Source organism: Lactuca virosa, chromosome 8, assembly GCF_052849685.1.
Source record: "Lactuca virosa cultivar CGN04683 chromosome 8, Lactuca_virosa_CGN04683_v6, whole genome shotgun sequence".
In the NCBI taxonomy this organism is placed as follows: Eukaryota; Viridiplantae; Streptophyta; class Magnoliopsida; order Asterales; family Asteraceae; genus Lactuca; species Lactuca virosa.
In genome coordinates this window covers 76132144-76204232 of record NC_136433.1, presented here as the reverse complement: position 1 = coordinate 76204232, position 72089 = coordinate 76132144, and the positions used below count along the sequence as shown (strand labels likewise).

Below are 72089 nucleotides of genomic sequence, written 5' to 3'. Positions count from 1 at the left end.
AAAAACTAATATTTTTTAAAATTTAAAATAAACAATTCAAAATAATTATTTTTGAAAAGTTATTTTTACAAAGTCACTAATATATTGAGTAGAAGTATCCTTTAAATTTTTATGATTTTTGAAGAAATCTTTTATCAGGGTTTTTTTTATAAAAAAAATAAAAATAAATATTTTTTTTCGAATATTTATGATTGTGCTCATTTGTAGAGAATTAAATTTTAAAAACTTTGGTTTTTTCAAAAAAAAAATTCAAAGAAAAAAAAAATATGGCCAGAAAACAAAGTGGGTGGAAAAAAACCTACCAAACGAGGGATTGACATGTGGCAGAGAGAAAAAAGAGGAGAGGGTGGGGGGAGAGGAATGGATGCGTGTTTGGGGAATTTCTTTTCTCTTTACTTTTACCTATTTTACCTCCGAACAATTAACATTTTCCAGAAAAAACCAAAATCTCACGCATAATTACAAAAACGTCATATCATCTCGCGAGATTGTGACGATATATAAAATAAAATCTCAACTCTCTATTTTTTCAATCTTACGGCAATGATTTGTCTTCGCATTTCTCACTTGTTTTTTGGTCCTCACTCGATCCAAATTATATATATATATATATATACTAGAAAAATTCAAAGGCCGTGCTAAACACGACCCACTATTGCTCCAAAACTTAGGTAATGTGGATGTTGTAAATATGGTAGGAGTCTCTGAAAATGGTTGTAATATCCTGTTTATTAAATAAATAAATAGATAGAATTGATGAATGAATAGCCGCCCTAAATCTATATTATTTAGTGGAGTGTTGGTTTTGGGGAGCCGAATGCTATAATTTGGATTATTCGGGGGTTAAAGTGTAACTTTTGGGACTTCATTTGAAGAGATTTTGGAGGCTAAGGGGTTGTTTGGTAAATTAGGGATCGAATTTGAGAGGAATTGTGGAAGCAGGGGTGTAATTGGTAAATATTACACCTGAATTGTAATGGATTTTAATGTTGAGGGATGAAAGGGTAAATTAATGGGTTTGTTTCGAAAATATTTTTGAAGGGAGGGGCCATTTGTGTCATTATGGCAGAACGTTAGAAGGGAGGCGGGTATATAATCTGTCCATAACCCTAACCCTAGTTATGTAGTCCAGCCGCCAACTTCACCACCTTATACCTCCCTTCCGGCGCCGCACCACCCGCTTCCCTTTTGTTCTCCGGCAGACGAAGTGCCGAACGACCGCCTGCTGCTGCCTCACATCGAGATGCCATCGTGACCCTAGTCGTCGGCGACAACGTGAGCGGACGGAAGAACCGCCATGAACGACGCCAAGACGGTTGCAGACAACGTCAAGGCCGTGTGCCGCCATTCTCGGACGTGCCTCCGCCTCTTCTGCCGCTGCAATGTCACCGCTTTCGCCATCTCAGGCCACTGTCATCGTTGTTGGAGCCGTAAATCACCGAGAAGCCGCTGCCGCCATCAATGTCGTTGATGTTGCCGCCGATTATGCTGTTTCCATCGCCAAACGCCACCAAGAGGGTGGAGGTGTTCATGTTCCGGGCAAGACAAGTGTGTGGGTGTGTTTTCTGTTGTAGTGTGTGTTATGTGTGCTTTGTTTAGCTGGAAGCCTCGGGAAAGCCACCACCACCACCGTGAGGTGGTGGCTGCCTCCATGTGCCACCACCGGCCACTACTAGGGTGGCTGTGTGTGTGTGTTTGTATTAGTGTGTGTGTGTATTATTCGGGTTTTCGCTTTGTAATATTGTAACCGATGCAAAAATAATAAAAGAAACTCGTAACCACCACCGTGAGGTGGTGGCCGTTGACCACCACTACCCGAGGTGGCAGTGGGTGGTGCCCGACCTAGGAAAAACCCTAATTGACCTAATGAAACCCTAATGGGCCTAAGGACTTAGCTTTTGGGCCTAATTGGGTTGTGATGGGTTGGAAAACCCTAATTTTGGAAACATATATTTTGGATTCGTCGGGACCCGCGCTTGGACCATTGGATTTGGGATTATGAATTAATCCCGACCACACTATATGATTGACCTAGTAGATTTATGGACTTAATGGATTAAGTCCTTAATGGTTTAAGTTGGAACACTTAACCCTAATCGTCATTTTATGTGAAAACCCCTAATTGGGTTTGGGTTCTTATTGGGCCATTTATTGGACTAAGCTGTTGTGGGCCTTTGTGGGCCAATTGGGAACATATTTATGGACTAAGGAAATTATTGGGCCTTAGAATAAGACCCATTAGAGAGGCTTGAGCCCAATTTGGAAAATTGGGCTATAGGTAGGCTATAATTGGGCCTTGAGGATTATTAGCTATTGGGCCATCAGAATGCCAATTGTTTGGTCTAGAATAATTGGTTGGGCATTAAAATAAGTCCATGTAGAGGTTTGGGCCCAATTTGGAAAATTGGGCCATATGTTGGGCCTTGGTTAACTATTGGGCTTTTGGGCCTTCAGTGTGTGAGTTTGGGCCTTAGATTTGAACCAATCTAGGTTAGGGGTAAAATGGTCCATTTACCCCAAGTATAGATTTATGGTTATGTGTTGGAGCCCAATTATTAATTGGGTGTCGTTTTGATGATTGACAGTTCGGGAACTTATCAACCAGCAGCTAGAGGTTTATCTGCGGGACTTCAGCAGTGTCAGGTGAGTCTCCTCACCATACCAATGGGTCTAAGGCACCAAGGCCGGCCCATTTTATGATATGTGATATGCTAGCTGATTATGTGTTATGTTAGTATGACATTTGCATGGAAGACCTCGGGAGGGGGGGGGGGGGTTCTCGAGGCAGTAGACTAAGACCATGTGGGGGTTCCCATGGAAATTAGTTATATGTGTTATGTGGTATGCTAGATATTATGTGATATGTGGTATGCTAGATATTTCTGTGATATGTGGTGTGCTACTTGACTCTGTGTTGCTTGCATGGAAGACCTCGGGTGGTTCCCGAGGCAGTTGGGTATCAGACCATGTGGGGGTTCCCATGGCATTCCAGGCTAAGACCATGTGGGGGTTCCTATGGCATTTGGTGTAAGACCTTGGAGGGTTTCCAGGGCATCCTTAGGCTAAGAACTCGGGGGGTTCCCGAGGCACCCGGTGTAAGACCCTGGAGGGTTTCTAGGGCATCCTTATATGTTTGCATGTTTAGCTTATATGTTTAAATGTATGGTTGATTGGTAGCTGGTGAAGACCATGTGGGGGTTCCCATGGCAGTGGGCTAAGACCATGAGGGGTTCCTATGGCACCCGGTGTAAGACCTTGGAGGGTTTCCATGGCTTCCCTATATGTTTATATGCATGGCTTGTATAGTTGATATGATTTATGTGAGTAAGTGAATAAGACCTTGGAGGGTTTCCATGGCATCTTCATATGTGTATATGCAAGCTTATGCGATTGTTATGGTTTATGTAGCTGTTATAGCTGATATGGATCATGTGGTTATGTGGATTGTGTGGGGTATGCTCTGGGGAACTCACTAAGCTTCGTGCTTACAGTTTTGTTTAGGGTTTCAGGTATCATCGATTTGGAAAAGAAGGGCTCGGATTGATCGCAGTGCACACACCTATGATTTCTTCAATGAATGATTTTGGGATGAACTCTGATAATTGCTTTACTTAATGATGATTTGAGATGTTTGAACTAAATGGTACCAATGTTTTAGTTATATTAAAAATGAAATTTTTACCCTTGATTTTTGGATCGTTACAATGGTCATAAAATTCTGCATTAACATACTGTGAAAGTACAATGTTTTAAATTGGTAATTTTTTTTAACTAAAACGCCTTAATAGAAAAGGAAATGAATACACAAGGATATAATTGAAAAAATACAATAAAAGATTTTCATTTCAAAATTATTGATTATGTACCACCTTAATCTTCCTCATCTTGCATCCATACAAAAAATTAAAATATATATTCCTTAAAAGGGAAAATAACGCAATGGCCCTACTATGTATTTCGAATTTACCCTTTCAGTCCCTAAAGTTGTTTTCTTGCCCTTTAAGATAATAAAGTTGATGTCGACCCGTTTTTTTGGTTATTGCAACCTAATATAACAGGTTACACAAGCCACATAAGCACTTAAATTTGATGTGTCTTATGATTTGGCGTTTTTTTAGTAAATAAAATAATAATAATAAAACTTGGGGCCCACCTCTCTCTCTCTCTAACACACATGTGCAGACAACCATGTTCATGTTATCAATAACTAAATCAATACAAGAAGATCATCTTTAAATTAAAACATATATGGAACATTAGAATGAAACACATATCTGGAAGATGCACTACAAGGAGAAAGAAAGCAAAAAAAAAATCCCAGGAAATCAAGAACAAAGCCCAGAAAAAATCAATGAAATCAAAACATAATTCAGAAATCTCCCTTTATCAATATATACATATACACCAAAAACATAAACCAAAAGAACCCACCTACAACTTCATCTTCTCCGACCTCATCTTCAATAATGACTTCATCTTCCACCAACAAAACACATATGTGGAACAAATCAAAATCGATTTTGAAATCTAGAAAATAGAAACACTACAATCTTGAGATTTTGTTTTTTAAACCAACAAAATACATTTTGAATTTTGAAACCCAATAAATAGAGATGGTACTAGGGTGAAAATTGATTGGCTCACGTAGCAACTGGATGGTTATTGAGCAAAGAGACTGAGATCGATGGAGTAGCAAGGGTGGCACCATCGTCCTCATCCAATCTCTGTTCACAAACAGGCGCCATGGTGTATGGTTATTCGCCAACAGCTACCGCTGCTGTCACTTTTTGATGTTAGTGAAATCTGTAGGCGCAACATATTCAACATCTAGCTTCGCCGGAAGCAGCTGCTTAGGGAGGCGTGCCTTGGATGTTGTCCGTGTTGGCCATGTCGGCGACAAGTTTCGATTCCCGTCCTTATCTCTCCGACGAAGAGAGTCGAGTATTTCCTCCAAAACAACTCTGACCTACTAGGGGTGGAGATGAATCCTAAAAATTACTAAAAATTTGTCAACGTTAAGAAAACGTTCAAGGGATAGGAGGTAAAGAAATAAATACCCGTGACCCGATGAACTTCTTCCTATCGGTGTAGATATACTCAAGGTTCTAAAAAACAAAGAAAAGCGTATATAAGAGGAAGAGTGATGAATGAAACCACTACATAACACCTACAAACTTAAACCTCCCAAATTCAAAATCTAATCCAAAGTATTTTAAATAAAACTTGAAAGTAAAAGAAAAGGAAAGAAGAAAATTGCGGAATCTAAACCTATAATACCCTTAACGCGTCATCCCCATCAAGTTGTTCACCATCCAGGCAAGAGAAACAACAATTTAAGGCGGCAAGGGAAACTATGGCAAGAACCAAAAAAGGTTATGACCTTTGGGCACAAAGTCGTGAGAGAAAAGATATGAACATCACGAGAGTCGGTCAGAAGACACCATAGAAGTGAAAATCGCCAAAAAAAAATTCTTTTCAAATCTTTTGATTGGAGCCATTTCCTCCCTTCCCCCCTCACAAAAGCCATAAATGAGCAAATCCCAATTTCCTTATGCATATTTCTTCATTCATTACCATCAAGACTATATTAAACTTCTGTATTTTAGAAAACCCAGTTTCACTAGCCAAATTATCATGGATGAAGGGACGTAGAGCTCTCAAACCATCACTTAGGCAATTCATTAAACGCCTGACATGCACCACCAAAGATTGAAGTTTCACTGCTCGACAGCCCCATGAAGAACAGAAGAACGATTTAAAAAACTCCATATCTTTTTACCCATGTTCAATCAAATGATAAAGATCAAAACCTTAGAAAAAACAATCAAAAAAAGAAGAAATTGAACAAAGACTGTGAAATTGGGAGAAAGAAACAATAAAAACAATGAAGGACTTTTATTGCCTATCAATCTTTATTCGAATACAATCTTTGATTTGTATTGTTAGAATGAGACAGCGAAACAACGAGCGAAAAGCGTAAACTGGAATCAAAACTCTACAGAAAATCGCCGGATAAGAAAGTTCAGTCATCGTAGAGAGAGAAAAAGTGGGTCGCTTTGTGAAGCTCCGATCAAATGTTGATGAATGATTTGTGGGTGTACTTTTAGAGAACAGTATTCTTGAACATGAAGGGATCCTTGGGAAACGGGAGCGGTGATGGAGGACAACTTTTCCCATTCGTTTGTAGCAAGAAAGCCACATGTATAACTCTATGAAACACATGTAATGGAGAAAAGGACGGTGGAACAGGCAATTAAACTTCACAGAGAAATCCAAAGCTTTCTTTCACACGCTGTAACATCCATAAAAATCAAGCCAATTTAAAACTTTTTAAAACATTCAAAAACCATTAATTGTTACAAAGTGTTTTCAAAATAGTTTTAAATCAGAGTATCCCAGAAGTCAAATCATAAAAATATGAGGAGGTGTACGATCACGCCTTCGCCTTCCCGCGATCATCTGAAATACCTTAAACAAAATCAACAATTGTAAGCCCGAAGCTTAGTGAGTTCCCCCAAAATACCAACACCATACAGATATGACCATAACAAAACATGCATAATGAGCTATCGGTCTGACTGGACCGCCTTTCAGGACCATCAGTCTATCTGGACCGCTCTCCGAGCCATCGGCATGTCTGGACCGCCTCTCAGGGCCTTCAGCCTATCCGGACCACTCGCCGGGCCTTAGGCCTGACTAGTAGTCCTAACCGGGTCTTCAGTCTATCTGGTCCGCCTTGGGTATGTTGGCCTACAACGCAAAGCAGGACCTGCTTCAACCCAACCCCCAATCAAACAATCATGTACACATAGATATCATACGCTAACTAGCATGTACGGATAATCATACAGATCTAACAGATCACTAACATAGCAACCATCCTATAACCAGGACACCGATCTAACCGATCACTAACATAGCAACCATCCTATAACCAGGATACCGATCTAACCGATCACTAACATAGCAACCATCCTATAACCATGATACCGATCTAACCGATCACTAACATAGCAACCATCTTATAACCAGGATATCGATCTAACCGATCACTAACATAGCAACCATCCTATAACTAGGATACCGATCTTACAGATCACTAACGTAGAAACCATCCTATAACCAGGATACAAGTCATAAAGGGTCGGCCTTGGTGCCGTAGACCCTGTTGATATAGTGAGAAGAACTCACCTCACGATGTCGAACTGTAGTGATAAGATCAAACTCCCGGATCACAGTCACGAACTCAACCACCTATAACCACCATAGGACCAAGTCCATCAGAATCCCAAATTACCAAAATACCCTCAAAAGTCCAACTGGTCAACCCTTGGTCAAAGTCAAAGTCAACGGTCAAAGTCAACAGTCCATGTTGACGCAACTCGTCAAGTGCAGGTAGAAAATCGTCGAGTTCCTTAAGAACTCGGGAAATCATAAAAACCCTAATTGACTCGTCGAGTTTCCAGACAACTCGTCGAGTCCATGCGGGGTCTAAATGTTGGGAAAACACTAACTAACTTGTCGAGTCTTCTTACTGACTCGCCGAGTTCATGCAGAACCAATACAGGTAATCTTTAACCAACTCGTCGAGTCGGCTATGCGACTCGTCGAGTTCCTTCAGTCCATTTCTCATCCAGACGTATTTAAGCTACCCCCAAAGCTCCATATTGCAGATCTAACCTCCTAGGGCATGGTTTCCACGTAAATTTGCAAACTTTACGTACATGCATGGTCCTAAATGCCAAAACTAAGCTAAGGGAAAGGTTTAACCCAAAGAGAAGGGCCAATGCTTGCTAAATCTGATAACTTTATGACTATAGGGACCAAGAGGAGTCCAGATCTGAGGTTACAACTTCAAATCATGTCCAATACCCGAAATAACCCACAACTAACTAGAAAATGGCCCCAAACCTTTCATGAAGAGATCTAGCTAAAGGTAAGTCAAGGTAACGACTTGTTACCTTTAAGATGATGCCAAGATAAAGTAGAGTTAGATCCACAAGCTTCTCTTTGCTCCAAGCTCCTTAGACTTCAAGCCTTCTTCACATAATGCACCAAAAGCACTCTTTAAATCTCACCAACACTCAAGAACAAGGTCTAGACTGATTAGGGTTTCTACTGGCCGTCAAGAGGTGGTAAGGGGCTGGAGGAAAGGACTTAAGGTCCTTTAAATAGGGTGAAAACCCTAAAAATTAGGGTTTCCATGCACAGACTCTACTCGTCGAGTCGGGCTCCTCCGACTCATCGAGTAGGAGTCATAAACCATGCGGGCCAACTAGGTTCAACACGATGAGTTGGGGCCTCCAACTCGTCGAGTTCCCTCAGCAAAATGAATATAAAGCTTTTGAAAATTATACATAGGAGTCGGGGTGTTACAGTTCTCCCCCACTTGAACTAGACTTCGTCCTCGAAGTCTGCTGTGGTGAAAAACTCGGGGTAATGCTCCCGCATCTCTGCCTCCGGCTCCCAAGTCCACTCAGATCCCTTCCGATGCTGCCACTGTACCTTTACCAAAGGTACTTCCTTGTTCCGTAGAACCTTCACCTTCTTCTCAAGAACAGCCACTAGCCTCTCCATGTAATTCAGGCGCTCATCGACCTGAATATCATCTAATGACCCTACTGCCTCCTCATCCAGAATGCACTTCCGCAACTGTGAAACATGGAAAGTGTTGTGGATCTGACAAAGCTCCTCATGGAGATCTAGTCTATACGCCACCTTTCTAACCCTGGCAGTGATCCTGAATGGCCCGATGTATCGGGGACCCAACTTCCCCCTCTTCTTGAAGCGAATCACACCCTTCCAGGGTGAGACCTTTAGGAGTACCATGTCACCGACTTGAAACTCCAACTCAGATCGGCGCCGGCCGGCGTAACTCTTCTGCCGACTCTGTGCGGTCTGTAACCGCTGTCTGATCTACTGAATTTTCTCGGTAGTCTGCAGGACTACCTCGGTCCGACCCATCACCCTGTGACAAACCTCGCCCCAACAGACTGGGGTGCGGCATCTTTGTCCATACAACAGCTCATAAGGTGGACCACCAATACTGGAATGAAAGTTGTTGTTATAGGATAACTCTGCAAGGGGTAGGTAGGAGTCTCAGCTCCCACCAAAGTCAATAACGCAGGCTCTCAGCATATCCTCGAGAGTCTGTATGGTCTGCTAACTCTGTCCGTCTGTCTGCGGATGATAGGTTGTACTAAAGTGAAGCTGCGTGCCCAGAGTGGAACTCTTGCCAAAAACAGGAGGTAAACCGAACATCACGGTCGGAAACAATAGAGACCGGGACCCCATGACGAGCGACAATCTCGCGTATATACACATCGGCCAGCTTTTCGGCCGATGAGCTCTCCCGAATGGGCATAAAATGAGCACACTTGGTCAAACGATCCACGATGACCCATATAGCGTCGAACCCCTTTGTCGTTCTAGGCAATTTGGTGATGAAGTCCATCGTGATCTGCTCCTATTTCCACATGGGAATCTCTAGAGGTTGCAGCTTGCCATGCAGCCTCTGGTGCTCGGCCTTGACCATCCTGCAGGTCAAGCACCTCTCAACGTACCAAGCGATCTCCCTCTTCATGTACGGCCACCAGAAACTCAATCGCAAATCCCGGTACATCTTGGTGGCCCCCGGGTGAATAGAGAAGAGAGACTTATGAGCCTCCTCCAATATAGTCTGTCTGACCCCACCAGACATCGAAACCCAGACCCGACCGCAACGGGTCAACAATCCCCGACTATACTGCACAAACAGGGTGTTCTCACCCCTAATCCTCTCAAGCTTCCAGTTCTCCTGTCGCATACCCTCAGCCTGAGCTTCATTGATCAAGCTCACAAGTGGAGAATCCACTGATATCCTCATACACGTCACTAGAGCAGAAGATCCAACCTTAGATCTTTCAAAACCATCCTAGATTCACATAATTATATTTATTTGCAAATTGCAAATCATTTTTTTAAGTTTTACTTTCTTTCTAAACATCCTTATTTCATTCTAATGGTGAATCACCATTAGAATTACCAATTCTAACGTCAACTTCAAAGTAAATCATGGAATTACAACTAGAATTAATTTATGAACTTGTATATGTATAAAGTAGCCTAGATTTCATGATTCTAACTTCATTAACACTATAAGAAGAAAAGGTAAAAGTAATATAAGCATGTGTATAACTTAATCATGAGCTTAGGGTTTCAAATCTCCGAATTCCACAATTAAAGATGGAATTTCACAATTTAATGATAGAATGGAAACCTCACAAGGATCTAGAATGTATCAACGCATTAGAACTAACTAAAATCACATATTGAATTTTAGAATATGAATTAAACATAGGCCCAAACCTTAGGTTAAATTTTACGAAGAGAAATGAAGAGATTATAACTCTTAAGCTCAACAACGAATCACTAGCTTCCAATCACAATCAATATTCAATCTACAGCTCTCTAAATCGCCATTTCTTTGTCCCTCTTAACCCTGTATGGTTTCAAGCAAAGTAAGGGGAAAATAGATCAAAAACTTATATAAGAATGCTCAACATAAACCATTCTAGTCCTCTTTATCCCTTATATTGGCCATTAAATGTACTAGATTTTAAAGATCTTCCAAGCTTTAGCTTTTTGCATCAAATTACCAATATTCTAGCAAATAAGTCCAAAATATTTTCAATTTTAGCCCTTAATTTTTACTAACTTGCCAAATTTAATCTCTTCTTATTTAGTTTCTCTTTTAAGTCCAAATGGTCTTTTTTCCATTTAATTACCTAACCTAAATATTTTAAAGAAAAAACTTTAAAAATGATCCCTGTGGTTCCAAAAAATCGAGTTAATTCATTATCTCTTTTTATCCTCAAACAAATATCCATGTGGTTTCAAAACTTTTAATGAATGTTCCTTAATTAACCCTAACTCTGTTAGTTTTTTGTTGTTAAGTCAATTAGGGTTGAGGGCATTTTAGACTTTTCATACATCATGGACCATTTTTAAGGATTTTAATTATTTCCTTTTCTTATTTAGAAAACTAGAAAATAACACCCCTCCCTCCCAACCCCCCCCCCCCCCCCCGACCCACCCTTTACCACCTCCTCCTCTACATGTAGACAACCACCCATCACCGGGCCGCCGCCGCCAGAATGCCGCCGGAATGCCGCCTCCAGTGAACAATTAATAGTAAAAAAAATCACATATTTTTTATTATTAGAAATCTGGGTTGAATTTTGTTTTTATATCTTTTGGCTCATTTGTGTTTGCATCAATAAGCTCAACAGTCACGGACTTTCCATCATTTGTTGGAGTAATCTATCAACAACAAATAAACAAATACATGTCATAAAAATCAATATATTGGTATATATAAAACACATATGTTGCCAAATCCCATTCCCATTCCTCCTTCTAATCCACCTCAGGAATCGTTGAATCCCCTTCCCAACTCTCATTCCCATTCCTCTTTCTAATCCAATACAGATGTTGCCAACTCTTATTCTCATTCCCATTCCTCTGTAAAAAAAAATACAAACAAAATCGAAATCGATTGCTCATTATTTTTTGTTATCAGATTTTGTAAAAACATAAAATGTAATTGTTTTTCATGCACAAAAGAATGCCAAAACCATAATAACCTTTCATTACTTTTTCCATCATATAGCCACCAAAAAACATCATACAACGAGAGATAAAAACCTAACTAAACACATCAAAACCTAACTAGAAACATGTAAAACACCTAGTCGTCAGGGAGGTGTTCGATCATGTTCTTGTAGGCAGTGATTGCCTACTCCATCGTCTCTTATATGTTGGAGATGGTGTCTAGCATGTTGACGGATGCCTTCTTAGTATCCTGTAGGACGTGAATGGACACAATGTAGTTCATGTAGTGTGGAGTAGTAGGGATGTTTTGGATGATATCTTCCTTTGTGTCGTAGTGGTTGATACTCTTCATCTACACACCTTTTCAGCGATTCCCTCGTCTAATTGAGTTGTTGAATGAGGGCGTTGAAGATAATGACTTGCCCTTCAAATAGTCGGAGGTTACATTGTCATTTATATCCTTTATATAGATAACATACACACGTTAGGATTAGAATAGTTTGAATAATAAATCCTAAATTGGTGGTGTGTGGTGGTCTGTATGTAAAGGAGGAGGTAGCAGAGGGTAGGCCGAAAGGGGGGGGGGGGGGGACGGAGGGAGGGAGGGGTATTATTTTCTAGTAAAAAAATTAAAATCCTCAAAAATGGTCCTTGTATTATGAAAAGACTACTATGCCATCAACCCTAATTGACTTACCAGCAAAAAACTAACAGAGTTAGGGTTAAGGACCATTCAAACCATAGGAAAGTTTTTGATGATAACAAAAAAAAAATAATAAATAAATAAATAAAGACTGAACTCGATTTTTTTTTAAACCACATGGACCATTTTTTTTAAGTATTTTCTATTTTAAAAATCTTTTTACCTTCTATTCGAGGACAATATAATAGAAAACTTATCTGCATGTTGTATATTAATGAAAAGCTTCAATATAACTCGTGCATACGGTATCTTCATATATTCTAATAAAAGAATAGGTTTGTTCTTTTTTTGTCATGTGTTATCATATTAAGCCTCCTAATCAATGTCATGTCACTTGTCAACCTATTGATTTTCTATTTCAAATTTCAAATTTTAAAATTTTCACTCTAATTATATTAAATTAATAACATTAGAATAAAAATTAAAATAAAATTAATACATATTATAAGGTCACGTATTTATTTAAATCAACGATTTAAGTTTATATAACTAAAAAAATATCTCTTAATTAATAACTTATTTAAAATAATTTATTTAAAATAATTGATTAATAATTTGAAGTTTTACTATGAAAGTTATTGATTTTGTAACTGTGGTTCACACAGGTTATAAACTAGTTGATAATAACATTTGATTTTGTGCTTCTAAAATATATGTTAATAATCAATTGTGTACGTTACATACCATTTTAATTGTATTTATAATATTCTTGAATATAGGAGTTGGATCACGGATAAGTCTTTGCTCTATAACAAGTACTTAATTAACAAATCTCCAAATTTGATTAGATAATAAACTAATAATACATTCGTGTGACCCATTTAAGCTGAATTATTAAGTTTGTTGACACATCTAAAAAATTGAAAAAATATACTCCATTGAATTTGAATTATTAAGTTTGTTGACACATCTCATAAGATAATGATACATTTAAGTTGACGCATTATTAAGTTGATTGTCACAAAATAGCAAAACCAAGCATGGTCCATCAACCATTAGTCAATAAGCATACATAAAGTGTGTAAGAAACAAATGTCAAGTCTCTTTCTTGGTAAATATATCAATACATAAAGTGCAAGAAAGAAATGTTTATCTCTTTTCTTCATGATAACATCAATAGTAACCGAGACCTATTTACAATAATTATAGGGTTGGCTAAAAGGGCACCTAATTTTATAATTTAGACACCCTACATAGTTTTTAAGGTATTTTTATTGGTTCAAATTACATTATTTTCTAAAAAAGATGATTATAAATAGTTAACTATAGGTTGACTTTTGATAAATGTGTTTATAGGATGTCTAATGGGTGTCTTATAGTCACAACAGGTATTTATTATTATGAGCTAAAATTAATTGAATATATATATATATATATATATATATATATATATATATATATATATATATATATATATATATATATATGAGTCGGATGAAACGAGAAAGCTAAAAATGTTGAGAACGCAAGAACAAATCTGAACCATATAAATATTTAAATCTAAGGCTATTATTAAACGGACCATTTATGTCAATTCTAAAATTATTGGCATTTAAGTGTAACTTTAAAATGGTTAGGACATGTTACTAATTACAACTTTAGATGATCCTACAATTTCTCACTCTCTCGCCCATTTACTTCCACTTTTACGTGTGTGTGTATATATATATATATATATATATATATATATATATATATATATACACACACCTAGGGTTTCTTCAATAAAATAGCCTCCTTCATCCGCACACCAACATTTTCGTCCACCATAAAAAAACACAGGAATGGTTTTGTTCGGCCGAGCACAAACAACGATCTGCATTGTTATTAACGATGACGATGACAACAAGGTTGTCGGTGATAGAGACGATTGCTCAGAGCATATACATGTATATTTCCGATTCCAAAAATTAAGACCTTATCGTGTGAAACAGGGTGTTGTTGATTCTTTTAAAATCGATTGTTCTTTTTTTTACCTGTCGATCTTTGTGTGTTTTAGTGCCTAATTGATTTTTTACATTTGATTTCCATGAGTTTAGGGATGAGCAAAGGAACTGACCCGGCTGGAAACGACCCGAACCGAAACCACCCCGGGAACCGAACTTTGTGGAAAATATGAACTGAACCGGACCGTCGGTTCTACCGGTTCTGGTTCCTACCGGTTCTTGTCGTGTCTTCAATGTTGGAACCGGTCCTCGAGAAATAGCAACATACGGTTCCGGTTTTTGCCGGTTCTACCGGTTCCGGTTCTACCGTTTCCCGGTTCCAAAAATCCACAAGAATATCGTCCCGGTCCCGGCCCGACCGGTTCCATCGGGTTCCGGTTCTGGTACCGGTTCCGACCGGTTCCCCGGTCCATATGCTCATCCCTAAATGAGTTAAAATAAATGATAAAGAATTTTGAAAAGTAAGAACTCGTGGAGCTTAAATCCTTATAACACATTAAGGGCTTTATCACTAATTATTCTTTTATTAATTTGAGTTCATTGGTATTGTTGCAGGTTAGGTTTTGTGGGAGTCACTGTTTATTCTTAAATCTTTTATTGTTATAAAATAGTAGAATTTAAACTTAAAAGATTATGAAGAGCACCAACCCTCAATTTCAAGTAAATAGGCTATCGAATTTTGTTATAGTTGAGTTTGAATTTTGAGTAGAAGCCATTTATAATGGTGTCTTTTGTATAATCATTTAAGAATGTTTTGTTGTACTGCTCTTCTATGCATTAATCATTTACGAATATACAATTCTTTTATGCATTAATCGTTTATGAATATGTATTTTTTTATTGTGTAAGTCTTGTGTTTATGTATTAATCATTTGTGAATATGTGGTTTTTTGTGATTTAAGTATTTTATTTATGCAATAATCATATATGAATATACCATTTTTTAGATATAATTGTTGTATAATAAATATGTTTATACATTAATCATTATATATATATATATATATATATATATATATATATATATATATATATATATATATATATATATATATTCTAAGATCATCTCCTAAGAATCATCACCTACGTCTCCATTTCTTATAAAATCATCACCAATCATTGCATTATATATTTTCATCGCTAAGGGCTTCTCCTAATGTTTACCGCCTAATCATCGTATGAATGTATGGTTCTTACATCGCCTGAACTCATAATTCGTCGGTAGAGTACATCGCATGAATATACAGTTCTTACATCGCCTGAACTCGTAATTTCATCACCTACAGGTTGCAAATCTACCGGTGATCCACAGGACTATTTAGATTAGTCAGTGGTCATCATCTATACTCTAGTAGATGACTACATCGCAAGTAAGGGTCAGGGCATCTGCTAATCATTTTTCATCTCTCATCTCCCATCACTCATTACCCATCACTACCCGATATATATATATATATATATATATATATATATATATATATATATATATATATATATATATATATATACTCTAGCAGATGACTACCCGATTTCATAGTTAGGATGCAAGCTTGCAAACATTTGGAAGGAATTAAGAAGAGTTGAAATGCATCTATTATGATCCAAATGTAGTCTAAAAGGTTTATGAAGGTTACATAGTTCATTAGTAAGATTATGAAAACTTTAAACTCTTAACTCCATACGTAAAAGTTCGATGAGCAATAAAACTACAAAATTATTGTGATGAATTTAATTGATTAAGTGATAGGTTTTTTATCTTATAATGTCCTCAAAAAAGGTTTGTGAATCCACATAAATGGTATAAGATACTAGTTATGAGGTTCAAAGATAATATGTAAATTTAGGATTGCCATATGGGAATGAAATGAGAAGTGGGGTCTTCAGTCAGAAGATAACGTGTTATTTTATAAAACGCAAGTTGTTTGTCCCTTTGACTTCATTTCATATTTTTTCGATTTTCCCATAGTTTGGCTTTATCCTTTTGATCTGATTTCACCTCTATGAATCATAATTAGACTAAAGTGGATATTTTAAGAGTTTGTGAGTCTTCTGACCCTTAAGGGTATTTCAATCATTTTAGTAATGTATATTTATATCATATAGGTGGTGTTTGAGGAGGAGTTTCACTAAGGAAAGAAGTTATTTCTGTAACTAAGAGTTGAGGTGAGTTATCGGGAACACACATCCCCTACCTTACATTAAGTTTTGTTACGTTTTCCTAAAGTCATAATGCTTGCTATTTGTCTACTATAGATAATGTTGCATTCATGAAATGTAATTTTTGGAAAATGCTTTCATTATAAAAGCAAAAGGCTTATATTCTTTGAAAATATTTTTAAGTATCCTACTTATACATATCATGTTACGATGGGATGTCACGGTGATGTCCCAAGTACCCAAATTGACATTTGTATGTTTGTTTGTTTGTTTCCGTGAGTAGATTTCTAAATAATCCTCACGTGCACAAGTAGAGGGTCGCTACCCCTTATGTGGCTTAAGGTGACGACCCTAAGACCTAGTTTGTGGATATTAGAGAAAAGGTTGACAATTTCGCCTGTCATGAGCAGTACATATTAGTCATCGATACTAGTTTATGGATATTAGAGAAAATGTTGATGGTTTCGTCAGTTATGAGCTTTACATATCCGACCTTTGATGGTGAATTGGACTTGTGAGATTGACAAAATGATAGGAATAGTTGCATGTATTGCATCTTATATCATGTTATGACTTTGGTTTACCTTTTTATGTAATTTGTGGGACTTACATGTCCTTTTTTGAAATAATACTGTTTAAAGTCAATCTTTTGGACTTATAGAGACCCTTTGATTTGATTTAGGAATTAAGCCCATGTGTTCTATGTGTTTTAAACTGTTTTTGGAGATTTGATTCAAACAAGTTGGATTGTCATCTATATTTTAAATGTATCAGCCTCGGGAAACTCATTAGGACAATTTAGTGTGTAACTTATTTTCATTTGTGTTTAGATAAAATAATTGAGAGACTAGATGTGTTGGACATTTTAGAAGGCCCCGACTTGTTGAAAACTCGAACCTTATTTATGATACATAGACACATCACATTTTAAAACAAATAAACTTTTGAATATTTTAGGGACCATTTGTCATTCCACAAAACTTTTAAACTCTAAACGTTTATTTTGAAACTATAAATTGGTTTTATATGTATCTATTCAAAGTAAAGGTGTTACCAATATGTTTCTGGCTTTTATTTGAGACTCAAATAAACTATAGTACCAGGGCCGAAACCAAGGGGTTCCAGGGGTGGCCAGTGCTACCCCTTAAATTTTCTAGCATAAGGTAAAATTTTGGGAAATTTTACAACGTAGTGTAAATTTTTCGGTGTGCTCCCCCCCAAAGCCGCATATCCTACACCTTGGAATTTTACCTGTTCTGCAATATTACATTAACAAAAAAAATGGCTTTCGATAGAATAATTACAACAAACAAATATACTAGGATGTTTTGTAAACCAATTATATTAGAACAATAGAAAAGCTAAATAACAAGCAATTGTTTTCTTTTCACTCATTTTGCCCCTAATCGTTTTCTTTTGCAATGAACTATTAAACTTCACACTTTTGTGACAAAATAGACCACTTATAGTAAAAAAGAATTCAAGAAAACTAATAGCAACAATTTAACATCAAAAGTTAATCAAAATCTTGAGGTATGAGCAAGGTTCTAAAAAGTTCGACATATTTTGTCATGGTTCCAAGGCTTGTACTCGACGCCAAATTTTAATAAAATGTCGTCTTAACTCATATATATATATATATATATATATATATATATATATATATATATATATATATATATATATTGTTACCTTAACGTACAAACGACATAGCTCAATATTTGTATTCGACGACACGTTTTAATAAAATATCGTTTTAAGTTACATATGTATATAAAAATGAATAATAATAGAATATATATATATATATATATATATATATATATATATATATATATACAAAATTGTTATCTTATGTCACACGTTACAAACGACGTAGCTCGATATGACTTGTAAAAATTTAAGGTTTGACATTGTTGTCAAGTCACGTCCAATGTTATTTAAAAAAATTTTGTTCGAGGAATATTTTATTATATTAGCTTATAGAAATATCAAAAAATATAGACTTTTATTTAATTGACTTGTTCGTTCGTTCCTTTGTTATTTCATTTTGAAAATAAAGTGAAGTTTGGATTGGTTAGGAGGCTTCCCATAAATCCTCGCTTGCGTTCTATTGAAAGTTTTAAAGTACGAAATTTTAAGGAAAAAACAAGATGTCAAATTAGGGCTACATGGAGTCATTTTTAATTAGGTTAACAGGTATAGTTACTACATCCTCAATAGATAAGTGTTATATTTGTGTCACGTCATCTTAATTACATGTTCACTACCATACTATTACTCTTAAAATGATTATTCCACTATCATTATACATTTTATTTTTATTTTATTTTTTTTAATATTAAATTACATAAAAAAACATAACTTATAAAATTAAATAACATTTAACTAACTTTTAAAATTATATATATATATATATATATATATATATATATATATATATATTCTATTCTAACTAATTATTGTGCGGATATCGTATGCTATTAGAATGATAAATAAAAATATGTTGTTTGATAATATAAATACGTTCAATCTTACATAACTATTGTCATTAACACAAATTCTCACTAATTAAATCGTCTATAAGGTTATCATACAATTATTATTATTATTCTCATTTCTGTCAGAATGTTTGTCAGAATGTTTATTGAGTCGTATTCTATCAGAATGAAAATGAGTGAAAAACGATGTGTGAGCACAAAAATAAATAATAATTAGCGAGAATGCATGAAAATGACGATATTTTTGTAAGGTTGAACATATTCGCATTGTTAAACAATTTTTTCTCTTAGTAATTCTTATAGCATACGATATCAGCACAATAATTAGTTAGAATACTTGAACCTATATATATATATATATATATATATATATATATATATATATATATATATATATATATATGGGTTTAGTTTAATTTAAAGGTTAGTAGAGGGGTATAATAAGATATAGAGACACATTTTGAGAGACCATAATTGTAAGTTTAATTGAAAACAAAATTGGATAATTCCATTCCTCTTAACTCCCCAATAGCTATTTTTTAAAAATGATTTCCTTCTTGACCCCGTTTTCTGAAAAACAGGTGTGGCTATTACTGAAACTTAAAGATCACCGTAACTTTAGTTTTGCTTTAGAAAAAAAAATCTTTTAGATTATCTGTGAAAAATCAACCAACAAACGAATATGAACTGTGAAATCTAAATCAACCCAGAAAAAAAAAAATAAGTTCTTTTCCGACCCGTAGCAACGCGAGTGCACACCCTCGAGTTATATATTAAATCACATTTCATATATGAGTTACAAAATTATAACGATTATATATATTTTTTTCAAACTTTTTTATGAGTATGCCATTAATATTTTTCCACAAACGATGTTTTGTATTATATTTCTTTTCAAACAATGTGTTGTAATATTTCTAATAAATTAAAATAGCGATGTTTAAAAAATTACTAAAAAATAAAGATGGGTTTATACACATATCAGATAGATATAGATAAATTAGTTAATTTTTTTTTTAAAAAAAATTTAGATAAAATTAAATCATTTGAAAATTATTTAATTAGATGAGAAAATTAATAGAATGATGAAAATGCTTTAATTTTAAATTATAATATAGGTTTATTATTAAAAAGTGTCAAAGAGTGTGAACAGAAAGTACAATGAAATAATAATTATGATTCTGGGATTTAGAAGTTTACGGTCACAAAATAAAAATAAAAAACAAACAAACAACATGTTGGCAAACTCTCTTTCGATTGGAATTTGTTATATAGTCAACGAGTGACAATCGCATATTATTTGACGTCGTCGTTGTACAAAATGTTGCTTTTACGTACAAAGGAAATTTCTATGATTGTAGTTTGTATTTTACGTACAAAGGAAATTTCTATGATTGTAGTTTGTATAATTAATTGTGTGGGTAAAGGAAAAAAAAAATACAAAAAAGTATATTGTTATTAGAAAATAAAAATATCTATCTTAATTGATTATTAAAAATTCATATATTCTCTTATCCGTTTACGAGAACAAACTGAAAAACAAAATTAATCATAAAAACTTAGATTATTGAGTTGTTCTTATAATTATTGTTTTTTTCTTTGCTTTTTTAACAACTTCTGTATTAATCTGTAGTGATACAGGTTAGAGTTTTTGTTATTCAGTTATTGGCTATTACATCTTTATACAATAACAACATTATCATAATCCCATAAAAATGGGTAAGAAGTATAAGGTAGAAACTGTTTTCCTAATCCTAATGCATCTTTGTGTCATGACTAAAACACCTATTTTAACTCATATCTCTAAAGATTGGTTGATTCAATTTGTATCTTTATATATCCAATGGTAAAAAAAATGTTCAAAATGAGCTTACGAACTTATGAAATTGGGTTATCATAAAACTATAGCTTAAAATCAGAAGAAAAAACAACATTGGTAAATCAATCCAGTCCAACTCTTTTAGTTTTAGACGACTTGACTTATATTAACAAATATCTTTTAGTTATGACCCATTCTCGTTTTAAACAAGGTCCTACTGGCCTTGTACGTTGGTGCCTATAACTGGTCCTTAAGATGATGAAATATCATTACTCTAATCATGACAAATTCCATGGACCTCAAATAAGAAAAATGATAATTTTTTGTATTGGTACTTGGCTCTTAATTTTGTGGATGTTGGTTTCTTGAGCCCACAAAATGTAAATTATTGTTCCGAATGACATTGTTTTCCAAGAAATGGATATAAAGTTGTAATAGCTATCAGGTTTTGATAACTAACATATACTTTGATGGGGACGCAAAAGGCTTCCATAACCAAGCATATAAATTGGTAACCCGACAGCTGTATTGTCAAATAGAATATAACAACTTGAGTATAAACTTCTTTAGAACTGCAAGTGTCCCATTTCTTTAATGATGAAAACCGCATGGGCAACTTTATTATAAAGAAAGCAGGCTGATTTCATTACAATAACTACAATAACTTTATTAAAAAAACTGAATTCTGTAAAAGCAAGATGTTACACACGTTCTTAAAAAACATGTTGGAATATGGAAAGGAAAACAGATCAGCTTGGATAATCAAACTTGTCATGGAAAGCTTGTTGGATCATGTAAGGCCATAAGGGTGGAGGCAATCGTCAGCAGGCTCCGGCGATACCATCAAAGAGGTGGTTCCGAGCAAGGAGGGTAACGCTAGAAGAAGCTTAAGGCGGGTTGTGGAACCCGCTTTCAAATGGCTTCAATTCAATTTTTTTTTTATATATTTTTCCCTTTTACCATTATAAATACCTTCTGCCATTTTAAAATCATACATTCATTTTAGTTCCATTACATTTTACTCTAAATTTCATTCTCATCTCAATTCATTTTTTTTAAAATGGATGTCATTCCTAAGCGAGTCGTATGCGTCGAATAATCCGAAATCGAAGAAGTGACGTTGGTCAGAGCATACACTGCCTCTTTCGAAAAAAGCAAACTGAATCAACATAAATCATCATATTTTTGGCGGTTAGTTCTGGATCATTTTAAGCAGCAACTTGGGGGTTCGAATCATTCAACACATCAAATTGGTTCCAAATGGAAAGATGTGCAGAGGAAAATAAAAGAATTTAATAATATTTTCATCCACAAGATAAATACCTAGGAGGTTGGAGTTTTCGATGAAGATGTTTTAAACACAACAAAAAATGAGTATCGCGAACACTAAAACATGAATGGTTTTCGTTACGAGGTGGCGTGAAATATTTTAAAGAATCGCATTCCTTTTCTAGAATGTAAGTATTTTTTAGTTTATCGTTTGTAGTATGGTTTTGTAGTTATTTCATTTGTCGTTTTAGGATTTAATTTATTTTATTGTAGTGTTGTTTTTTAAGTAAATGTTATTTTTAATATTGTTTTATAATTTTACCTTTGTTTTAAATTAGTAAAAGTATATTTTAAAGAATAAAAAAATTAAAAAAGTTATGTTTTGTTTTATTTTGAATTTCTTAATTTAATTAAAATAATAATAATGATGTAGCAAGTGGGTTGAGTGGTTTGAAAATAATGGATACCTTCCATCCTAAGGTTTACTCCCATTAATAATGTCTCTGCTACATGAATTTCAATATATTATAATCTACAACAAGAAGAAGTGCCCATGCTTCGCAAGGCATGGGCGGAGCCACTATGTATCCCTCAAATTTTTCCGTCAAATATAAATTTAATGATTTTTTTCAAAAATCCGTCACAAATCCGTTGGAAATCTGTCACAAATCAGTCACTAATCCGTCGTCAATCCATCACAAAGTCTTATATTTGTGAATTTAGTGTAAATTTGTCAGTTTAGTGACGGAAACGATTTTTTTTTCTAGTTGTGCAATCCCCAAAACATTTGTGCAACCCCTAATTTTTCTTTCTGGATCCGCTACTGTCGCATGGGTAAGAAGTTTTGTTTTTCTGCAATTCATTTTCCTCTTCCATATTGAAAGCAGAAAAAGTATGTTGTGACATCATCAGGTTACTCGTAAACATTGTTATTTCTTCCAATTAACCCTTTACTAAAAGACAGAATGAAAAACATGGCAGTAACTTGTTTAAGTAGTAGCAATTAGAAATGAATTACAATAGTGCATTGAATAAAATTGGGGTCCTCACACCTATAACTGCCATTAGGTCCAATTCCAAAGCCTCTTGGATCAACAAACAAATTTTCTAGCAGTTGGTTTCTTGAAGGAGCAAGACTTTCATATGTGAACTTCTCATCATATTCAACCACCTCATATATATATTCTTCTTCATCACCATCAAATTTGTTTAGTTTGGCACCATGATTCATTGTAGTATGTTTTCGTCTTTATCGGTTATGGTTGTTCAGGCTGAGGATGGTCTGGTAATTGTTTCGGCCTTAGTGGCCATGTCAGTTTGGATTTGAACGATGTAGACTGAGGTGAGTTACTTGATTTGAGGTCTCTAGGGCCTTGCTCAGGGTATGAAGGAAAAAAAACTGACATGACACTAAAAAAGTAAAAGATGTTTCCTAAACATACCAATGTTTACATTTTTATAATTGAAAAAGTTAAATTTAAGGTATTTGTTTTGTAGCTGAAGGGGCATTTGGAAATAGTTGCCGAAAGAGTTTTTGACACTCCTAATAGGCCCCAATCTCTACTCTCGTGGTTCCTTAAGCTTTTGAACAGGGGTGACAATATATATATATATATATATATATATATATATATATATATATATATACACACACACACATACACAGACACACTTTAATAAGCATTTAGCCTTAAATGCTGAATTTTAACAGGTTTAATCCTTAAAGCATCATATACAACAAGTGTATGCAATCAAATCTTATCGGGAATCAGTCAACAACGTTAAACCAACATTCCCTCAATTTCAGCTATCTGAATTGGTCAAAATCAAATGAATCAGTTAGATCAAATCAGACTTCTTGAATCAGTTGAATTGGGCAACGCCTTGCATCCTCTCCTCCTTCCCCTATATGTTGCGTCTCACCACCCTTATGCTCCCCGTTCTCCATAAACCCTACACTCCACCGCTACTACCTACATCTTTGGATCCCTAAAATCAGGATATACCGCTCTTGCTCTTCCTCTTTTTCGATGATATACCCCTCTTGCTCTTCCCCTCTCTCGATGCTATCCACCACCTTTACGTGTATCTTCCTTATGCTAAAGTCCACCTTGTACAGCTTCTTGAAACAAAATACTTTCCACATCTAGCTTTCTCCCTATATGCATCAACTATGCTTGCTGGAAACGCATGTAACAAAGTAAATGCATCTATCTTCTTGATTTTTTATAGTATAAACTAATTTGAATTTAATTTTTTTCTAATTTATCCCATGATAACATTATTCATCCGTTTCAGAATCTACCTATATTTGTTATCTTTATCTCTTCCAATGGCATTTTCCCTGATATCTCCTCAATTTATACATATGTTTATGCCTAATTGAATAATTTCAAATTTCGTTTCAAACTTCAGCAGGAGAACGACAACGAATATGTTTCCAGTTTGAGGAGAATGGCGACATTGGTAGTTGGAATGACAAACCCCAACCACCATAATCTTCAAACTCATTAATCAGAGACCATCGCAAACCATCACAATCACGATCTAGTGGTAGAGAATCGGCAGTTGGTCTACACATAGACGGTAAGATGACTGATTATGAGTACATAGTTATGCTCTTGATTTTTTGGTTTGGTTTTGTGTTTTGTAGTTATCCTTTCGATTTTCGATTTTTCAGGTTTCATTCTACCTCTAGACTCAACTAAAGGTATGAAATCACCCTTCTTCCCAGATTTTATGTATTTTTACAGTGATTGACTTCATGGATTTTCGTCAGGTTTTAAGATTGTAGTTTTTGTGCTTTCTAGGGCTTTAAATCCACGGTTGTGCTTAAAATAGCTAAAACTTTATCATTTGACTTTTATCTTTAAACTATAACCTCAAGTACCATTTCCTTTTTTGGTCATAAAAGGTTTTTTACCTTACCAGTTGACATGTATTTAATTGGTTGGTTTTGTTTTTGAAGTAACGAAATGCCCTGATATAAGGTAGTGTGAATTCAAACTCTTTTTATTGTTTAAGTTATCAAACTAATATGTCTTTTATTTAAATAAAGATATAAATTTTAGGCCATATCTTTATTGATTTCCAAGATAGATAGATTGAGGTGCATAAAGGGCAGTCCTGAAGGAAATTCTGAATATTTGATTGTGGTTATTGTACTTCTTTGAATATATCCATGCTCTTATACTAGAATCCATTCAATTCAACTGCTATAGGCCAGCCTTTTGTCTTGATTATCTCAACCTTATTGTTAAACACATGACTGATCCTTTTGCCACAAATTATCTGGATTTTATTTTTTTAAAGTTTCATTCTTTTTAATGTTCGATAATTGGCAGGATGAAGCTGTTGAAAAGGTGTGGAGTTGCTATTGAGTTCTCGGAAATTGTGTGAAATGTTATAGTAATGCTCCCCCAAAAAATTACAATTATATCCTTGAGTATCAGGAAAGGCTATTTCATGAGTTTGTGATTGTTGTATTTCTTGATTTGCAGAAAATTTAACCAGATTGGCAGAGTTGCTATTGAGTTCTCGATCTTTGAGAGTGTTTATGAGTCGATAACCATCAATAAAGGTAACCTTAATTTTCAAATATATATGTGTCTTTATGATTTTTGTAAATAGATTTGTGGGATTATTTCACAATGTTTCTTGATTTTCGAATAATAATTCCAGCTACATTTTAGGTAAGTTACCCTGAATTGGCAAGGTTGGCTGATGCAACAACTGTGATTATTCTTGCAAGCATCTCTGAAAATTTTATGTTAGCTCCGAAGCTTCTAGAATTGAAGCTTACTTAGAACTCAAGACTGCTAATTATTTGTTCTCCACATCTGTTAACCAAGTATATGCATCACGGATATAAGTATGCCATTTTTCTTCATAAAAATGTCACCACGTCCACTTTTGGGGTTTTTCCCTTTCAGTTTTTGAAGACAAATTCACATTAAGATTTTCTCGACCTGCTATTGCTTTGTTTTTACTATCATTTGTTGTAGCTTTTTGATCAGTTATTGCTTTAGTTTTACTAGAAGAAACCTTGATGCTAACTGAATTTGTAATGGGTTATAATAGTTTGAAACTTATGGTTCTATGTGTGTTCTTATTAGTACCAAACTAGAAAGAATAAGGTTACAAGCTATCAGAGTCCTTAAAAGGAATTACAAAGAAAATGTAACATCCCAAAAATTTCTATAAATTTAAACTTTTCAAAACAACTCTTTTACTAATAAAATTGTTTACCAAATCATTATATCTAAAACATTACTTGAAATCAGAGTTTTCCAAGATCCAATCAGTAGTAAAACCAAGGATGTGTACGGTCACGCCTTCGCCTTGCCAAAATCATCAGAAGTACCTGAAACCATAAACCAAAAACTGTAAGCATAGAGCTCACTGAGATCCCCCTAATATACCAGCACACAACAGATAACATATACCACAAACAGCATGCATACAAGGCCTTCAACATGACTGGAACGCCCCACCGGCCTATAGTCCATCTGGTACGCCACAGAGCCTTCAGCCTGACTGGAATGCCCCATCGGCCTACAGTCTATCTGGTATGCTCACAGAACCTTCACCATGACTGCTACGCCTCATTGGGCCTTCAACCTATCTAAAATGTTCTCTGGGCCTTCAGCCTGAATGGCACGCCCCACTGGCCTACAGTCTATCCGGGACGCCCTGGGTGTGTTGACCTTCAGCACAAAACAGGACCGCCTCAACCCAACCATATATAACATATCCAAAACACATATAAGCCTAGTAAACCATAACAACATATCGATATAAACATTACCGGGTTTGTTGACTGATAGCACAAAGCAGTAAAGTCTCAACCCAACTACATTACGTCTGCACATGCAACCGGTAAACATATAGCCATAACAGATAATAGGCAGATCTAACAGATCACTAAGCATAGCATCATCTTATCTACCAGGATACATATCTAACATATCACTACAGCATATCAACATACGATAAACCAAGATAACAATCCAATGGGTCGACCTTGGTGCCTTCGACCCAAAAGTACAGTGAGAAAAACTCACCTCAAATGCAGAATCTTACTGAAAGAAATCCCTAGGTGCTACCCTGACGACACCTCCGAACTATCAAATCAAAATAACACCCAATTAGCAATTGGGTTCCACTCTAAGGCCCACCATCCATTCTTGGGGTAAAATGACCATTTTACCCATGACCCGACATGAACCAAAACTGAGACCCAAAACCAAAAGATCCACAAAGGCCCACTAATGACCCAATTTTCCAAATTGGGCCCAACCCCATATGGGCCTTATCCTAAGCCCATAATTTCCTTAGTTACAATTCAGATTACCTCAAGTACCCCTTATGACAAACTTGGTGAAAAGACGAAAAGTCAAAAGTCAAGATCAACAATCCATATTGACCCAACACGCTGAGTTGTCCTACAACTCGTCGTGTTTCTCCATCAACTCGAATCGGAAAAAACCAAGCCAACACGCCTTGTTGACCAACAAACTCATCGAGTTCTCCTAGAGTCCAACATCTTAATACATTAAGTTGTTTTCAATGAATCTAAGAGTTCCAAAACTCAGATCTTGAACAAAATGAAACCTAGAAGGGTAAAGTTTCCGACTTTACCCCTAAGAACCACAGAAATGGGTCCCAAACCTAAACCCTAAGCTTAAAAGAGTGAGTACTTAATCATTAAGCACTTAATCATCAAATGAATAGCCCCAAAATGCAGATCTGGCCCCTTAAAGCTAGAAGGCTACGTAAAGTTTCCAAATTTACGCTCAAGCATGACTAGGAGAAGCTCAAATGCTCAAAAAGGTCTAGATGAAGGACTTAATGAATGCGTGAGGCCCTTAAATCCATAAAGTTGGCACCTTTATGCCAAAAGAGTCCATGAAAACCCCAGATCTGAAAGAATAGGGCTTTGGGACATCCATTCAAACCATGGCTAAAACATAACAATTTAACCCAAAAGATAGATCTAAGCATCTAGCAATCAAGATAAGAACTTGATACCTCAAACTCCTTGCAAAATGGGTAGTGATTTTGGATCCAAGACTTCCTTCCCTAAGCTTAGAAACTTAAATATCTTCTAATTCCTACACAATGCACAAAATGAACACCAAACTTTCTTCCAAGGCTCAAATGCTTGACAAAGGAGGCTACAACTCGTTTTAGGGTTTTGATAACAATGGAGGTTGATAAGGAGGCCAACTAAAAGGGACTTAAGGCCTTTAAATAGGGTGCAACACCCTAAAAATTAGGGTTTCCTTCCCAGCTGCCAACACGCCGTGTTGGTTCATTTAATCTTCGTGTTTCTTCAATTTTCACATCGTGGTGACTCGTCCAATACGTCGTGTCTAACCCTAGAAAGGGGATTTATTTCCACAATTATTCCTCAAGATTTCAGGTGTTACAGAAAAGCTTCATGCTTAACTCCATGGATCTTCCCCTTTATCCAGTAAGCATCTTTACACTTCATTTTGATTGAAAAAAAGTTTGAATAATGTATATGACAACTTTTTTTCCTACAGGGTGTACATGTGCTCATATTTTGCTTAAAAGGGTGTGTAAACATGGACCATCATTCAAGTTTTTTGACTATTCAATGGGGGCAGTGAGTTGATTATAGAGTAAAAATAGTTCTGGTGACCATAAACTTTTTCAGTTTTGATCTAAATAAAGTATGTAACATATAACCTGTAATCGATGTTATATGTTATCTTATTTTCATTTTTATGTACAGTTTATTCTATAATTACTTGAAAAATCATTGTCAAAACATATATTGAGATTTATTATAATAGTGGAAAGTGTATTACGGCTTTGATTGATTATTGGAAAGATGGAAAGAGCCTCAAGCTTTTTTTTTTGAATGAAATGATCTTTTTTTATAGAAAAATCTGCAAGAATGGTCCCTGTGTATGTCAAAACTAGCATTTTTGGGCCAAAACGGTTTGGGATAGCATCAATGGTCCAAAAGTTTCATTTTCTTGCAAATTTGGTCCAATTTGATTTGAATTTTTTTGTAAAGACGATTTTGCCTTTATTATTTAATTTTCCATTTTTGTTTTATTACCAGCAATTTAAAAACAATTAAAATAAACAAAAATAAATTTCATCTCTCTCTCTCTCTAAAAAACAAGAAAATAAAAAATAAAAATAAATCTCTCTCTAAAAAACAAGAAAATAAAAATCTCCATCTCTCTCTCTCTCTCTCTCTCTCTCTCTCTCTCTCTCTCTCTCTCTTCTTCCCCATTATTTCTCCTTATTCTTCATGGTTCTCAAGAACACTTCATAAAGCCCGGAAAAAAAATAAACACATAAAAAGTTTAAACCAAAAAAATCAAACTCATTCTTTAAGTGGGTTTTGTAAGTTAGATAATGGTGAGCTCTTTCATAAAAAAAAAAATCAAAACCCTTCTTTTATTTATTTTCAACTATGAAGATAAAGACTAAACTTTAGTGTGTGGGTATGAAAATCAAAAGAAATTTGGCCTCAGAACATAAATATGTTCCTACCATCACCCTTGCATTTGATTCAACTTCAGCGTCTTCCCACTCCGCCACCATCACCTTCGTTCATCCAGTCAGAGATGTTCATAGCAACATTTGATACAAATCCCTCGTGTATCTGATTCAAATCCACCGGCAAACTGTGCTTCTTCATCTACCATCTTCTTCATCCGCTACTCCCTCAAACACATATTTGAGATGTTCATGGCGAATAGCGTTTCATGGAGACTGCTCTCATCTGATAGCGGCCTTTGGTTTAGACAAGCGGCGCATCTAGGGTTTTCCAGCGGTGGTGATGAAGAGATTTTTTGTTGGTGGTGATGCATCATGTGCGCTAGGGGGTGCTTTAACAAGCGGCGACACTTGGGCTTGCTTTAACAGGCGACACCGGCTCCATCGTGTGTGACTTGAAGGCGAATCGTCTGAGGGGGAGATCAGAGACGTGATTGTTGGATTAGTGTCTAAGTCCATAACTATAATTGGTAAGACTTGACCCGACTCGGCATGGTCCATTTGGGTTGCATGGCATCGGAACATTTGGATATACCTTTTGTGAGAAGAAGACATTTGTGACATATTAATATATTATAAGTTCTAATATATTAATATGAAATCATGTTATTTAATTAATATTGATCAAGAATTAATTTGGACTTAATTTATTGATCAAAAGAGACTAATTAAATATATAGGGATTGATTGTGTAAATCATTCATTTTTATATATGTGGGCTTATGATCCAAGATTCCTTATGTTGGGTTTAACCCATGTGGTGACCCATGGATACTCCATGGAGGTTAAAACCCATGGAGCATAATGAATGGGTAAAGTCATGGGTTACATGGAGTAACCCTAATGTGCACACTATATAAGGACCCCTTTAGCTCAAGAATTTGACACAAGTGATATATATGTGAGGGCTAGTCAATTTGAGCTTGGAGTGTCTTCTTCTCATGGTTATTCCAAGTGTTCATGATGTTGTGTGAACCATTTGAGGTGTCACACTTGGGGCACTAGGCTCTCAAGCTTCATGGAGTCAAGCAACAACAACAAGGTATGTATTCTATCTATTTTATTACCCTAGTATCAATGTTTTGGTATGCTAGTTAGGATAATACCTTGGATATTCATATTTGCATGTATAATAGAGAAAACATAGATCCAAGGTATTTAGGGTTGCATGTACACTTAGGAGTGTTAGAATGCTCATAACCCAACAGTGGTATCAGAGCCTAGGCTTGTTTTCTTGTTATACTTGCAAAATTGGCTGAAAAATCGAAGTTTGGTGCTGTCTGCACAGCAGACTCGCCGAGTCCATGAAGGAACTCGACGAGTCCAAGGCAAAAAGCATCCAACTCGTCGAGTTTGTTCCTGCACTCGACGAGTTGGACCCCCAGACAGCATATTGTCGACTGTTTTGGCTGGAATTGGACTAGGAACATTACCCTAAGCTGTTTTTGAACTTATAAACTTGTTTTTGATGTGGTAATGTTCATGCTAATCCAGTTTCAAAGATAATTGTCAATAGATTCATGTTTTGTATTAGTTTAAAAGTTATGTTAATTACATGAAACATTTTGATGTGAATTATCTTTGTTCATATGAGTTGCTTAGATTAATAGAAAAGTTAATTGATTATGTGTTTTCAATCCATTTTAATCTAAGAGTTGATTCTAAAATGTGTTTTTGTAACTTGTCCTCAAGTTACATGAAAAGTCACATTAAAGTTTCATAAAACTCATAAATATTTCATAAGTTATGAACAAAAGAAAAGTCATATTCTTTTAAGAGTTTAAAGTATTCCATAACTTGTCTTCAAGTTATGGAACTTGAAGAGTTTTTTAATTAAAACTACTTTAAACACATAAGTTATGGAATTGAGAAGTTTTTAAATTATTCAAAACTTGCCCTCAAGTTTTGGAATTTATAAAGTTTCCCTCATGAATACTTTAATTCCAAGTTAAGCCCTTAGAATTTTAAAAGTTAAAATTCAACCCTTATACTTTATAATATTATAAGTTAATAATATTTATATATATATGTATAAGAGTAAAGTCGTCTTAACATTAGTAGGCCTCATTCACGAAGCCGGTCTATAAGGGGGGGTATAAGATTACTGCCTATAAAATGGCAGTTTAATGGGTGTCCACTCTCACCCACCGCTTCCTTGACTGGTGGAGGGTCATTAGCCGAACGGGTAGGAAAAGGACTATAATTCTCCCTTCATTAAAAGTATTAATGATAAATACTAAGTAACTAAACTTTTATAAATTCCCAATCTTAGTTACCTAGGAAAAATGTGAATTTGGTGCTAACCCATGAAATTACACTTTGCACTTTTCTTAAGTCGGTTAGTGGAGCGCGTGTGGTTAACCGGCACACTAGCTTGACTTAACAAGGTAGGCAAAGGGTAACTTAATGTTTATCATAGTATCGGTGGAGTGTGTGTGGTTAACCGGCACATCGATTAAGGGGTAAATATTAAGGGTACCAAGTAATTTGCATGGTTACTTCACACCTTGTTTTGTGTTCCTCGGCACCCAGTCACAAAACCTGAAGGGCACACTCGAGATTGAAACATGCCATTGAACAGTTCAATGAATCTCAAAAGATCTAGGAGTTTCAAATCCAAGTAAAACCAAATTAAATTATTTCGTTTTCATGGTGGAAATTGGTGAATCGTCATTCGCCTACCTTCAAATATTTTATAGCTTGGATTACGGCATCCCTCTTCCAAGTTATAAAAGTATTGTGTTGGGTCCTAGCCTTAATATTTCATATTGGGTGTTATATTAAGGACTTTAAATCAACTATCTTGAATATCTCCCAAAAGATGTCTAGTTCAGACATCTATGATCATCCCAAAATCTCTTGAAACAAGTTTTCCTAATGAAGATGGCGTGGAAATCATGCTTCTCTTCCTTCACCTTCTCCAATTATTCTCCCTAACCCATAAGTTCTTGAAAAGTTTAAGGTCACTCAACCCCTATTGGCAGGCAAGGTCTAGGTGTGATCACATCTTGGAGATGAAGTCACATATTGACAAGCCGAGAGAGTTGGGTGTCAAAGTCTGGAGGAAGTTGGATGTTCAATCACTTCCCAAGTCACATAGTGAGTTCCTTTGGGACTCCTATGAAACAGACTATGACATGACCCTTAAAAATCTTATCTATTTGCTTGGTGCTGCTGAATCAGCAATGATTTGGAACAATAGTAAAGCAAATTTGATTAGAAGATCAACTTCCCAAAACTTTATGGACAGTGACAATGGTGACACTGGAAATCCAGAAAAAGCATTCTCTTCCCAATGGAAAGGGATTGGCCATAGTCAACCCGGTTGACCAAATGGTAAAGAGAAAGGCTAAGTCTGAGATAGTCCCATTACCAAAGGGTCCATATGTTTATTTTGCCAAAGGAAGAGGCGTTGATTGCAAAGCTGCCAAATTTACCTAAGGATGTTAAAGTCAATAAGTTTGACTCTACTTCAGGTAGAGCCCATTGTCTGACTTTATTAAGCTCCTATTTGGAGATTCTTATTACATGGTGTGAGTGGGTCACATGTTGAAGTTTTAAGAATCAAAGAAAAGAGAGAAAGCTTAAAGGAAGTATATGCTGATTCTGATCGCGAAGGTGGATTTCGATCGCATCAGAATTTTGAGTAGTTGCTTAAGAAGTTATGATATATTGCTTAGGAATAGATAACAACAAGTTTTCATATGGATTGTAAGGATAAGTTTTCCCGCAAAGTTTTAAAATAAAAGAAAAATGTTTAATTTTATTTATTTGAAGTATCATTACAATGGAATTTGTGAAAAAATGTTGTTTATATGATTCCACTGACAGCAATATTGGAAAATGTATTTGATTCTTTCATTTGTGGTAGTGTCTAAATTTACCAAATCAGGAAAGTTCCTCATCGCCCAAGTTTCAATTGGACCGAAACTTGGAATCATGCAAGTTGAATAGTATGATGAATGAGAACTTTCAAGCATTGGAAAATTAAGACTAATTACTTGTTCACATGGATGTGTGAGTCAAGTGAAGGACTAAAGGGATCGAGTACACATTCTTGTGCACTGGTCATGTCCACCACAAAGCTCGTTAAGACTATTTGTCATGATTTACTAAAGTTTAGTAAATATGGTTATACTTACAAGTTTAAGTATAATTCTGAAACATTGGAAAAGTCTCAATGTATGGCAGAACGAATGGGAAGAATCAAATTAGGCAGAAAGATAAACGTTTCTCAAATCTAAAAAGATGGGAGAGTACTTTAGTATCATGTTTGTGATCATCTTAATGATTTAGAAATCATATCACAATTAGTCCTCTAAGGTCATCTTAGTGCATTCTTATGACTAATAAGAGGAGTCATGAATTGTTGAAATGGTTAAATCAGGAAGATGAGTCATACTTCGTTCCAAAACAATTCTTAGAGTCATACTCCAAGATTGTAACTTGAGTGACATATCTTAAAGAAGGTTTATTAACACTTGTCAAATGTAAGAGTAAAAGTTTTCTACTTTTACATTGGAAGTTGGTAAGTTGTGATGTTTTGGATAAAACAAAGACCAACTAAGGCCAATTGTGTGAAGTGTTTGTCATGATTAGAATCCACACTATGCCTTGAATATTTGACAAAAGAGTCTTATATGTCAAGAGGATAGTGGGAGTCTTAAAGGTCTTGAAAGTCTCAAGAACTAATCAAGAATAAAACCTGAGGTTCTTCACTAGCACACGACTTGAGGTTTATAACCTATCGTGTTGACATATTATGTGCCCATTCCAGTTAAAGTTGGCTTTGCATAGGAGTTCTGAAAGTTCTCAATTGGTTGCATAACAACTTGGAAGCAATGGCAGGCCCTGTACTGCCAGGTGGCAAGAAGTTAAGATTGCATAAGTTCAGTCCATATGGGTTTGAATTTGTCACTAACCTTATTTTGTGATTATGGTTTTGACAAATTCACGTGGATGAGAACGCATACACCATAAAAATCTAAGGGTCATAAGGTTTCTCTCCGATTCATGAAAATGATGGTGAGGAAACACTTCCACCAAGTAGATTTTAAGTAAGATAGCAATTGTGATATTTGTATTCTCAAAGTCGTTAGTGGAGCGTGCGTGGTTAACTGGCACACTAACATGGACTTATGAGAAATGAAAAAGATCTAAACAATTGAGACTATGATTACGACATCCCTTTTCATAGTTCTTAAATTGGTTAGACACACCTGTAAGCTATCTAAGATAAGGTGTATGATATTGATAAAGTCTTATCAAAGCAATCTAGTATCAGAAATCTGAACTTTGGTAAGAAAGTCAATAAAGTAGTGTTTTTTTCTAGAAGTCCAGCTGTTTTCTGAGTACATGTCAAAGCTAGTGGGAGCATAAGTGTTATGCTAATAATCATCATGTTAGTGGGAGCATGATAATTATGATAAGTATTGCAAGTTAGCAATGTTAATTATAGAAAACAAAAGTTTTAATTCGTGAAGTTGCAGGGGTTGAAAAAAGTTGTTTTGCTATAATTAAGGGAGAGGATATACTTGATTTCAGTTCTAAAGGCTTAGATTGAGACCTTAATCATCTTTAGTCAAGAATATATATATGAATTTCATGTTGGATTGGTTCAACTTAATGAAATTCCATATATTGCGTTCTCAAAATTCGATTATGATTACGACATCCCTCTTCATAGTCAAATTTTGAAAACATGGCAAATAAAAATATTGTAGCAAAAGACTGGTCTAGAATCATGTCTTTATGTGAGACATCATGAATCGTGTCCCATTTGTTTTGGATACAGAATCGATTGCATGTGCTATAATATTTTTCCTTTCTAAATTTTCCAAATGCCCAGAGGCATTAAGAAGGGAAAAGGTCTAGAATTGGATATGACTAAAAAGATTAAGCAATTGTCGAGGACAATCTAAGGTTTACCAAAAATTTGTTGCTCAGGGACAGTTGGAAGTATAGTGCTAAGTTTGGAAGGACCATATTGACATATTCTGAAAAGAGGCAACTCATGTTCAGGAATGATAGTTAAAATGGGAATATGGAGTTGTCTCCATAGATGGAAGCAATCTGTGTAAGATTAGAAAAACTTAATGCAAGAAGCATGTTCAAAGCAATGTACCTTGAATATGAGACTTTGTTTCCATGGAGTAGATCTTCATTGGAATACCCTGTAATGATTGTTGACAAGTCTTTGTGACTTTGTACACATTCATTACAAGAGGGTAGTGCATTTAAGTTTAAAATCTAACAGATTTCGATAAATGATAAGAGTTTGGAATTCTTACATTACGATAAGGATTTGGGAGTGTGAAATTAGAATCATTGAAATTATGTTCAATTGGTTTATTTCACAAAGTAATGATCATAGAAAAACATAGAGTGCATACTTAGTGTATGGCAAAGCTATTGTTTAGAAAACATAGTATACATGCTTGGAGCATGGGACAACTACTGTTTTAATTCAAGTATAAAGTTGATAGTTTGAAACAGTATACAATGAATAATGTGTAATCAATGTGGTGATAAATAAAAGATGTTTTTATTTATATTCATAAGTTCTGAGACCATATTGGATTCAATTATTCTTGTGTTTCATTTTGCATGTTTTGACTTCCAGAATAAACTAGGTCACTCTTCCCGAATGACTAAGTTATTCAAACCATCCACAGTCGATAATACGTTGGAAGTAGGTATTAAGGAAAGACTGTCATGAATCGGGTTTGTAGATGTCCAAGGTAGTGGACATAGCCAAGAGGGGCTACAACATTCATGAGTGCTCATAAGTTCTGAGTATTGGATTTAACCCACACTCATTTGAATCACTTCATGGATTTTATCACGAGTGATCATGAGACGATAATATCTTATATTCTTCAAACCTAGAGATATGAGTTGTTACTATGAGTTGGTTGTACATTGATTACGCGAAAACACATTGGTAACTCGATGTTATAAAACGTGCCTTTGTGTATGATTCAACAAGTAGTAGAACAAGCCATATGAGTCGAAGTTTATCCATTCCTTTTACCTTCGGGATAAAAGCGATATCTGTGGGCCCCTCGATGATTTAATGATGACACATGTGAGTGCTTGGCCAAGCCAGGACTGATTTGATCTGTTCAATCAATCAGTCATCATGAATCGGAAATCGGGAAACAACAAATGGACAGAGAGAATGATTTATAATCCATGTCTCAGTCCATATGATATCTAGAATGGAGGAATATATGATCCCTTATCTAATGGACAAGTCATTGACAAAGGTCAGAGTTCATCGACAAGGTCAGAGTTTGACAGCGGCTTTTGAGAGCTACGATTTCTAGTTGGTTTTTGAAGTCATACTCAATAATAGTTTTAGACTTATCCAAGTGGGAGACTGTTGGATTAGTGTCTAAGTCCATAACTATAATTGGTAAGACTTGACCCGACTCGGCATGGTCCATTTGGGTTGCATGACATCGGAACATTTGGATAGACCTTTTGTGAGAAGAAGACATTTGTGACATATTAATATATTATAAGTTCTAATATATTAATATGAAATAATGTTATTTAATTAGTATTGATCAAGAATTAATTTGGACTTAATTTAGTGATCAAAAGAGACTAATTAAATATATAGGGATTGATTGTGTAAATCATTCATTCTTATATATGTGGGCTTATGATCCAAGATTCCTTATGTTGGGTTTAACCCATATGGTGACCCATGGATACTCCATGGAGGTTAAAACCCATGGAGCATAAGGAATGGGTAAAGTCATGGGTTACATGGAGTAACCCTAATGTGCACACTATATAAGGACCCCTTTAGCTCAAGAATTTGACACAAGTGATACATATGTGAGGGCTAGTCAATTTGAGCTTGGAGTGTCTTCTTCTCATGGTTATTCCAAGTGTTTATGATGTTGTGTGAACCATTTGAGGTGTCACACTTGGGGCACTAGGCTCTCAAGCTTCATGGAGTCAAGCAACAACAACAAGGTATGTATTCTATCTATTTTATTACCCTAGTATCAATGTTTTGGTATGCTAGTTAGGATAATACCTTGGATATTCATATTTGCATGTATAATAGAGAAAATATAGATCCAATGTATTTAGGGTTGCATGTACACTTAGGAGTGTTAGAATGCTCATAACCCAACAGTGATAACTGGGGTGGTGTGGTGGTTCATAACGGATGGGTGGTCGTCGGTTTTCGGAGCTCCAAGAAATCAGAGCTCTCTTTTTATCCCAACGTCGGCAGAAGAAAAACCAAACCCTACTGCCTTCTTCATTCACCTGATTTGCCCATTATCGGTGTTACAACAGCTCACCATATACTAACTTACAAAACTCACTTGAAGAATGGGTTTGATTTTTTTGATTTAAATTTTTTTCTGTGTTTATTTTTTTTCTAGGCTTTATGAAGTGTTCTTGAGAACCATGAAGAACAAACGGAGAGAGAGAGAGAGAGAGAGAGAGAGAGAGAGAGAGAGAGAGAGAGAGAGAGAGAGAGAGAGAGAGAGAGATTTATTTTTATAATGTGGTTGGGTTAAAGAGGTAGGGAAATCCGATTCAATGCTATATAATATTAAAAAAATACAAAAAAGTATGTAATATAAAAGTAAAAACATCATAGTAAATGAAGTAGTTACTAAAATCGAAACTAAACCTGAACATTTGATAAATTTGAAACAATAATAAATATTGGATTTGACTTCAAAATTTTGTTCTATATTATATTTTTTTATTAAACCGTTGCGTATCAAGTAGTATTATTGTGTTTAGAATTATCAATAAAATATCAATAAAATATGATGGTTTCCTTTCTAATATTCTTATAGTTAGGAAGATATATTGTGTAAAATTAATTTCAAAATTATTGTTTTTCAGAGACAATTTTATGTTTAATATTGAGTAAGCTTTGTTATTTAACCCGAAAGTTGTTAAAAACAATATAGTTTAAAATCATAAAATTTATTTTCAAGTTAAAATAAAAAAAATTACTTTTTTTTATCAAAAGAACAAATTATTTTTATTTTTACTTTTTTTACTCTAACGAAGCATACTTTTAATTTTAACCCATAAAACAATGATATTTCTTTTAAACACATATAACATTAGACTTTTATTTTTTCCAAAAACAACAAACTAAATTTTAGATATATTTTTAAAGGTTAATGATATTTTTCGACTCATTATATTTTCTTTGAAATATCATATATTTTCGTAAGGAAACTAACCTCCAAAAAAAATTTATTCATCGAAATAAATTAGTGCAAGTTTTGTAATTTATAAGCTTGACTGAAATTACATTAACTTTGGTATAATTAAGAATGTAAGTCGATAACACATGTAAGTTGGACAAAACATTGACATAAGTTGGTCCTTGTGGTAGCTTCAAGAGTGAGTGTCCTTGGATGAAGAATGTGCAAAAGAGATGTTGTTTTTAGATACCCTCGACAATTCAATGAAACCACGTCACAAGGAAATGACTCGAAGAAGAAATAATGGTATAGAGGTGGACATACGAGGCAAAACGAATCATTGAATCGAAACTAATGTTTAGTCATACTTGCCAATACATTGTGTCTTCGTTTTAAGATGACATGTTTCCTAAAACAAACTAATTGCAGAATGGAAACTAATTATTTTCCGCCGAAAAGAAACTATTCGCACCCATCGCTTGGCGCGGGTTAACGGCTAGTATATATATATATATATATATATATATATATATATATATATATATATATATATATATATATATATATATATATAGAGAGAGAGAGAGAGAGGATACAACACAACAATAAATGAAATTTGGATGAAATTGAAAATTGAATATGTGTTTGTGTCGTCTTTGTATCAAATGTAAAAAATACGATGTCATTATGTGTCATGTCGTATTCGTGTTCAAGATTTGACATGAAATTCACACGATATTAACATTTGTTTGTCGTATTTATCGTGTTTTATAATATCTACTCTGAAGTAACTAAACTAAAGATTTATTTTTATTTTATCATTTTCATGTTTGTCATGTTGATCGTTTTTATCTTGTTATAACTAGAGTTATTTTCGTATTAGTAAAACAAAACACGAAATCATGTTGTGTGGTATCATGTTTGTGTTAAATAAAAATTGTCGTGTCTAGTCACCTAAACTCATGACGCTACTGCCCGATTTGTTACCACTACTCTTGCATCGACATTCTACAGTACATAAATGTTTCCGATCAATGTATCATGATGATTATAAATGTAACACCCACTATATGGAAAAATAACTTGTTAGGATAATTATTTTTTCGTTTTGTTCATGTTTAGACAATTTTTTATACACATTTGACCATTTAACTTGTTAAATGTGTTCACATATTACCGTTGTCACCTGCTATAGCAGGTAACAATGGTAATATATGAGCACAATTAACAAGTTAAATGGTCAAATGTTTACAAAAAAAGAAAGTTTGACTAAACGTGAACATTTTTTTTTCAAATTTCTTAAAACTTTTTGCAATTTCTTACAACATTTTTATAATATTTTTTTCTTATAGGTTTTTCTAATACAATGTTTTGAACTTTATTTATAATTTTTTTTAAACTTTTTTTATACTTTCATATAGTTTTAATACAAGTGCTTTTAACCAAATATTTTATAAATGTTTTTAACTTTTTTCTTTTTCATTTTCATACAATTTTTTTAAAAACTTTCATACAATTATTTCTAAACTTTCTTACTCAACATTTTAAAGTGTTTCACAGATTTTGTATGCAATTTAATACATTTTTATAACATTTTAAAACACGTTCATTAAATATTAGTTTAAAACGTTGTATTAAAAAAATTAAAAGTGTATAAACCTCTAATTAAAATGTATTAAAAAGTTGTAGTAATTTTAAAACATTTACATTATATAGATTTTTTTTTGCTTTTTTATTACTACGTAATATTTTCTTTTTATTTTTTTAAAGGACCTTCCATACTTATTGTTACATATTTAATTTATTTAATTTTATTGTTAGATACTATTTACTTTAAAAATATTGTATATGCTTAAAAACAAAAGAAAAAATATATAAAAGGCGAAATAAATATTTCACAAAACAAAAACATATTTATTAATTAATAAGTAAAGTTTAGAATTGATCAAAGTTTAATTAATATTTAGGACATTATGAATACTTTAAAAATAATGTTTGAAAAAAATAATACAAATAAATATGAAAAAATAAAATCGCTATTAAAAATGAGGAAAGTGACTTATTAGAGTAAATAACTTTCGATTTGTTCACATTTAGACAATTTTCTTTTCCTGTATACATTTGACCATTTAACTTGTTCAATATGTTCACATATTAACATTGTTGTTTGCTATAGCCGGTGACAATGATGATATGTGAACAAATATAACAAGTTAAATGATCAAATGCGTAAAAAAATTACTTAAATATAAACAAAATGACAAAAATAATTACCATCATAAGTATTTTTCCCTACTATGAATGTGTGAGAGACCTCAATACCGATGCTCTATAGTCTATAGTCATGTATTCCAATTTTCTTTAGCCTTTTGGACAAAATAAAAGCAAAAAATGACTACGCAAGAAGCTTCTAAGGCCCAGCATGCTTTACGGGCCTATTAAAGGGTTTCCTCTTCTCTGTTAACAGCCTAAGAAGTGTACCTCTTTGTTTGTGACCTCTAATAACTATTGAGCTCAAGATACCCATCTATATTAGAATTATGAGATCCAATCATTAATTTTTTTGAACAAAGGAACTCTAACTATTAATCAGATTTCAAACTTGGTGAGTTATTTGTTCCTTCTAACGTTTAATACAATTATTATAAATTTAAATTACTTAATACATGCATTTCTAAAAATGAAGGGTTCATTCAAGATAAGGACAGCTTTTTTAAATTGTTGTATTACATATCTAAGTAATTATACACTATATTTTACTAAAAATATCAAAAAATGTTTAAATAGTTCTAAAGTTTAAAAGGAAAATGATTTAAATAGCAAGCAATAACCCAAAGTTTTCTTTTCGCGTCACTAAACTTTTAATTATATCCAATAAACAAACCAACTTTTTATATTGGTTTTAAAATACCATCGGTTAAGATTTTTATCGGTAAAAATGACAATGAACACCGTCATTACCATTGCCACATCTAATTAATAGCCTATTGTAATTATTTTTTTAAAACCACAACTTTAACTACATAGATTTTTTTACCGATTAAATTGGCAAGTTTACAAAACAATACAATGTTACTAATGGTTATCAATTGTGGTTTGAGGAAAACGATTACTAGAAGCTTTTAATTAGATATGATAAACATAATGACGATGTTTGTTGTCATTTTAATCGATAAAATTTGTAATCGTTGGTTTTTTACAACCAAAATAAAAAGTTGGTTTCCTTATCAATTAAGAGTTTAATGACCAAAAAAAACAAATTTTATGTTATTGGTTATCATTTTAAATTATTTTTCATTTTTAAAACATTAATATGCATGCTTGTTCATTACATCATTGTACAAATATTGTTGGAATCCTAAGTCGAGCAGGACTTGGAGACCAAGCAATAGCAACCTAGTTTTTAGGAAATCATAAACAAGTCGGTTTCTAGTTTCCTAATTGTGATCCAATTACAAGTTGGTAGTTAGGATTATATATACAATGTTTTAGGTCGAGTTATGAACATGGAAAAACATTGTAAACACCGTGAGTTTTAAGTGATTTTCTCACAATAATCAAAGAGTTATTTTGGTTAACAGAATTGTGTTTACATCTTTAATTATCATTGTTACATTTGATGATTTGTATTATAAGATTGTAGTTTACTTTAAATATGTAGATACATAATTTGAGGATGATTTTAGCCAAAAGGGGGTGTATTTCAATTCAATACTACATGCAAACCTATTACTATGAGTGTGTGCGATCGGTCATGAGGAAAAAAAGGTCTGATTTTCTATAAAATTATATTCAAAAGTTCGTGTAGTTTAGCTGGTTAAGTGCGCGTATTTTTTTTCTCTCTTCTTTTATGTGACCAAGGTTTGATTCGACATTCTCCACCCGTTTTTTTTTTCAAATCAGGCTATCATAATATAGAGTATTTAACGTTTTTTTCACTAATTATATGCAGTTCACTTGGCCTTGTTCACTACCTTTCTTAAGTTCATCTAAGTGAACAAGGTTCAATTGTTGCTTGGTGAGCTTTATGTTTTTTTTATTAATCGTATATATCAACTTGTAATTTAGTGGCTTATGAGTGTTGCCATCAATATTTCCTTTTAAATTGACCGAGATTCGGTTCCCATCACCAACGCTTTTTTTAATTTGTTTCATTCTTTTGCGTTCTTTTAAGAACATGTATCTAACTTATCTTAATATCTTTCAATTTTTTTCTTCTTACGTATTCTCTTATCAATGTGAAATAGTGACAAATGTTAGATTTTGATAAAATTAACAACATTTTAAGACGTTTGTCATTTTTTCATATAGGTAAGAAGATAAGTATAAATAAAAAAGGATGATATTTAATTTCATGAAATGATCAATAAAAGTTTAAGTCACTAAGAAGAGATTAGATTAGTAAGTTCAAGAGAACGAATGCATGATGCATTTCGGCCAAAAGGGTAAAATTGGTACTTTATGTGTTTTGGGTCAGGTTTGTGACTTAATAGATTAATACCTTTACTAAGTCAGTAAGAAGTTATAGAGTATGTTTTATCTTCGTTTGGATATAAAGAACATCGAACACAGGTAAGAAATGAAGAAGATATGAAGGATAGAAGTTAGAACAAAAATGTTTAAAGGCTGGAATAGAATCAATCGATGGATTGTTGTCAAGCAGTTTCTGTGGCGCGGTAACCATATGTCTGCGGCATGGCGCAGTAACTGTTGTGTATATATATATATATATATATATATATATATATATATATATATATATATATATACTAGGTTAAAACCCGTGTGATACACGGATTGACATATGATTTGTTAGTTTTAAAAAAACCCATAGTGCAAGGCTACAATGTGCAAGTTTTAAAAAACAAAAGTCAAATTGCAATATTATAATTGCTTAGTGAAAAGAAAAAAAAAAGAATAAAAAACTTATAACACAAGTAAATAAAGAACACATCAAACAAAAGTAGATAAAAATCTTATTTAATGCATGTATGTCTAATTATTTGCAGCTTCCTTAAATGTTTGGTGTACTGAACTGCATCATATGAAGAAACTAATGTTAATCATACGATCTAAATCAAAATCCTATATAGTTGAAAACGGTCGTTGAATTTGTAATGTCAAACTCCAATATAAAACCGAAATTAGTACCGAAATACTAAAATTGATCTTCTCTCCCAGTTGATGTTGTGTTTCCCTCTCTAACACAATCTTACAATCCTCTGTTTTAATGTCAAATGATAGAAAATTGAATAACACCAATGTCATGCTTTTATTCACCATAATACTGACCTATCCTGTTTTTGAGGTTTTACAATTTGCATCTATACATAGTAAAAAAACCCCAAGATTATAGTACTAATGGTTATTGTCTGACTTCAAGCAATTAACATTATAGCTAATAAATTATGTTCTTTCTTTTGCCGCTGAAACCACCTAATATTTGTTCCTTTTGTATTGACATTAGTTTATATGCATATTAATTAATAATACAACCATATTGAAATATTTGAATTCCAAAACATTAAAATTTCCTCATATCAGTCACTTTGTTGCAAAATGCATTAATTCTACAAATCTATGTATTAATATAATACATGAGGTTAAACTATACCTTTTATATATGCATTCGAAGGCTTCTTTGAACTCCATAAGACTTGATACAGATAAATGATCCAAGATTTGCAGATCTATAAACAATATCGAGTCAATGAAACAAACATTAGAATCAAAATGTCCATGTTTTTTTTTCTTTAATGTAAAGAAAGAACAACCCAAATATGCTTAAAATGAAAACAAAGTCACTCTGAAATTGAATACACCAAATTCATATATAAAGGTAATACAACAAAAATTAACATATATCAATCCCAATGTAATCGCAAAATTAAAAAATAGAATGATATATGTATTCATTAAATATTGTTTGTACCTTATTGAACCTCTCCTCCTCCAACACGTTCCCCCTCCATCTCCATCAACCTAAAAGAAGAAAACCAAAGACAATGAGTTATGCTCATATAAATAATATTTATATTGAAACCATATGAAATCAATCAATTGAATGAGTGAGGACATAATTCAGATTTACAACTTCACATTCATCAAAAATTGTCTTTGGTGTTCAGATCCTTTGAATTAAGGGCACTGAAGTGAAGTTATTGTATGATCCTTCCTTTCTCAGCCACGAAAGACTACTATCATATACTCTCTCACATTTATATCTTCGATCCTAAAAGAAATAGATGATATGGACATTACATCGAGCACCTGGTGTGCACAAGCAACATTATCATTATGGATTCAAGCATGATATTTCCCTCGCTAACACAAAGAAAACAGAAAAAATAAGAAAATATAATAAATTTACCTCTAGCGGTTTCATGTTGGATATCTTTTGGCTCAGATATTTGTTTAATTAGTTTTGGTTGTGGTGAAAAGATTGAAACCATCTCCATGTGAATCCTGAAAAATATCAAGGAAGCTATCCAAAAGCAAAGCATCATACTCATAAGTTTTTCTAGACGATGTCTATTTCCATCGCATTTGTAGCACACACACATAAACCATAACACAAGGTCGATGTTTTACTTCTTTCTTTTCAACATTGAAGAATGAAATTAAAGCTACAACAAAGGAAATCGAAAGAAGAAAAGGAAATGAAATTCATGATTTGGTTCCTCGTATTATCGTTAGTTACACACAATCCCTGATTTTGTGGGATAGATTGACGATTTCAGTTGATTGAAACCAATTTAAAAGGATAGTATATGGGCGCAGGGAATTTAAAATAAGAGAAGGGTAAATCCGGAAATTCACTTTGGTATTTTGAGCGGGAAAATTCGATGGGGAGGTGTTTAGAGAATGTCACGTGGCAAAAATCTACTTATTTATTAGATTAGGGGATATATATATATATATATATATATATATATATATATATATATATATATATATATATATATATATATAGAGAGAGAGAGAGAGAGAGAGAATGTCACGTGGCAAAAATCTACTTATTTATTAGATTAGGGGATATATATATATATATATATATATATATATATATATATATATATATAGAGAGAGAGAGAGAGCTAGGTTCAAATGTTTCTAGCAACTATTGTGTGCATGAATGCACCAATAGGAAATTAGGAAAAAATAAATCATTAAGTAAATCATTTAAGGGTATTATAGTAATCTTTGCATAGTTAATTATGGTAGATCAACAACAATTCCTTATATCACACAATAAGCAAAAACAAATATAGAACATTAGCCCTAAATCGATTTCAATCGGCGCCCTGCACTGCGCATCTATCTTCCTCCTCAACTACCGTCTTCAGCAACTGTCCTTTACCACCCGTTTATGTTTCTGCTCACCCTCGTTGAGAAGAATGTGCTCCATCAATTTATAGTGGACAAGAGGCTGTCGAACTCCCTGCAAATTTAAGCTAAAAATTAGGGCTTTTTATTTTTCATACATCTGTATACCCTGTTCCCCCATCCTCCATGGAAGCATTTTTTTTTAAAAGAGGATGGCATACGAGTACTCATCTGCTTCCAAGCTTCGATTTGGAGATAGCCTGCTTCCGGGTATGCATTCTATAATATGTTTTGTCTCCTCATCCCTATCTCAGCTTTACGTCATGAATAAACTACTTTGTTAATTCTTGATGAACAAGTTACCCGATTAATTCGTGTTCGTGAAAAAGAAACATAAGCTAAGATTCTCTTATATCGATTTGGTAGATATGCAGGTATAGGGAACATCGTTGGGATCTTAAGCAACTCATTGGATCTGGTGGCATGCCTTCATCCCATTCTGCAACAGTCACTGCTCTTACGGTTGCTGTTGGTTTACAAGATGGCCTTGGTGGTTCTTCCTTCGCAACTGCACTCATCATAGCTTGTATTGTATGAATTATCATCTCTCTCTCTCTACATCGTTTCTACTGTTCTATTGTATGATTGTCGGTTTGATGATTGTTTTCAAATTGGAAATTTGTGTAAGGTAATGTATGATGCAACTGGTGTAAGACTGCAAGTTGGGCGTCAAGCAGGGGTTTGTTTGATTTCTTATAAAAATGAAATTTTTATGAATTATGGTAAAGATATCATCTCTTTATGTGTAAAATTGGAAAAAATTTAGGTTTTGAATCAAATCGTATACGAACTTCCAGCTGAACATCCTTTAGCTGAGAGCATACCTTTACGCGAACTTCTTGGCCACACCCCTCCTCACGTCTGTTTTCATAAAGGGTATATTCGTCATTTTTATGTGAATATTCATCTTTATTTACATGCTTTTTCAGGTTATTGTTGGTGGGTTGTTGGGCACGATGACAGCAACAATCATTTACTTGATCTCTTATTCTGGTAGTTCTGCTTGAGCTCTGGTAATATATATATATATATATATATATATATATATATATATATATATATATATATATATATATATATCTTGAATGAATGATTCCAATTCCATAGTAGTGAAAATCAAAATGTGAATGTGAGATGTTTTTTAATCATCTTGTTATATGTAAAATGACACTCTTTTCATGTAGATGTGCTTTTAGTGACCATTTAGTTTGTTTTTTTGAGAGTGTATATGATGTGGTGAAAGTATTATGTTGTTGGACTTTTTTTAAGAAATTAGATGCCAATGCTCTGTCTTGTATAAATGCATTATGTGATGTATTCTGTCAGAATTTATTTGTATAGAAGAAAATAATATGATTTAAGTGTATTATGTGATGTATTCTGTCAGAATTTATTTGTATAAATGCATTCTGTCAGAATGTCTTTTAGAATGTTTGTTGACAAGTATATTTGCTTAACTGGTAATAATGAGTAATGCATGTTATTCTTTCAGAATGCCTTCAAGAACGAATCAAATATTGATCATACAAGAGAAAGACTTGGAATGAAGTTAAAAAAAAACAAGTATAGTGGCGATTAAAGCTATAACTAGCAAAATGTATTCTATGTATTCTGTTAGAATGTATTTTATGTATTCTTCCAAAATGTATTATATGGATTCTATCATATTATACGTATTCTGTCATAATATATAAAGTGAGAGGAATTGCAAGTAACATGCTTTTAACCATACTTCGTTTTTTTTGTATTTGTTATAGGAATAGCTGGAATAACAGGTGGAATACATGATAAGAATAACTTGAAGAATGAATAAAAGATTGATCACACTCACAATTTAAGAATGTTGTTATTTTTTAAGAATTTTATTCATTTTTGTTGATATTCTTTTAGAATATGTATAAATATATTAAAATGTATAAAACTATTAGTCTGTTAGAATATGTAAGAATTTGAATTTAAGTTTGAATGTATAATAATATATTAGAATGTAGTTATTCTTCAACCGGGGATTCAAGAATTATGTTATTCTTTAATAATATTCTAATAGAATAAAATTCTGAAAGAACATCATTCTAACAAAAAAAACATTCTGACAGAATAAAATCGGTTATGTTTACAAATTACATTAGAATTAAATTGAATTAATATAAAAAATCCAGATTTTTACAATTAGGAGAATTAATTATCCCTAAAAATCCGAAAATTTCCTTTTTTAAAAATAGTTAATTATCCAAAAAACTCTTATGCTGAAATTTGTGTGATTATATGGTACATGTTATCCCATTGTAATATCATAGACTCTCAGATCTTGACCATTGATTATATTTCATCTGATGTTCCAGATCTATGTATTCTGGCACACAATAGATGTAAGAAACAAAATAACCTAGCCATATATATATATATATATATATATATATATATATATATATATATATATATATATCTTACTACTTTATAATTGATACATAATGTGGGCTCCACTATATTTTAAGACTTCCATCTTAAAAAAGAAGGAGCTTACTTATGGACCATTAGATCTAATTTTAAAGGTATATGATCATGATCCATGTGAATAACAACCGACCAATCATAACAATAACTTAAAATGTATCATCTTAACAGCATAAAATACCATATTTTATGCACAAAGAAACACACTTTACTATTACATATAGTTATGTTCATAAACACAAACACACTATAAAACTAAAAGCAAATAACCCCACCAACGACTTGCTCTTTTTCTCTTCTTTATTCTGTGAAAAAAAAATCCCCATCCACAAATCCTATCTGGCCTTCCACAACCACTTAGTCCGCCACTACTACTATACACAATTACCGGCAGTGACCGCCGGTTTCAAGACCATCAACCAAAAGCAACCTCACCTTCGTATTCGATTACCACTACTCTCGCACACCTAAGATGCTTCTGCTCCCGTCTCTCTCTCTCTCTCTCTCTCTCTCTCTCTCTCTCTCTCTCTCTCTCCTCCGCACACGAATATGGTAAAAGCTTTCAGATCTATGTGCACATATGTAAATGTTATTGATTTGTGTGTGTTTGATGTAGATCTTTGTGAGTATAAATTTGTTTGTGTATGTATAATTTTTTTGTTTAGGTATATGTATATGTATGTTTAAATGTGTATGGTTTATGATTTTAGATATCGTTCTCTCATGTTTTTTGTTTTATGTTTGCAGATTTGGAAAAGCAATGTACAGAAAGTTACAAAAATGGATCTCTAAAGGATATTTAGAGATTTGTAGATTTAAGTTTGTTGTTATCAGATTTCTGTACATTTGACTTTTATATAATTTTTTGTTTGAGGAAATTATTAATAATGTTCTTCAAAGAAACTGTGTCGATCTAATTCTTTTCGTAACATTTATGTATATGTTATCATTAAAGAATTTCTTACATATTTATACGATTATAACTTTTTATTATATTTTTTTATATAAAGTATGTTGATTTGTACAACTTTTTATTTATATTTTCATACGATTATAAGCATTGTCATTTATAAATGCGTTAATTGATGTTAAAATTAAAATTTTAGAATGTCGTAGAAGTTAAGTGAACAAATTTATTACGCATATCGAAGTGCTAAGTTGTCATATTAAAAATGTGGATATTAAAAAAAATGAAAGATTCAATAATAAAATAGTTACGATGGGAGTTATAGCTATAAGTCTATAACTCTTTGAACTCTTTATAATTATATATTATTATCGTTATTTTATTTTTAAGCTTTTGAATAACAGTATTAAAAATTGTTCAAAGTATATCATAAAATCGCTGCTTTAAATATTTTGAAATCATGAACACATTAATATTAGTTGTATTATCGTAACAAATTATTGTATAATATTTCGAGCATTTTCCTTTTGAACAAATGCATTGCAAGTGTTTTAGAAAAGACTTGAAGATTTTTATTTATGACAAAAACATATTGTTTGTTAGATGTGGATGCATGTTGAATAGTGTTATTATGATTTAAAAGATTGGAATGCCAAAAAGAAATATTCTACCCGAAACAATAATTAAAATTTGTATTTAACTTAAAATTAATATATTTGTATTTTTAGCCCAAACAAAAATACATTTGTATTTCTAACCCTATATTTTTAAACTTGTAATAAATTGGTTCAGAAAACTGAAAGCGAAAACATGGTGAATAAAAAAAATTAAATATAGAAATAAATTGGTTATTTTAAAAAAATGATAGTTGAAAAGGTAGCTATTCAATATTTATATAGTTGACACAATAGATGTTGAGGAGATTGAATACCTCACATAAGATTGAATATCTCATATATTAAAATTATATCTATTTATAACAAAATCAAAATTTTCAAATTTAGATAAACACGTTTTTTTTATTATCACAATATGACCAAATATATTTAAAAAAATCAAATTTATAAAAAAAAAAAGCTTGTATTATTATAACCATATATAAAAAGTATAATTTTTTTTTATTTTTTAAAAATTAAAAAGTCGAGATAAGTCATTAGTATTGGTTTAATCATTTAAAATTTTGATGCACTCACTCACATGATCAAACACATTTTACTTTCATAACTACCATATCACAAAGTTTCATTTAAAACTTTAATCATATTATATTTTATTTTGAATTGCAAGCATTTCATATATTCTTCAAAATAAATAACCCTGCTTATATATATATATATATATTTTTAATTCCTATAAATAGTTATTATTATTATTATTATTATTATTATTATTATTATTATTATTATTTTAAAGTTGGAAACAATTTGTTATATAAATAACATAGTGCATAGGGTAAAGTTTTTAATTTATAATTTGATGTTCACGGTATTCTAAACATTATTTTGTAAAGTAAAAATTATATTAAAATATTTTCGCTACCAGCACCGGTACCAACAGTACCGAATCCTAAATTTCATAATTTTAGATTATCGACTGCCGTCCTATATTAATATAAACTATGCCGATTTGGTACTAGTTCGTGTCGGAAATTTCAGTTTCTTTGTTGACCACTAGAAATCGGTAATAAACTTCTATTTTAACCCAAAACAACCCATCCAAAAGTATGTAATTGTCGTCCAGAAGCGTACTGAAAGAAAATTAATCGCCGCCGGAAACTAATTTTCGAAAGAAACAATTTGATGCCGGTGCATCGCGCAGGTACTCTACTAGTATATATATATATATATATATATATATATATATATATATATATATATATATATATATATATATATATATATACTCTCCATCCCATAGTAATAGTCCATGTTTCCTTTTAGGTTTGTTCCAAAATAATAGTCTATTTCTAAAAATAAATATCTTTTTTACCAAAATACTCCTTATTATTAGTTAAACTACTATAAAATTAAATGCAACTGCAATTGATCTAAATGCAACAAAAGGGGTAAGACTGTCATTTTATTTAATAAAGTTAATAATAATTAATATTTTCTTAATTTGTATGTGTTTTTTTTTGTCTGTAGACAATAATTTTGAGATGAAAGAAATAATATTTAAGGGTCCATTTTTATTTTTCGGACATGGTTAATCAACGAACCGATCATGAGTACATGCATTTAACATAGTGTTAAAAAGAGAAGTGTATACTCTAAAACTAACGAATTAAGATGGAGATATAAAAGGTGTTACTATTCGTATCTCTTTATTATTATTTGTAAATGTAAATTAACACCAGTCAAATTGATTAAAGTTTTATTGTACCCCATATTAATTTGATATTTTTGTCCTTTTGCTTTTTGTTTTTTTGTATTATTATTATTATTATTATTATTATTATTATTATACAAAACTATAAAAGTAGTACATATAGTTTTTATTTTTTTACGAAACTAGTCTAAATTAGAGAAATAGTCTTGTTAAACTAGTTTTATTGTAAATTTAGCCGCTGAAACTTAAAATTTTCGATTTTACCTTTTTAATTTTTTTACTATTATTTTACCAATTTTATTAATTAAAAAAAAGGAAAAAAAGTCTCAAACCCCATCCCATCCCCCCTAGTTTGTCTCCCTCCTACTTTGTCTTCGTCCTCCTAAACCTTCTCGACTTATACAAGGAAATATTTCAGGTTAAAAGACATGTTATTCAATTAGAGAAATAGTCTTGTTAAACTAGTTTTATTGTAAATTTAGCCGCTGAAACTTAAAATTTTCGATTTTACCTTTTTAATTTTTTTACTATTATTTTACCAATTTTATTAATTAAAAAAAGGAAAAAAAGTCCCAAACCCCATCCCATCCCCCCTAGTTTGTCTCCCTCCTACTTTGTCTTCGTCCTCCTAAACCTTCTCGACTTATACAAGGAAATATTTCAGGTTAAAAGACATGTTATTCAATTAGAGAAATAGTCTTGTTAAACTAGTTTTATTGTAAATTTAGCCGCTGAAACTTAAAATTTTCGATTTTACCTTTTTAATTTTTTTACTATTATTTTACCAATTTTATTAATTAAAAAAAAGGAAAAAAAGTCCCAAACCCCATCCCATCCCCCCTAGTTTGTCTCCCTCCTACTTTGTCTTCGTCCTCCTAAACCTTCTCGACTTATACAAGGAAATATTTCAGGTTAAAAGACATGTTATTCAATCTTTCTGACCTGAGGAAACGTACATAGAACTAGACACAACCACCTCGCCCACACCCCTACTTCCCTATTGTCTATTATCTGATCACATTTTTTGAAACCTAATCTAGCTCCCATCTTCATCTCAGTTCAACTAAAACCACCGCTGGTCACCAGCAAAATTAGTTACCAAAAGGACCACTACCGATTCTTTCTCTTCCTCGATTTCTGCAACATCCATTCATTAATTTCTACAATACGGGTTGTTTTAATGGTGATCGACTACACCACCGCCTCGCTCTCCTTCAACTTTTCCCCTTAAATGAAACCTCTCATTCCTTTAAAACCTCCATCACAATCATGTGCTCGTTTATTTCAGTTCACTGCCATCGATTGGCTTATTTTAATTTATAAGAGAAGTAAGGGAAAGAAAGTGGGGTGAGAGGATTACAGACTAATCGAATTTATTGAACCCATGAAATCGAAAAGCGTTCAACGTCATCAACCTCAAATTTGCTTGAGCTTTCTTACCATGTAAACTTGCTAATTATGATTGATAAAAAAATAATAATAATAAAATAAAATAAAAACTTAGGGTTTTTTATATTAAGAATGTTTGTAAGAACTTGAAATTTAGTAAGTTGACGTTTAGTCAAATATTCACCAAAAGGGAAATTTGGTCAATTATGAGAAAGAGATGAGATTATGAAGTTTTAACTTCATGAAATGGCCAATAAGAGTTTAAATAACTAAGAACGTGTTAGATGAGTAAGTTTAAGAGAAAGAATGCATGATGCATTTTGGCCAAAAGAGTAAAAATTGGTATTTTATGTTTTTTGGGCAAAGTTTGTGACTTAATAGATTAAGACGTGTATTAAGTTAGTGAGAAGTGACATAATAAAGTTATAGAATATGCTCTCACCTTCGTGTGGATATAAAGAACATTGAAAAGGGTAAGAAACGAAGAAGATATGAAGGATAGAAGTTGGGACAAAAATATCCCAAGGCTGGAATGGAATAAGTCAAGGGACTGTTGTAAAGCAGTTTCCACAGCGTGGTAACTATATGTCTCCGACACGGCGAGAGGTAAAAGTGGTTCAGGTGTATCCTCCTTCATAAGAGAGAAGGGCAATGTACTTTACTCCGCAGCGTAGTGTTTGGGCAGTACGACACGGTGGCCAAAGTAGGATGCCCTAGAGAAAGAGTACCACGACGCGGCATGCAAATGAGCTTCCAAATGACTGAGGTCAAACCTAACAAATAATCAGGGTAAAATAGACTCCAAATACATTGCTATAATGCACTAAAAATAATAAAACATGGTAAGCAGGGTCGAACCACAAAGACATGGGACAAAAATTAATACCTCTTTACACAAGGTACTTTGGTCACAAAAAGGTGTTTTGTTTGCAATTTCACCTAACATTGCAAAAGTTAAGTAATGAAAATAACAATTTACTTTGAAAACATGCAAAAAATGAAATAGATTTGTAAACAAGTTGTTAAAATGGTTCTAGTTCTAGTTCTCAACGTTGTTGTTTAACTTGATTATGACTTGATGTAATTTATTATTGCAATTCTAAGTTGGTACTGAAAGATATTATCACGCTCTAATACCTCTCACTTGCCAAATTATCTAACCAAAACACACTATCTGACTATACCTAGCTTTACTAATTCAACCTAAACAAGATTTTAGATTGTATTGAAAAACTGAATTAAGTTTTGTACAAGCTTCCCAACATTTTTATTTCTTCTTATACGCTCGGAAGTGTGAAAACATGTGATATATGTTCTACAATAAGAAAAACTATTGTTTGTTACCAATCATTAACTTTATAGAAGGATTAGGTGCCCTGAAAGTTAATTAACTACAACTACACAAAGATTCAATTCATATAAGCGCCCAATCAAACACAACTTAAATTGAAGGATTCTAGTTTAAACAAGAACATAATCACTATAATAAAATCATAAACCAAATATCAAGCCATATGCTTCAAGTCAAGCAATCAACATGTTTTGAACAAGAACTAGAAATTAGGGTTTTTAGCCATACATGACTAAAACAAATCAAACAAATATATGGAATTGGAAACGTCTAATACTTACAAATTGAAATTACTAGTGTTTGCAATGATTTGATCTCTTCAAAAACCTCTAAAAATCACCCACTGTAACTCCAAAAACCGCTCTCTGAAAAATGAGCCAAAAAATAGAGATGCACAAAACCTGAATCCGATCCGGATCCGATTCCGATCCGGTTTCGCTTACGTCATCAAAAATCCGATTCGGATCCGGTCAAAATCCGATCCGGTTCCAACCAAAATCCGAATCCGATTCTAATCCGATTTGAAACCGGTTTAAACCGATTTTAGTGGGTTTTAAGAAGATTTTGGGGCGGATTTGGATCCGGTTTTTAGCGAATCCGGTTTACGATCCGGTATCAAATCCGGTTTGGAATATAGGATTATGATCCGATTGAAAATCCAGTTTTAAATCCGATCCGATTTGGTTTGGTCAAAGCCGGTTTGGACCCAATCCGGTTTCGGATTGGATCCGGTTTTGAATACTGAAACCGGTTTTTGTGTGCATCTCTACCAAAAACCTACATTTTAGCACAAGATCGTAACTTCCAAGCGAAAAAACTCACGACCATGTTTGGGACTATGAGTTTTGTAACAGACCGTGAGTTTTGAACGTGCTTTTTGCCCGCACTTTTTGTTAATATTCATTTTGCCTTCATTTTATCTTCAATAGAAGTCATGTTCCTCAAATATAATATGTGATGGAAAGGACATACACGACCCATGTCGGTGTGACACGGATCGTGCTTCAAACGTGGTACTTTAATAAGATGAAATGCAACAACTCGGGTTATATATTCTAGTTCTCTTCCGCGACACGACCAGTCCATCTTCTGTCCAAGCTCCAATGCTCAATGATAACGTCTATTTTATGCATATATTTATGACGTTTTCTTATTATTTTATACTATGTTTTCATGCTATCTAGAACTAAAAGATACTTAATACGCTTTGAAATGTTAAATTACAGTTAAAATGGGAGCTGGAATGCAAAAGGAGGAGAGAGGATCTAAAAAGAAGCAAAAAGAGTGTTGTTGGACAGCTTGACCCCTCGTCAGTGTTTTGGCCATATCTCATGACTCATAACCCTCATTGACGAGATTCAAAATTTTCTGAAAGCTAGACACAATTTTGGACAACTTTTGTGTTTTGAGAAAATGATGATTCCCAACGAACCCGTCAGATTCAACACAAACTCGATGTGTTGAGTAGAAGTTTCGCGATTCTTGACGCTGACTTGGGGAATACAGGATTTTAATGAAGAACTCGCCGAGTTGGTGTCCAAACTCGTCGATTTGACACTGAAAACTATAAATAGAGCCAAATATTAGCCCTAAAGGGAGATCTTACACCCTATATTGATTCCTGCGATTATAAACCCCCAAGAAGCCATTTTGAGGGTCTAAAGGCGGTCGGAAGGCCGTTAAGCTGACAGGAGCGAAGATCTGAAGGATTGGAGAGCGAATTCATGCCAGAAATCATTTATTTCGTTGTTCTGACCACGATTAGCGTTCCAATGGGATTTTTTTATGCATTTACTTTCTGATTTGGGTGTTAAAACCCTTTTCTTTGTGTTTATGATTAGATGAACCCTTGATTTTGTGGATTAATTGATATTTGGATTGTTTTATTCGTGTTTAATTAATCTTGTTAAGCTTGTTAAAAGATCCTTATGTGTTAATGACAGTTATTTTATGTTGATGACTAAGTCTATTGAGTTGTATGAACATCTGCTTGATTACTTGAACTTTATGGTTTTGTGAAAACAAGATTGTAAGCCTAGTGTTGTGAGCATAACCTATGGTTAATTAGAAAATAAGTAACGTAATGTGTGAGCATGTGTGACGACCAACCACATATGAGTTAATTGAACCAACCAATTTGATTAACTATTATTACAAGTCTTGCTTGATTCAAACAGAACACTAGGAAACCTGTTAGTTTAATCAACTGATCACTGCTTGAATTGACCTGTTTGCTAAAGGATTAGCAATAGTGAACATAAACCTAATCATTTTAGAAATCGGTGAACATGAATAAATAATTTTGTGTGTGAAATTATCTATGATTTTAAGATGTAATTTGTATAAACCAAAGTACCTATAGAGATTTGTCTTCAGTCAGTTTATTGAGATTTATTGTTTAATCAATTGTTTGAGATGTAATTCTATAAAATCTTTCTTTACTGCTTTCGTGTGTTTTGTGTAACATATAATCAAACATTCTACATTAATTCACTACCATTCCCCTTGTGTTCGACACCCTTGTTTATCAAAGATATACTATACTCGATCGGGTTCACTGCCTGTAAGGTGTGGTTTAGATGTGATAAACTAGGAATTATAAATAAAAAAATAGTGCATTAAATATACACATCAAGTTTTTAGCGTCGTTGTCGGGGAACGGTTTTCAATTAATTTAGTTTATTTGATTATTCGTTATTTTTTCGTTTTTCGTTTTATTTTTATTTTATTTTCGTTGATATCATGTCACATGTCGGGAAGGTTTATGTTGTTATGTGCAGGAATTCGTGATCATACGCATTGCTTGGTTTTTTACTTTTTGCATGGGTTTCGAGATTGCAAGCGATTAGGAAATTCTTGACTTGTTTAGTCTACTACTTTGCTGATTTGTCCAACTTAATCCACGAGGTGTAGTATAGTAAGGCGTACCGTGGTGGTTAAGTGGAAGACCAAACTCTTGCTATTCTTGACTAGTTGGGTCAACTCTTGTTCTACTTTTTAGTTATTGGTGCAAAGAAAACAAAGGAAATAGCCTAACGGGTCCCGAAAGATTTTGTTTTCACAAACCACCTCTTTCATGCAAGGGATTTAATCAACAGTTGTTGCTTGATTTCGACGAAGACGAGTGATCGTGATATTCTTTTTAGTTATTTTGGTTTGCTATTTTTTAGTTATTTTAGTGAGTTTTTATTTTTATTTTTAGTTTGTTTAAATTTTCGTTTTCCATGTTGATGCTCTTGATGTTTCAGATCTTTGCATAATTTTTGCCCTTCAGATGCTTTCAGAAATTTTATCAATTGGGGTCTAATGTTGACTTGTCACGTGAAAAAAGACGTGAGAGAGTTTGAAGTTGACAATTGAGAGCCCTGACTTTTAATAAGTGTGGGGTGCGCGTCGATTTCGTGAGAGATTATTATTTTCAATGAGTGGCGTTTCTAACTATACATTGATTCCTATGACACGAATGAGTTGTTCCCATGCCATGGAGTTTTATTTCGACGTGAAGCAAAATTATTGTCCCGGTTGCCATGACATGGTTGACACTTTCCTATGTCGTGGGGGAGTTTTTTCATCGCAAGAAGGAAGTTTCCATTCTAGATACCACGACATGGTCGATACTTCCCACGTCGTGGCCACGCTGTTATTTGCGATATAGATTTTTCCTCACTCGACGACACGACATGGTCGACACTTCCCACGTCGTGGTCACTGTACATTGCATTAATTTTCAATCCTTTGCACCACATTTCAGAAGTCAGTGTTCTTGGTCTTATTTTTCAGCACATTCAGAAGCAACAGTTCCAGTTTCCAGTCTTCCAGCAATTTATGGAGCAACTTTTAGCCCCCATTCGATCTCGCCACTACTACCCTAGGGGAGTCTGTTCTAATTCTCTCTCTTTAATTTATGTTCATTAATTGTTTTAGCATGCAACGAGGACATTGCATCAAATAAGTGTGGGGTAGGGGGTCGAATATAGGAATATAATCTTACTGATAAATTAACAATTTGAAAAATGACTAGGATTTAAAAATTATTAGAAAGATTTGAAACAATAATCTAAAATTGAATCTATTGAAAAAATTGTTGTGTTGAGATCTAGGTTGCTAGCGTTGTGTGGGACGATCCAATGTGAGTTTCAATGTTTATTTGAGCCAATAAATGTTATAGTGTATTTGTGGCTTCCCTATCCTAGTGAAATCATGGAACAAAAACACGACCTTACTTAGTTTGAGGGCTGCAATATGTTTAGCATCGTGTACCAGAAATATATCCAGGAAAGCTTAATTAGTCATTGCACATTAGACTAATATTTCTAACCAATAAGGGTTGAAGATTAAGTTTCCTTGCTTTAGCATATATTTTTCTTAGGTTTTTAGCTTTGAGTGAAAAAGTGAATTAAGAAAAAAAGGAAAAAAAGTGAAAAAATGTAACGCCCCAATTCTAGAGTATTAATTTATGAATATAAATTCTCATGATTTCAAGGTCTACTCGACGAGTTGGTTGCCTGACTCGTCGAGTAGCAGCGGGTTGGTCCACGTGTTTAAGTGACCTATTCGCCGAGTCCAAGGAGGGACTCGACGAGTAGAAACTGGAGGATGAAACCCTAATTTATGGGGTTTTGCACCCTATTGAAAGGATCATTGGCCTCCTCAGCCTCCCCTTGTGGCTTCTGATAGTCCATAAACCCTAGTTCGTGTGAGTGTGCTCCATTGGTGTATTTTTAAGCTTTGGAAGAGGATTCTTGGTGAGAAGACCTTGGATAACAAGTGTCTAGAAGCAAGGAACGTGTGGGATCTGAAATCTACCTCAGCTGGAATCCTTTGGAAGGTATCAAGTCGTTATCTTGACCTCATTTCTTTCTAGGTCTCTTTTGGGTGGATTTTAGGAAGCTTTTCTTGTGTTTGAGCTAAGATCTGAAGTTGCAACTTCAGATCTGAGCTCTCTTTGGTCTCTAAGTCCATAAAGTTGTCAGATTTGGAAAGTATGAACCTCCCCTCAAGTGTACGACTCCTTTACAAGCTTAGTTTGTCATTTTAATACTTTAGAGCTTTGCATGCACGTAAAGTTTGCAACTTTACGTGATAAACATGCCTTGGGAAGCTGGATCTATAATATGGAACCATAGCATGGCTTAAAAGCATCTGTATGGATGAAGGACTAAATGGACTCGGCGAGTTGCATGGTCAACTCGGCGAGTCCGATGAAGATTGTCTTGGACTCGGCGAGTCAGTAGGGTGACTCGGCGAGTCAGTTAGGGTTTTCCCGGTTTTTAGAATGCATGAACTTGGCTAGTTGCAAGGGAAACTCGATGAGTTGGCCAAGTAGTTTACGACCGCAAACATTAGGAACTTGACGAGTCACTCTAGTGACTCGGCGAGTTGGCGAGTTATGCAAGGAACTCGGCGAGTGGATGGTTGTACTCGACGATTTGAGGTCAACATAGATTGTTGACCTTGACCATTGACTTGGACTTTGACCAAGGGTTGAATAGTTGACTTCTGGGGCATTTTAGGAAATTGAAGAGTTATGAGTATGGTTCTATGGAATATAGGTGGTGGAGTTTGTGGCGGTGACCCAAGAGTTTGAGCTTATCCTTCGAGTCATCGGTTGCGAGGTGAGTTATCCTCACTGTACTCAAGGGTCTAAGGCACCAAGGCTGGCCCTTTGATTTGTTGTTTGGATTGTTACTGTTGTGATATGATAGCTTGGTATCCTGGTAGATAGGATGGTTGTATGCTAGTATGATCTGTTAGATCGGTATCCTGGTAGATCGGATGTGGTTATGCTTAGTGACTTATAGTTGGTATGACTGTCTGTATGTTGATAGGGGATTACTTGATATATGTGCACATGATTGATTGGTGATTGAGGGTCTTCCATCCCGAGGATGATAGGACCCTAGTATGTTTTCCTTATAGACTATTATTTGATTATCTGATATAGGTGCACATGTTTGATTGGTTATGTTGGCATTCTAACCCGATGGTTGAGGGCCTGGGGTATTCCAACCCGATGGTTGATTGGACCCATAGTATGTTGGCATTCCAACTCGATGATTGAGGGCCTGGGGTATTCCATCCCGAGGGATGATTGGGCCCATAGTATCTGTTATATCTATGTATTGTATGTGGGCATTCCAACCCGATGGTTGAGGGCCTGGGGTATCCCATCCCGATGGATGATTGGACCCATAGTATGTTGTTTGTTATTTTATGAGTATTGTCGTATGTATGGGTATTTTGTGGGTAACTCACTAAGCGTTCGAGCTTACATTTTCAGCTTATTTTTTCAGGTTCAGCGGATGGCCGCGGGAAGGCGAAGGCGTGACCGTACACTTCCTCGATGATGATTATGATTTCTGGGAACTCTGATGTTTAAACTATTTTGAAAACAAATTGTAATAATGGAATGGTTTTAAATGATTTAAAAAGTTTTAAATTGGCTCGAATTGTATGGATGTTACAAGTTGGTATCAGAGCCTTGGTTTAAGTGAATTGGAGGAACACTCGTGTGAATCCAGTCTCATATCAAGGAAGGATTTTCAAAATGATTTTAAATGGTTTTCAAAATAAGTAAAAGAGGATGCGAAGTGTACGATCAGCCGGAGCCAGTAAGTAGACCCCAAAATACCATATCGTTATTTGATATTGTGATATGTTAGAATAGCATGCTAGTACTAGGCTAGGGATCTTCAGGAATTGCATGATAGAATTGCATGATTACATGATGCATGCAAACCTAGGGTTTCCTTTATATGAGATTGACATCATGATTGTAGTTGTTTAGTGTATGCATCACGGTGATACATAACTAAGCTCTTATAGCCTGAAAATGTTTGATTTGGCCTTATGTTCTGTTCTTGTCTGACTGGGGGCTTAGGGTAGGATTGGATATTCGAAAGTCTATAGGGTCCAACGTTATGTATGGCTAGCATACACTAGTGCTACGGGGTTGGTGGAAGTTTCATGGACGGGTCAGTTGTGTGGGACCGGTAGGTCAGTTGTGAGACAGTTAGCCTTCCTCTAGGAGTGAGGATTGAGCACTCACTATGTTTATGTATATTGTTAGGGTGTTGTGGTGATACTTGAGAAAAATATGGGTAGGTGTGGAAGGTAGTATGGGCCCGTACTACTAAAAGCATGGGACCCATACGCGTATCAAGGAAGCCACAACCCCTAGGGTTTTGGTTGGGAGTTGGTTCCCGGGTTGTTATGAGGAGTATCTGATATCTTTTTGGTATGTTTTAGTATGGTGGTTACACGACGATTCGTGATTGTATCCGGGTCAGGATCAGGAGAGGGCGGACAGGAGGCGCCGGCAGCGCCCGAGACTATCGGCCAGATGAGGCCAGACGAGATGGATGACAGGATCCGGGAGATCCTGCATGATGAGGTTGCTGATATGTTCTGGGCTCAGTTGCCGTAGATGTTTAGGCCTATCAAGACCGCTATGGTGGAGTATTTCGATGATCGCTATCCGGACCTTACTGAGACGGCTGCCGCAACAGCCACAACAGCTGTATCAGCGGCAGGATTGGGAACTGGCCGAGCTTTTCAGTACCGAGATTTCGATAACACGAAGCCCCCAACATTTGATGGTACTCAGGATCCGATCGTAGTCATGAGGTGGCTATCTGATGTGGAGGGATGTTTCTTCATATGTTCTTGCCCTGATGACCAGAAGGTCAGGTGTGCTCTGAACCTGCTAAGGTCCGGAGCAAAGGATTAGTGGAGGTTGATTATTGGATCATATTCGGATGAGCAGCATGCCGCGGTAACTTGGGATCAATTTCGGGATATGTTCCGTACCCGTTACGTCCCGCGGGTTGAGCGGGAGAGACTAGCGTAGGAGTTCTTGGACCTGCGATAGGAGTCAGAGTCGGTGAAGGAGATCACTCGTACGTTTACTGAGAGGGTGATGTTTTGCCCTGAGTTTGCTTCGGAGCAGGCTCAGATGACCCGATATCTGAGCATGCTCAAGACGAACATCAGGCAGTTCGTGTCCACGCAGAGATGTGATACCTTGCTAGAGTTATAGGAGGCCGCCAGGCGGCGTGAGCTTGAGATTGAGTTTCAGTTGAGAGAGCAGAGACAGGCCCCGACGCAATCTCATCCTGCACTGAAATGATTTAGGGCCGCTGATTACAAACATGAGAGTCAGAGGGGTCGTACTTGTGGAAAGTGCAGCAAGGTACATGATGGGGTCTACCGATCTTCTTCAGGATGCCACAAGTGTGGCATCCTGAAGGAAGCAGACTCCAGGGGCTGGTGTCAAAATTTGTTACCATTGCGAGCCGGTGGGCCATATGAAGGCCCGATGTCCCCTACTGGCTGCCAGGCCAATGCAGGCCCCAGCACCAGCTACCCTGAGGATTACTGGCGGGGGTCCAGGTAGAGCAGAGCCTCCGAAGGCTCAAGGGCGTGCATTTCAGCTTACAGCCGAAGAGGCCAGGACCGTACCATATGCGGCGACCAGTATGTCTTTTCTCCTATCTTTTGTTTATGATTGTATTATGAGATTTCGTTTTCTTTCTGCATGAATTGTTAGGACATAGGAGATTCTAGGGAAAATTTATTGTCAGGGGATCGTAGACGGTTAGGATTCGGAGATGCATTCGAGGATAAGAGATAGGATAGAGAATCGCCAGCCTAGGGCGAGCAGTTGTAATTCAGAAATGTAGAGATCATCAGCGGGAATTCGGATTCTTCGAAGTTCGTTACTTCGTATTGGGACGGTTAAGTCGCATATCATCTTCGCTACCAGTAGGTAGTGGTTAGTGCTCTAAGTGGGGGAGAATTGGAAATTCTCGGAAGGGACGTTAGCTTTGGGAGAGGCTGTCTGTTGCAATTCGAATATCTATTTCCAGAGTGGTTGGGTTGAGGCGGTCCAAGCATGTAGAAGACATTGTATGGGTTTTGTTAGATATATGATCAGGTTCGGAGTATACATGTGGTATAGGGTAGCAACTTATTCTATAAATGGATAGTGTAGGGTGCAGTTTCAGCACTGTGACACTGGTTGGAGTTGTAAAGGACATTGATTAGGCCTTCTTGGGCAATGGAGGAGGTGAGTACCTTCAGGATGGAGTGTTGGACATCTAAAACGGAGACAACGGTGTCGATAGGTTATCGGGAGTATCCCGGTCATAGGCTGTGGGCATAAAGATTTTGATGGTTATGCCTCTTGTAGGAGCGTGTTCGGATTGGATATGATGTGGAGATTCATGGGAGCTGCACTCGATTGTGGAAAATCAGAGGATGGTGGATGAGACGCAAGGATAGATCCTTGGATCTCAAAGTTATGAGTAGACCCGAGTTATGTTCGTAAAGGTATTCCAATCTAGGGTATTCCATCCTGAGGATGACCGGACCCTATGATTGATTGGACCTGATATGTTTGGTATTCCAACCTGAGGGTTGATTGGGCCAAACATGTGTAGGATACGAGGGTATACCATCCTAGGGATGACTGGACCCGTCGTAGGCATGCCTGGTATACCAGCTCGAGGCTGATTGGGCCAAGCATGAGTGTTCGTGTTTATTTAATGGTTTGATTTGTATGATATTTTAGGAGCTGAAGGATGCTTTATCCTGTAAGCACAGAGGGTTAGTTCAGGAAGAGGGAAAGTGGGGTTTCCGATATTTTGAATCATCAGGATTTTGTCTGGTTGGCCGGTGGTGGTAGGTATGTTGTTGGTAGTAATCACTTGCGAGACTGTATTCTATGGATGAGGTGGACGACAAGGAGTGACATGTTAGATGATCGTCAGTATTGTGTGGACATATTATCCGGAAAAGCTATGAGGTGGTATGTTGTGCTTGATCGGGCTGAAGTGGTCCTGCTCTATGTAGTAGGCCAAGATACCCGGTGCGGGCCGACGGAAGGTCGTAGGCACAGGGGTTCAACAGAATGTGATCCATGGTTCTATTTTCATGAAGGAGCCTCAGGATCCTAAGGTTGAATAGTCTGTTAGTAGTGTTGCGAAGAGATCTAACGATGGTCAATATGAGTGGTCTGTCATAGAGCCAGACCGAATTCAGGTTCCAGATTGCGAGTTTAGGTAGAGTAAAGTTATGTTGGATGGAATTCAGGTCGGTGAGCATCTGGATTCTGTTGGAAGGCCTGTGGCCATACTGGAGGGAAGGGTGAAGGTTCTGCAGAACAAGGAGGTACCTTTGGTAAAGGTACAGTGGGAGCACCAAAGAGGGTCCGAGTGAACGTGGGAGCCAGAGGCAGAGATACGGGAGCACTATCCGAGGATGTTCACCGCAACAGACTTTGAGGACGAAGTCTAGTTCAATTGGGGGAGAATTGTAACGCCCCGATTCTAGAGTATTAATTTATGAATATAAATTCTCATGATTTCAAGGTCTACTCGACGAGTTGGTTGCCTGACTCGTCGAGTAGCAGTGGGTTGGTCCACGTGTTTAAGTGACCTACTCGCCGAGTCCAAGGAGGGACTCGACGAGTAGGAGATGGAGGATGAAATCCTAATTTCTAGGGTTTTTCACCCTATTTAAAGGATCATTGGCCTCCTCAACCTCCCCTTGTGGCTTCTGATAGTCCATAAACCCTAGTTCGTGTGAGTGTGCTCCATTGGTGTATTTTTAAGCTTTAGAAGAGGATTCTTGGTGAGAAGAGCTTGGAGAACAAGTGTCTAGAAGCAAGGAACGTATGGGATCTGAAATCTACCTCAGCTGGAATCCTTTGGAAAGTATCAATTCGTTATCTTGACCTCATTTCTTTCTAGGTCTCTTTTGGGTGGATTTTAGGAAGCTTTTCTTGTGTTTGAGCTAAGATCTGAAGTTGCAACTTCAGATCTGAGCTCTCTTTGGTCTCTAAGTCCATAAAGTTGTCAGCTTTGGAAAGTATGAACCTCCCCTCAAGTGTAAGACTCCTTTACAAGCTTGGTTTGTCATTTTAATACTTTAGAGCTTTGCATGCACGTAAAGTTTGCAACTTTACGTGATAAACATGCCTTGGGAAGCTGGATCTACAATATGGAACCATAGCATGGGTTAAAAAGCATATGTATGGATGAAGGACTAAAGGGACTCGACGAGTCAGTAGGGTGACTCAGCGAGTCAGTTAGGGTTTTACCGGTTTTTTGAACGCATGAACTTGGCGAGTTGCAAGGGAAACTCGACGAGTTGGCCAAGGAGTTTACGGCCGCAAACATTAGGAACTCGACGAGTCACTCTAGTGACTCGGCGAGTTGGCGAGTTATGTAAGGAACTCGGCGAGTGGATGGTTGTACTCGACGAGTTGAGGTCAACATGGATTGTTCACCTTGAACATTGACTTGGACTTTGACCAAGGGTTGACTAGTTGACTTCTGGGGCATTTTGGGAAATTGAAGAGTTATGAGTATGGTTCTATAGAATATAGGTGATTGAGTTTGTGGCGGTGACCCAAGAGTTTGAGATTATCCTTCGAGTCATCGGTTGCGAGGTTAGTTATCCTCACTATACTCAAGGGTCTAAGGCACCAAGGCCGTCCCTTTGATTTGTTGTTTGGATTGTTACTGTTGTGATATGATAGCTTGGTATCCTGGTAGATAGGATGGTTGTATGCTAATATGATCTGTTAGATCGGTATCCTGGTAGATCGGATGTGGTTATGCTTAGTGACTTATAGTTGGTATGACTGTCTGTATGTTGATAGGGGATTACCTGATATATGTGCACATGATTGATTGGTGATTGAGGGTCTTCCATCCCGAGGATGATAGGACCCTAGTATGTTTTCCTTATAGACTATTATTTGATTATCTGATATAGGTGCACATGTTTGATTGGTTATGTTGGCATTCCAACCCGATGGTTGAGGGCCTGGGGTATTCCAACCCGATGGTTGATTGGACCCATAGTATGTTGGCATTCCAACTCGATGGTTGAGGGCCTGGGGTATTCCATCCCAAGGGATGATTGGGCCTATAGTATTTGTTATATCTATGTATTGTGTGTGGGCATTCCAACCCGATGGTTATGGGCCGAGAGTATTTCATCCCGAGGATGATTGGACTCGTATTATGGTGGCATTCCAACCCGATGGTTGAGGGCCTGGGGTATCCCATCTCGATCGATGATTGGACCCATAGTATGTTGTTTGTTATTGCACGTGTATTGTCGTATGTATGAGTATTTTGAGGGTAACTCACTAAGCTTTCGGGCTTACAGTTTCAGCTTATTGTTTCAAGTTCTGCAGATGGTCGCGGGAAGGCTAAGGCGTGACCATACACTTCCTCGATGATGATTATGATTTCTGGGAACTCTGATGTTTAAACTATTTTGAAAACAAATTGTAATAATTGAATGGTTTTAAATGATTTAAAAAGTTTTAAATTGGCTCGAATTTTATGGATGTTACAAATAATAATAATAATAATAATAATAATAATAATAATAATAATAATAATAATAATAAAATAAAAAGTTGAAAAAAGTTGATGAGTGAATAAGAGCTATCAAGGGATGAAGATCTTGAAGAAAGTAAAGAAATAAGGCAATTTTCCAAGTAATTATTTATTGTATTTTTTTCTAGGTTATTTTTCTATATGTACGCTTGGGAACTTAATCAAAAATTACCTTGAGGTTAAGAAAGATTTATGGGGATGGATTTGGAGGGATGCATAAAACGAGCGTTGTTCAAAAGAAGTGGGCAAGTGTTTATGAAGATTGTGAGTATTTAGGATTGGGGAGGTTCTTAGGAAAAATTAAGACACAAATACATGCATTGCGGTCTTTGAGTAATGGAGAGGCTCAAATTTGATTTTCTTGTGCGATGTTGGTAGCTAAATTCTTGATATGATAATAATAATATCAGTTTTGCTTGTGGGCAAGCAAAAAGCTAGTGTGGGGTAGTTTGATAACGTCTATTTTATGCATATATTTATGATGTTTTCTTATTATTGTATACTATGTTTTTATACTATTTAGAACTAAAAGATACTTAATATGCTTTGAAATGTTAAATTACAGTTAAAATGGGAGATGGAATGCAAAAGGAGGAGAGAGGAGCTAAAAAGACGCAAAAAGGGTGTTGCTGGTCAGCTTGACCCCTCGTCAGTGTTTTGGCCATATCTCATGACTTATAACTATGATTGACGAGATTCAAAATGTTCTGAAAACTAAACACAATTTTAGACGACTTTCATGTTTTGAGAAAATGGTGATTCCCAACGAACCTGTCGAGTTTAACACAAACTCGCCGTGTTGAGTAGAAGTTTCGCGATAATTGACGCTGACTTGGGGAATACGGGATTTTAAAGAAGAACTCGCCGAGTTGACGCTGAAAACTATAAATAGAGCCGAAAATTATCCCTAAAGGGAGATCTTATACCCTATATTGATTCTTGATATTATAAACCCCCAAGAAGCCGTTTTGAGGGTCTAGAAAGCGGACGGAAGGCCGTTAAGCTGACAGGAGCGAAGATCTGAAGGATTGGAGAGCGGATTCATGCCAGAAATCATTTAGTTCGTTGTTCTGAAGAGTAGCATTCCATTTTGATTTTTTTATGCATTTACTTTTTGATTTGGGTGTTAAAACCCTTTGCTTTGTGTTTATGATTAGATGAACCCTTGATTTTGTAGATTAGTTGCTATTTGGATTGCTTTACTCGTGTTTAATTAATCTTGTTAAGATTGTTAAAAGATCCTTATGCGTTAATGGCATTTATTTTCTATTGATGACTAAGTATATTGAGTTGTATGCTGCTTGATTACTTGAGTATTATGGTTTTGTGAAAACAAGATTGTATGCCTAGTGTTGTGAACATAACCTAGGGTTAATTAGAAAATAAGTAAATTAATGTGTGAGCATGTGTGATGACCAACCACATATGACTTAATTGAACCAACCAATTTGATTAACTATTATTACAAGTCTGGCTTGATTCGAACAGAACACTAGGAAACCTGTTAGTTTAATTAACTGATCACTACTTGAATTGACTTGTTTGCTAAAGGACTAGTAATTGTGAACATTAACATAATCATTTTATAAATCGGTGAACATGAATAAATAAATCTGTGTGTGCAATTATCTATGATTTTAAGATGTAATTTTTCTAAACCAAAGTACTTAAAGAGATTTGTCTTCGGTCAGTTTATTGAGATTTATTGTTTAATCAATTGTTTGAGATGTATTTCCATAAAATATTTCTTTACTGCTTTCGTGTGTTTTGTGTAACCTATAATCAAACATTCTAAATTAATTCACTACCGTTCCCCTTGTGTTCGACACCCTTGTTTATCAAAGCTGTACTATACTCGATCGGGTTCATTGCCTGTAAGGTGTGGTTTAGATGCGATAAACTAGGAGTTATAAATAAAAAACTAGTGCATTGAGTATTCACATCACTCAAAGCTCGATCATCTAAGCTCCATGCTCACATTCGTACTTCTAATGCTCCAAGCCTCAAGCTCCTTGCTCGCCTTCGTACTTCCAAGGTCCATAATACCTACAAAATAAACCAAAAGTTGTATAGTACGAGGCATTCCAAATAAAATATGCAAGTGTCCAAATAGTTAACTAAATGTAAGAGTTATAAAGTAAAATGCAATGAAAATACTAAACTAGACGTGAAAAATAGGTGCATAAAATACACCTATCAAACCTCCCCAAGCTTAGACCTTTCTTGTCCTCAAGAAAGAACAAAATGAAGAATAACCCTAGAGAAGACATAGGTGAATAAAAGGAAACTAAGACGAAAATAATGGAAAGAACCTAGATGGCACTAAGACTGAATGCATTCAAGGAAAAACATCATAAATAACATATGTACAAAAAGGAAACAAAATTGAGAAAAATAAGATTAACAAAGCTAAAAAAATAAAACTAAATAGATAAAATTTTGTTTTTGATCCAAACTTCATAATTTCAAAAAAAAAATGCTCACCAGGGTATGGAAGTCGGTTATCAATTATCCAAACACAAAATATTGTCCATTTGTTGTTCTCGCTTCAGGAAAGTCACAACATAGTGAAATTTTGGACGTTGTCATTTAAAGAACAATCATGGGCCCGAAGTTCAAAATGAGAGGGTCATGAGACTTCATGTGAATGTCACCGATTCAATGGTTGTGAAATTGTAGACAACCCCAATGTCAAGTTACTTTATTTGGGAAGGTATCATATTATAGGGACCACTTCTAAAACTCCCTTAATGTACTCAAGGTTGAACTAACCTTGCATTCCATCCCAGTGCTCACTGTCCATCTCAGGCTTAGTCCCAAAGGTACTAATCATTGCATCCACCAGAGGTCTTGTGTTGCTCGCGTCTTTGATCTTCAACTCCACTTCTTTGACTTGATTTGCTTGAACTTTAACTTTCGCTTCTTCAAGTTGCTTTCTTTTGTTTGTTATTGCCTTCTTTTGTTTTGGCTTGCTTTGCTTCTGATTCTCTTTGGTGTAAGACTTGGCTTGTGGATTCTTTCTTCAGTTGTACCTTTATTGGTTGATTTTGGCATGGTTAGTGCAATGGCCAACTAAGTCTTCAATAGTTCAGATGACATGTGAACGGGTGGATGCAATGAAATCCCCTTTCAAGTGGTCTACCCAAAATTGGTTCTAAAGATGGTTGCCCAGTTGTTTCAAATAGGAGTTGGCATTTGAGTATCGAGTTTTAAAGAGCGCGGTATTTTCAAAAGCTGTTTTACCCTCCTTTACTCCATAACTCAACACATAAAATCATCTACCCTCTATTTTTGAGTTACCAAACCTATGATGAGGAGGACGCCTTCATGTCTATCAATGAGAGACATTTGAAGTGAGGAGTTATTATTATCTTTTTTATATGTTTGGACTTCAAGGCGGTCAACTACTCATACCCCTTCTGATTGATGGATCAATTTTTCTACTTTTTATTTTTTATTTTTAGTTTTTGAAAGATTTTGGATGCAATGCAAAAAATGAGATGCAAAAAATTAAAAATTAGAATAGAAAGAAAATCTTTTTGGAATTTTTATAAATTTTTGGATGAAATACCAACTAAGGATAAATTGAAAACAAAATCTTTTTGTAATTTTGGGTGATTAAAAATGCAAAATGCAAAGGAAAAAAATAAAAATGAAACTGTTTTTGTAATTATCTTTGGATGCTTTGAAATCAGTGCACTTAAAAATGAAAATAAGAAAAGAAATGTCACACCCCCAAACAAAAACGGCGGAAACGTTTGGGAGCGGAGGACGTCATGTACAGTATCATAATAATGCACAATAGTAAACAAGCAACAACATCATCCATTGCATTAATAATATAATTTAATACAAGTGTGTTCTGTGTATAGTTTGAAAGACACCAACATATGAATCAAAATAAAAGACGAGTCTCAAATGTGCTCCGTCTTCTCAAAACCTGGTCCAGTGTACCTGTCTACTCGTGACCTGAGAATACAAGTTATTTTGAAAGAGTAGATCATCATTTAAGCTGGTGAGTTCATAAGTATTTTAGTGTCAAATGTTTGTATAAGTTTGATGAAAGCGTTTGTAAATGTTTGATGTAAATGTTTGTAAGTGTTTGATGTAAATGTTTGTATCTCCTAGAAAATCCTATATTTTCTACCTATAATGAAATGTAGTCTTCTACCAAGACCCGACAGTTCTGTATGTGTTCTTTTGTAAAAGTGAGTGTTTTCCCAAGTATGACTATCATTACCATAAAATAGTGTACATTTCAGTTTATGTGAGAAGATCACTATATGAATGTAATGGGAAAATGAAGATGTACAGTAGTATTCTATATAGTAACTACCATTGTACTAACTACATTAAACCCATTGTTTAATTAAGGTAAAATGTGATGAGATTATAACCATACTTGATTGAATAGTAAAAAACGACGTTCGAAGACGTCAAAATGGTATGACATTCGTCGCCCATAGACCTGCAGGTCCCACTGTAGCTAGCAGCAAGGTGTAGGATGGTCAATCCCCTATAGATCTATACACAAATTCACGCTCTCCCTCCAGGAGACTCTAGTTACAAAATGTGACACAGCAGTATATTGCCATGTCATGAAGTAATGGCTCACATTAAAGTTATATTGTTCTTGTAATTGTATAGTATATTCTCTCTGTTCTAGTGTATAGTATGTTCTCTTTGTTCTAGTGTATAGTATATTTCTTTCTGTTTCTCGTTATCGTATGTTCTTTCTGTTTCTCGTTATAGTATGTTCTTTTTGTTTCTCGTTATAGTATGTATGAACTGACTCATGTATGAACTGACACTTGTAAGTTTCATAGTTCTAGAAATGGTGAGTAGTAATCCTCTAAACTATACCTATTATAGTTTACTACTATTGTTGTTTGAATGACTGATCATGTTTGTACACCTTTGCTACCCAAAGGTATTGAACTGGTTGGAAGAACTTTGATATCTACATACATATACATAATATATAACTAAGATTTAAACGACACTCGGACAAACAACCGATACCCTAAGTCCACAACCAAACAAGTAACATGAAATAAAGCGAGTTATCAGTCCTAAGCCCTTTCAACCTTATTTATATAAATATATCTATATAGACATGATTTTGAAAATAT

General features: G+C 34.7%; 1 protein-coding gene across 1 annotated transcript; it reads left to right on the top strand.

Moving 5' to 3' along the window:
- The first annotated feature begins 23245 nt into the window (after nt 1-23245).
- On the top strand, nt 23246-47131 carry LOC145130499 (uncharacterized). The gene is made up of 9 exons (XM_079065289.1): nt 23246-23272; nt 23485-23558; nt 25332-25382; nt 25488-25567; nt 28536-28618; nt 46479-46643; nt 46741-46791; nt 46879-46971; nt 47042-47131. Exons 1-9 carry the CDS (start codon nt 23246-23248, stop codon nt 47117-47119), a joined length of 702 nt encoding a protein of 233 aa, XP_078921415.1. The 3' UTR covers nt 47120-47131.
- Nucleotides 47132-72089: the final 24958 nt, after the last annotated feature.

Excerpts from the sequence above, each read along its gene's own strand:
- LOC145130499 (XM_079065289.1), top strand. The coding sequence starts at position 23,246 with ATGGTTGTTCAGGCTGAGGATGGTCTG. Across the intron at positions 23,559-25,331 it reads CCCCAATCTCTACTCTCGTG|GATGAAGCTGTTGAAAAGGT; the intron begins GTTCCTTAAGCT and ends GATAATTGGCAG. Across the intron at positions 46,972-47,041 it reads TTGGCCACACCCCTCCTCAC|GTTATTGTTGGTGGGTTGTT; the intron begins GTCTGTTTTCAT and ends ATGCTTTTTCAG.